The sequence below is a fragment of the Puma concolor genome, chromosome D4 (genome assembly GCF_028749965.1).
Source record: "Puma concolor isolate L17-30 chromosome D4, mPumCon1.1.hap2, whole genome shotgun sequence".
NCBI classification, from domain to species: Eukaryota; Metazoa; Chordata; class Mammalia; order Carnivora; family Felidae; genus Puma; species Puma concolor.
This window is the reverse complement of record NC_141679.1, coordinates 38,684,286-38,756,374: the sequence shown is the minus strand read 5'-3', so window position 1 is coordinate 38,756,374 and position 72,089 is coordinate 38,684,286. Positions and strand designations below refer to the sequence as shown.

At 39.1% G+C, this 72,089-nt stretch overlaps 1 protein-coding gene and 1 long non-coding RNA gene across 2 annotated transcripts; both read right to left on the bottom strand.

Annotated features, from left to right (window-relative positions):
* Window positions 1-13,314: 13,314 nt before the first annotated feature.
* Window positions 13,315-67,432, bottom strand: LURAP1L (leucine rich adaptor protein 1 like). Its single transcript, XM_025914866.2, has 3 exons — window positions 67,283-67,432; window positions 65,999-67,188; window positions 13,315-14,965 (listed from the first exon to the last, which is right to left on the bottom strand). Exons 2-3 carry the CDS (start codon window positions 66,299-66,301, stop codon window positions 14,591-14,593), a joined length of 678 nt encoding a protein of 225 aa, XP_025770651.1. The 5' UTR covers window positions 66,302-67,188; window positions 67,283-67,432; the 3' UTR covers window positions 13,315-14,590.
* Window positions 62,693-65,992, bottom strand: LOC147574808 (uncharacterized). Its single transcript, XR_015243544.1, has 2 exons — window positions 64,215-65,992; window positions 62,693-63,966 (listed from the first exon to the last, which is right to left on the bottom strand). It is a non-coding gene; the product is annotated as an uncharacterized LOC147574808 (long non-coding RNA).
* Window positions 67,433-72,089: the final 4,657 nt, after the last annotated feature.

Here is a 72,089-nt window from a genome sequence, read left to right as displayed (position 1 = left end):
GCAGAAGGAAAGGAATTCTTGAGCACGAAGAAGAAAAGGCAAAGGCATGAATAGAGTACTCTCAGGGCATATTCTGAAAATACGCAGATCCATGTTCAAGGAGAGAACAGGTGGTTTGTTTGAGTTTCCGTGGCTCATTTATCTAGCTTGACTCACTCATGACCCATGCCTTTGCTGGTCTCTAGAACTGCCTAATCTCTTGGATAGTGGGTGAGAGTTTACCCATTTGAACCCACACCTCTCTCCCTGGTTTCCTTTGTCAAAAGGTCGCATACTTTTAGCTTGGTGTCTTGATTAACTCTCTAATGTGGCCTCTTTCTGTTTAGCTCCCTGGCCTCTGGACCTTGGCTGTTGGGCCTGATTTGTAGTAACTTTTGGCGATTTTTTATCATTGACTTTATTTTGAATTTTATTGTTAAGAAAATCTTCAGTGAAGATTTTATCATGTGGTTTATCCTTAGATCTTTATGACGTTTTTTAGTCTTTTTCTCCTCCTGTTGGGAAGAAAGAATGCCCTTACATTGTAAAGCTAATACTGGGCAGATAAAGCTGTAGGTTTGAATTATAAAATGAGGACACAATTTGCAATAGAAAGCTCTTAAAGGGAGTATGTTAGAGTACAGAACTACACAATAACTATGATGAAAGGGAAGTGTTTTTTTCTTAAAGTTTATATTTGCTTTGAGAGACAGAGCATGATTAGGGAAGGGGCAAAGAGAGAGATGGGGAGAGAAAGAGAGAGAGAGACAGACAGAGAGAATCCCAAGCAGGCTCTGCGCTGTTAGTGTGGAGCCCAATGAAATGAACCGTAAGATCATGACCTGAGCCGAAGTCAAGAGTCGGACACTTCACTGACTGAGCCTACCAGGTGTCCCACAAGGGAAGTTTTAAGTAAAACATGTTTTATAGTTATTTGTTCAAAATTAAGCTGTGTGAAATATGAAATTGGGTAGACTTTTATGGTTAGGAACTCAAGCCTCTGCAAGAATATGGAAGTATTGGCTTCATTAAAGAAAGAAGGGATCACAGTATTTATTTAAAAGTAAAGTGTTTAACTTAAAGCAAACCTAATAATTCCCAGTTGCCAAATCACAACGACACCAGCAATGAATAGTTTAGATTTCACTGTAGCATTCTTAAGATATAATCTTGTGGAGAAAAGTCCATATGATTTGTTTTTCTTTTCCAAGTTTGTGAGCAAAATCTTGAAAGTGAATTCTTAAGGCTTTCAAAACCTCTGAGTTCATACATGTTACTCATCAAACCTAGTAACCTCAAATCAAAAATGAAGGACTTTTTTTATGGTGATATTTTCATTTTTTTCCAAAATAGCATTCAGCAGGCCCAACCTGCGTAACTTTGCAAGTTCTTTGAGAGACCTAGGGTTTTATGTTTCTGCATTAGTCTGCCATCTTAGAATGCGCTAGATGAGATTTCAGCCATTTTTATAGACCTGTCAGGGTTTTGGAATTTGGGTGTATTTGCATTGTGACTCTCATTAACTCAAGAGGAAGCCTCTAGTCATCAAGGTGATAAGGACTTTCACTCTAACGGCAGGCAAATGGATTTTTTTAAACAACAATTTGTCCTGCTAGCAAATACTTTTAACCTAACATCATGCCAGAGAAACTCCACAAGAATTTGAACGTTCCAAACTTCTACAAGTGGCAACAATTTGGAAGAGGGTAGAGTCTTGATAAAGTTTTGATAAATCACTTGGTAAACTTCTACTGACTTAAAATGATCTCTTTGTTGAATCGCATCTCGGACTATAAATGATATCGCCAGCCATCATTTTTCACCTATTATCTTCTCACTGATTTCACAAACCTAGTAGGAAAAGTAGGTCAGGCTTGGTTACATTTTTAACTCTACTCTTATTTATATTGGCTGCGTTTTTCAGTCTGTAATAAATCTACCAAAGTAAGTCATCATTTATCTGGTATTATATCTGTAAGGGACCTAAAAGAAGAAAGAGACATACTACATAAATACTCCCCCCCCCATTATTTTAAACATAGCTCCAAGTGAAATTTGTGACAGTAAATTAACAAGGCTTTTAGAAAATCTTGACGTCTGAAGAATTCTTTATGAACCTTCGTTGGTTTCCAGAAGCTAAATTTGAGAAGACCGAATCTGAATTTAGCGCCTTCTCATTATTCTGAAAATTTGACTGTTACTCTAAAGCATGTACCACTATAAAGCCAAACACTTGTTTTCCTTTTTAAAAGATCCCCAGATTTATTAGCTACATTATGTTGACCCTGCGGACAGAAGAAAAACAACTGTGTTTAGTTTCCTTAATTCACTTCTGGCACTGTGTGTCAATGGTCCTAAAATACAAGTTGTAATTTTAATGCGTTTTCTTGCAAGAGTTTCACAATGGCCATAGGAAATGAGGATGTATGAAGCTCAAAATATTCTGAGTTCAAGAATGGTTTATATAAACAGTTCAGAGTCAGCAAAAGCTTTTCCAGAAACCCCTGTCAACTTTCTACTTACAGCTTATTGACCAAAATTTTGTTTCCTAGCCATGACTAACTACAAGGGTGGTGGCGACAAGTATAACTATTTAACCTCCGCAGCCTGTTTGGAGGAGGTAGTCAATAGAGAAGTTGGTTAGAAACTGCTATTGGATTGGTCTTTCAATGCTATGTATACCTAAATTATTTGCAAGATGATGGGCCAGTCTTCATTTCTTTCTTCTTATATATAAAATAGATTCCCTTACTTCATTACTTAATTGTAATAATAGTGACGCTATTTATTAAGCATTTCCCTGTACTAGGTAGTATATCAAGCACTTTCCAAATGTGAGCTAATTCTCCAACAATTCTGTGAGTCAGGTTCCATTATGCCCATTTTACAAATGAGAAAACTGAGATACCAAGAAGCAAAGTTACTTATTTCAAGTGTGCGCATCTCCTGATTGGCAGAACAGAGGCATTCTGCGACAGGGGACTTCACACTTTAAACCACCCCTTAATTATAGGTTAATTACAATGACATTTCACTCCTTAAATGTCTTTTTCCTTTTTACATTACATTATTTATATTTCATTTTATTTTTTTAAGTTTATTTATTTGTTTTGAGAGAGAGGAAGAGAGCGTAAGTGAGGGAGAGAGAAGGAGAGAGAATCCCAAGTAAGCTCCGTGCTGTCAGCACAGAGCCTGACACAGGGCTTGGACAAATGAACCATGAGATTATGACCTGAACCGAAATCAACAGTCTAACGCTAATGTATAACTGTATGTATATACATATTTTATGTAAAATATTTTAAATATTTTAAAAATATTTTATTTACTTTTGAGACAGAGGGAGAGAGAAAGAGAGAGAGAGAGCACAAGCAGGGGAGGGGCAGAGAGAGAGAGGGAGACACAGAATCTGAAGCAGGCTCCAGGCTCTGAGCTGTCAGCACAGAGCCTGATGCAAGCTCGAAGTCCTGAACTGTGAGATCATGACCTGAGCTGAAGTCAGCTGCTACTAATGGAGTACCCAAGCACCCCCTGCATTATTTATATTTTAAATGGAATTCATTATTTTTGTTTGTTTTGGATCAAAAACCTTGATCTACTCACTCTTTGTGCCAAGTGTGCATCAGGTCATTTTCTGAAACATAATTTAAAAAGACAACTTGGCCATGTTGTCTACCATATAGTACAAGTTGCCCAAGAATGTCTCATTTTCCTTATTTGCAGATGAGGGATTATTTTACATGTCCTTCAGCAGATCTTGGAAAATTAATACCATATAATCACTGAATTTTTTAATGTTTATTTATTTTTGAGAGAGAGAGAGAGAGAAAGAGAGAGAGCAGGGGAGGGGAAGAGAGAGAGGGAGACGAAGAATCCTAAGTAGGCTCCAGGCTCCAAGCTGTCAGCACAGAGTCCCATGCGGGGTTCAAACTCATGAACCTCAAGATCATGACCTGAGTGGAAGTTGGATGTTTAACTGACTGAACACCCAGGCACCCCCATATAATCTCTACATTCAAAAAAAAAATAGGTCTTTTAGGGCCTGGTGCAGTTCAATTTTTATGGTGGACAAAATTTCTGATTGCTCAAGAGAGTCATTGCTAATAACTTTGCAAAGAATCTTCAGTAAAAAATGTGAAGATAATGCTTTGAGGACAAGGCAAAGTGACAAGAAGCTGGAATCCATCAACACTAAAAGGAGTGAAAGATGTTATGACTTTTCACATATATTCTTTTGCATGAAAGGGAAAAATGCAGAGTGGACCACTAGAGCTGTCTGTGATTTATAGGTGGATTTGGGTGATGTAAAAATAATTGCAGTAAATTACTCTGAGGAGAATCTAAACTCATCAAGAATGCAGCATTTATCGGTACATGATCCATCATTAGTAAAGAATGAAATAATGCAGGCTCTGACAATTCTTTCTCCCACATTGGACAAACGGGCCCTGTGCATGATGTTAATGACTTGAAAGAATGCCAACTTCGGACAATGTTTGGAATTTAACTAGCACTCATAAATACAGGTAGATGTGATATGATCCCAGCACTGCCTCTGGTTTGACTTGATCAGACTTTAGGTTAAGCATGCTACACAACAATCATTCAGAATGATAGGTGAGGAGATTTGAAAGAGTGTTGCTTAGTGTTTAATGGGAATGCTTTCCTAAACATTTACGCAATGATAACAGTGATTACATAGGCATCGTGTGAGATTGATGCGTTAGTCAATAAAATCCAAATAGAAACTATGTCCTGCTGGGCAGGGAATTCAAACGTTGTGCAAAACCAATTCTGTCTACTTTCTTCTCTCTCCTTCTATCACGCCCCTACTGCATTTCCACACTTACCCAGAGAAATCCTTCTTCTTCTTGGCAAAACTGGACTCAAAAAGCACGATATTGGACCATTGCAAAACTATGTTGGCTGTTAAGTATGACTATGCTGACAAACTTTCTCTTGGTTCATCTCAGGTCAGGAAAAGCCACTTTGAGTTAAGTAAAATATTTTTGTGCTATAATCTGCATGCTGTAAGAATTGGAGTCTGTAAAGCTTAAGTTAGTGTCTGAAATCTGACCATTAGTATTTGAATGAACTTGAGTCGTTTATGTGAGATTTACTAGGATTGAGATAGCATGGGTTTGCTACCATATTCAAGGTCATCAGACTCTTCCAGCAGAATAGTGTTCTCAATTACATCTAATGCAGCTCCTGGTATTCAGTATCTGGTAACATAAATACAAAAGTGAATGAAAATACCTATTTCCGTGATTAACGTGATTAACGTGATTAACGGAAATAGGTATTTTCATTCACTTTTGTATTTATGTTGGCTGTGTTCAATAACTCTATCCTTTGGAATAGGTAACATATAAGTGTTATGTTAGCAAGAAATCTATTAAACTCTAAGTCATCAATTTATTAGCATTATCTTTTTTTTTTAATTTTTTTTTTCAACGTTTATTTATTTTTGCGACAGAGAGAGACAGAGCATGAACGGGGGAGGGGCAGAGAGAGAGGGAGACACAGAATCGGAAACAGGCTCCAGGCTCTGAGCCATCAGCCCAGAGCCTGACGCGGGGCTCGAACTCCCAGACCGCGAGATCGTGACCTGGCTGAAGTCGGACGCTTAACCGACTGCACCACCCAGGCGCCCCAGCATTATCTTTTTTAAATGTTTATTTATTTTTGAGAGAGAGAGAGAGAGAGGGGGCACGGGTGGAAGATGGGCAGTGAGAGGAAGACAGAGGATCTGAAACAGGTTCTGTACTGACAGCTGAGAGGCTGAGGTGGGGCTCAAACTTACAAACAGTGAGATCATGACCCGAGCTGAAGTTGGACGCTTAACCAGGTGAGCCACCCAGGTGCACCTAACATTGTCTTAAATGGTTCTCTTGGAAAATTGTCCAGGATGAGAACATAAGTTAATCTTGGTAAGGTTTATGCAGAGATAATTTTATTAAAGTATCTCTCTTAATAATTAATAAAAGAAACCTAAGATATGGTTTTAACATTTCCCAAATATATAGTTTACTGATTGTTAGAAGGTGAGGGGGACAGTAAAGTATCCCACAACCTGAGAAGGCAAGACCAGAAAACAAAGCAGGTGACTCCATGCAATTTTCAGTCTTATTTAGTAACTTATTGATGGGGGTGAGTGGGGGGTGGCGCAGATCAGGTGGAAGATGATCCACGCAACTGAATGGTTGTTGTCCTCAAAGTCCAGAGCTTAGTCTACAGATTTTCTAGAGCAAGGGAACACACAGAAGGGCATTACCGTGAGATCAAAGTGTTTACATGCACCTCAGAGGGTCTGCATGCTCTTAATTGACAGCTCACCTATAATTAGACCTTGTGGGGCACCACTTCTGTGTCAGGAAGCAGAAAGATTATGTTATCCTTAATAGATTCGTGGGAAGCCAAAATAGGCTTCCCTCTATCCTAGTGGGCATCCCTTGGTGGACATTTCTAAGGTATGGATATTAATCTCCAAGCAGCCTGGAAACATGCATCCTTAAGAGAAGTCTTGAGGGAGCACAAACAAGATGGAGGGCCAGGAATGGAGTCAGTATTGTCAGCACTCCTACAGTGATTTTGCGGTAATTCAGTGATGCCTCTTTCCCTATTAGACCACGCTTTTTATTTTTTTCTTAAAAAAAAAAAAAGGTTTTATTTATTTATTTGGAGAGAGAGAAGGGGGAAGGGCAGAGAGAGCGGAAGAGAGAGAGAATTCCAAGCAAGCTCCATACTGTCAGCACAGAGCCTGATGTGGGGCTTGAACTCATGAACAGTGAGATCATGATCTCAGCCAAAACCAAGAGCCTGTTGCTCAACCAACTGAGCCACCCAGGCACCCTGACCATGCTTCTTATTTGACAACTATCATACTGTATTAAGTTATCTTCATTCTTCCTTAATTATATGTTCCATATGGGCAAGAAATACGACTTTCAATATTAATGACTAAAAATATTTTACAAAATGTTGGATTCCTTGCCTGTGGTATTTAAAATATAGAGAAAAAGAGGCGCTGTTACTGGTTACAAATGCACTTTATTGAAACTAATAAGTATAAGTACTTTTTAAATATCCATTTTGACAATACAGAAAGTGTATATGAAGCTCAAAGGCTCCTCAAACAAATGACCATCAAGTGGTAAACACTTCACGATGATTGATAACTCTGAAGGAGCCATAAGAATCATTGGAGAAATAAACAAGTGACAATTACAATCTTGTGGAAATTAAAATATGTAGTTTTACAAGATGGCTGATCTCCCAGTTGCTCGGTGTACCGGAGAGGAGATTATAGTGCATACAACTGATCAGTCCATGCAATATGATTCAACTCACCTTCCTAAGTGTTTTTGTGCTTCTCAGGAAGAGAGGACTTTCAGGGATTCCTCCTAGAGTGGAGATTGATAGTGGTGTAACTTTAGCTGTTAGGAGCGCAGGCATATTTACAGTAGACATCAGGTTTACTTACAAAGTCAGAAGGAATGGGAGTTTTGGGCCACATAAATTGTCTTAAGACATGATTTGTGAAAAATGTGGCCAGGTGGTCAAATCTTAATGTATTCACTTTCTTATCTTTTAGCCCAGAACTCCTCCTTGTCCAGATTTCTACTTTTTTCTCTGGTAGTAAAAAAAAAAAAAAAGCACAGAACTAGAGCAGAGAAAGGCTTAGCTAGAGGCAGTGCATTATTGAGGTAACAAAAGGTAACATAGTCATAGGTTTAAGGATTAAGAGGGATCTTTGATTAGGATGACTCTCTTGGGGGAGAGGGTATTGCACTGCATACCAAAGTTGACTCTGGCCCCCCATAATGCACGTCCATCTTATGTGCAAACTACGTTCAGCCCATCCAACATTTGCAAATGCCTCAACTCTTATAGCATCAACTTTGAGTCCAAATTCTCTTTTAAATCTCATCACCTCCCCAAAGTCCCCCATTTCCTTACCTAAATCATCTAAATCAGGTAAGGGTGAGGCTCTGGGGATAATCTCTTCTAAGGCACAATTCCTCTCCATGTTGAAGCCTGTGAAACTCAAGAAACAAGTTATCTGTTCCCTAAATGCAGTGGTGGGACAGGCAGAGGAAACCGGAGCAGGCATTTCAGTTCACAAAAGGAGAAAAGGGAAGGAAGGGTACCAGTCCTAGGGAATTTAAAAATGCAGTTGAGACGCTAACATTGGCCCTAAGAAAACCCTCTGTAGTTTTCAGCTCTGCCCTTTGGGCTTATGACTCATTCTGCTGAGGTTGCACCTCCACCCTTGGAGTCACCCCCCACCCCCCTCTTTTTTTCAATATCAAAGATAGCATGTATTTGTAGCTGAAGAGTTTTACCAGCCTGTCTTCTGCCTATGGAATTATGGGAACTCTACAGCCTTTTTTCATTTGGACCTCTCTGTCGCCTTCAGCCAAACTGGCAGTATTTCTGCTGGCATGAAGTTACTATGAACTTCATGAGTCTCCTATGTAGGTCACAAGGATTCACTCCATTAGAAAAGAAGCCCCTTCCACGGGCCTTTCTTAGATAACCTCATCTCTAGTTTTGGCTTCCGCTGAAATGGTGGAAGTGGATCCATGAGTCACAGGCCTAATCTCTTGGAGGAAGATGTCTCTTTGTGACTGAGTATGTTGACCTTTTGTCCCTTCTGAGGCACTAGAAGATGGTTGTCCAGTCACACTCTTGGCCATCTTTCCAGAACGCTCTTGACAGTGAATCTTGCGGTTTTAGAGTCTTCTGCAATCTGGATAGCTGAGAATTTCCCATTTCATCAAGTCCTGGTTCCTTTTTTATTTATTTCTTCCCCCTTCCCCCTTCTCTTCCCTCCTGCAATTTATTATAAGAAGCAAGAAGAAACCAAGCCCTGTTTTCAACACTGAGAATTTCCTCAGAAAAACCCAAGTCCATCACTTACAAATTCTGCTTTCCATGTAACTGTAGGACACAGTTCCACTCAACTTTCTGCCACTATATAACAAGAACTCTCTTTCTTCCAACTTCCAATATGTTTTTCATTTCCTTTTGAGCCCTTACCAGCAGCGCATTTACTATCCTTACTACCGTTAGTCAGCTTAATGATGATTTAAGTATTCTCTAAGACAATATAGATTTTCTCTCCTATGCTCCTCATTTCCTTCTGAGTCTTTATTAGCAGAGTCGTTAAAATTCATCTTTTTACTAACAGTCTGTTCAAAGCAGGCATGGCTTTTCTAACATGCTCCCCAGAGTGGTCCAGTTCCTACCCTTTCCTCAATTCCAAGGCCACTTCCACTTTTTTAGGCATTTGTTACAGTAACATTTCATTCCACTTCCAATTACCAAGATTTGCAGTAATTGCTGCTGTAATAAATTACTGTAAATTTAGTGGCTTAAAATCCTAATTTATTATCTTACAGTTCTGGACATCAGACATTCAAAATGGGTCTTACTTGTCTAAAATCAAGATGTCAACAGGGCTCTAAGGGCATATCTATTCTTTGGTCTTTTTCAGCTTCTAGAAGCTTCTCGCACTTTTTTTCTCATGACCCTTCTACTCTCACAGCCAGAAGTTTAATGTCCTCATACTTTTCCCTCTGACACTTCTGCCTTACTCTTATAAGGACCCTTATAATTACATGGGGTCCACTCAGATAATCTAGGGTCATCTTTCCATCTCAAGATGCTTCACTTAATTACATCTGCAATGTCCCTTTTCCCATGTAAGGTGTTCACAGGTTCCAGGGATTAAATTAGGCCATGGATGTCTTGGAGGGTGGGGCATTACATTTCCTTCCAGAGAAACATACTATAAAAATGAGTTCCTTGAAAGCAGAATTCATACCTTCCTCCTTTCTGTATCATCAGAACCTAGTACAATCATGTTCTGGCACCTAGAAGGCACCCAGCAAATGTTTTTAATTGCTTTAATCAAGAAAAATATGTATTTAGTATCTGCTATGTGACAGACACTCTTTTAGGTGGTTGGGAGAAATAGTGAACAAAACACAGTTCTTATTCTTACAGGCCTTATATTCTAGTGTGGAGAAGCAGAAAGTACCTGCCAAAACTATGTATTAAGTGATGATATGAAGAAAAACAAACCAGGATAAGGACAGAATGTGCTAGTGTGTATGTAAGAAGTCCTCTCAGAAAAGATGCCATTTGACTAGAGACCAAAAAGAACTGGAGAAACAAGATTTATGAGTATTTGGGAGAAGAATATTAAAAAAAAATAATGTTTTATATTATTTTTGAGAGAGAGAGAAAGAGAGAGAGAGAGAGAGAATGAGCACGGGAGGGGCAGAGAGAGACACACAAAGAACTTGAAGCAGGCTCCAGGCTCTGAGCTGTCAGCACAGAGCCCCATTCAGGACTCAAACCCACTAACTGTGAGATCATGACCTGAGCCGAAGTCAGATGCTTAACTGACTGAGCCACTCAGGTGTCCCTGGAAAAATATTTTAGAAAGATGGAAGATATGTGCAAAGATTCTGATTTAGGAACGTGGCTTGGATTTTGAGTTTTTAAGGATAGTAAAAATACAAATGAAGGTCACAATAAGAGAGGGAGGGAATGGTATCAGGTGAAGTCAGACAGGTAGAAAGGTGACAGAATGCATAGGATTTTGTAATCTGTGGTAAAGATTTGGATTATACACAAGGAGAGAAATGGAGGTACATTACAGGGTTGGAACAGAGGCTAGTAAATATCTGACTTGTATCTGAAAAGGTTAATCTGGTTGCTGTGTTGAATACCAACTGTGGAAAGGTTAACGGTGGAAGCAAGGAAACAAGACAGGGCTATTGGAATAGACCCAGGAAGAAGTGATGGTGATTTGGATTAGTTTGGTAATAGTAGTAGGGGTAAGAATTTGTAGTCCATTCTGGACACATTTTTAAGGTGGGGCTTGTATGATTTGCGTGATGGATTGGATGTGGTGTGAGAGAAAGAATGCAATTATCTTTCTTGGATTTGGCTAAGCATTTGAGGAGTGGAGACACCATTTTCTGAACTGGGGAAGATTAGAAAATAAGAACAAAATCCCAGTTTTGTATATGCTTAGACTAATGCTTCTCAGACATTAAATCAAATTCTTATGGAGGCAGAGAGACATGGGAGACTTGAGTTCAGGAGAGAAACTGGGGCAAGAGATATTCTTTTGGGAATCTCAGTACACGGATGCCATTTAAAGCTCTGGAACGGGGTGAAATTCCCAAGGGAGACATTTTAGAATAGAAGTGATACCAAGATTGAGAAAAGGGGCATTCGTGTGTTTGGAAGTCAGGAATATGAAAAGAAAACAGCAACAGAGTGTGCCAACAAGAAGGCAAGTGAGGGATGATGGGACCCAAGGGAGAGTGATGTCCTGGAAGCCAAATGAAGAAAGTCTTTCTAGAAATGCATAATCTAATGTGTCATCTGCTGCTAAGGTATAAGATAAGGACCTCAAGACAACTATTTTTTGACAGAATGGAGGGAATTGTGTTTTGCTGGAGTTGGGGATACATTAAATGCCTGATTGAAGTTGTTCGTGGAGCTTCAAATGCCTTTATAATTTACCCAACAGCAAAGAATCCTTATTGCATTTCTAAGTGTTGACAAATACTTAACACATTATGTTATGCAACTTGGGGCTGACTGGTAGTATAATTATTGGAGGTTTTTGAAGTTTAATTAAGGCTTCTAAGTTGGTCAGAACGCCTGGGCTTGCTCAGCCTGTAAAGCACGTGACTTGATCTTGGGGTCGTGAGTTCCAGCCCCATGTTGTATGTAGAGATTACTTAAAAAAATCAAAAAGTCTTCTAATTGGGTCATCTAGCATTTCTTTATTTGCAATACCCTTAAAATGTATTCTAAATTTTCAAAGTTCCTTACCTCCAATTATCTCCTTCTCATTATAAGGCAGATGGGTCTATAAAATGGAGAGATTTATAGAACCAAGGACAGTTTCCATTTCTCTGGGAGAAGGCAGCTCAGTGCAGGCAGAATAGTTCACAAGGCATTTTTCCTTTAACTTTTTACCCCATTTTCTCATGATGCTGACATAGATCAAATATCAGATGCTCCAGGTCAGAGATTAGTTACGGGGATTCTTTAGTTAAAAATGCATTCATTCTTTTGAAACAAATAAATATGTTAGTAATTAGTGCTGTTTGTATATTTTCCTCCACTTAGTAAAATCAACAATCAAAACATTGTTGGCTTCATATGACTCTAATATTTAAATCACAGACTTTATAATTGATATATTTTGCAAAAAAAATCAATAGGAACACATACATACAGTATGTAAAGCACATACAGTAGTGAAACTCATAGAGCCAAAAAAATTCTCGAGTATTCGGCCAGTGTTCATGACAGTTTCCCTTAAAATACAATGGATCAATGAAAACTATTCCACACACTTTTCCCATATTATACTCTTTTGCTTTTATAATATCCTTTCCACAGATGGGACACATACCGAGAGCATGGGATTGGCAAATAGTAGGGGAAACTGATTAGGAAGAGGAGGATATGAAAGAAATTTGCCACATTTGATTTACAATCTACAGGTATGATTGGAGGACAGAAATCACTGTTCATGTACCTGGCTTGTCCTAGGCAAGTGCTGGGTTGTGATGGGGTGAGAATTTTCCCTTGATGCCTCTTATACCCTTGCTGTCTGCTTCCTTCCCTCTTATGATGTTCTTGCAGTGCTAGACATCTGGTTACATATTTCATTACCCTCTGCTTGAACGCATCAGTCTTGGTTCTAAGGATGTTTCTCTGGTAGGTCATAATGAACATTCTCAGATTTTAATTGGGTAAATAATCTGTGCTGAAAACGGCTTGGTTTAATTCTAGGTTAAAACTGAACAGAATAGGCAATCAGCCAACCTTTGCTAAGTTCAAAGTAAAAATAAGCAGGAAGGGGAAAATACATTAGTAACGGTTGGCATGTCAAATCCCCAATTCACCTGTAGGAACAAAACTGACTCCGGACATGTGAATTCAGGAAAGGGCTTAGAAAGCTTGGTATTGGGAAATGTGGGTTCTCACGGATTGGAAAGAAAATATTGGTTTTTTTTTTTTTTTTTTTTTTTTTGGTAATGGGCTTATATTTGCTTTTTTATCTACACTTTATTATTTAACTTCAATAGGTATCAAAGGGGCCATTGTTATTGTTATGGCTGAGAGAGACTCAAGTTCAAATCCGAGTCTTGACACTTACTGGTGATTTGATCCAGTTACCTACCTTCCATGTGCCTCAGTTTCCTCAAATATAGGAAAGAGACAATTTTCACATCATGAGATTGTTGCGATGTGGATTATATCAAGTAATTTATGAAAAAAAGACTGGTGTAAAATATAGACCCTATAGATTTTAATTGGAAATGGAATAACATATGTTCTGGAAGCAAACAATACATTTGACAAGAGTGTAATAGTTATATATCAACAAAGGAAATTTGGGGAAACCATTTCTCAAGTATGGACATTTTTCAATTATAAATAGGAAGCCTTTTTGATTCATACTGTAAGGTGTTTAGTACAGAAACATATTTACAAAGAACAGTTTGAAATCTCAATAATTCACTCATGAGGAATCATTAAGGTAAAAGAATGTGGAAGATTCATAACACACCAAAATGAAATGTTTGTTTACTACATGAGTTATATTTTTGGATGTCATTTCAGAAAATTAAGAGATTTTTTACTCCAGGATGACAGATATATTAGACTTCACAAATGGTGATTCTAATTCCCACTTCATCCATCCATCCATCCATCCATCCATCCATATATGTGATTTATGTGTTTGTATATCATATCAGAATCACAAAACACCTATAAACAAATGTCAACAAAATCTCAAAATACAAGTTAGAACCTCTCTAATCACCTTCATGTATCTAACCTCAATTATGCTTTGAAATCTGGGAGAATCATATATATTATCACACAACTAAGCTTATATAGTTTGAGTTAGAGTCACTAAAGACAAAAGTACGATCCAAAGTATGAACTCAAAGTTGAAGTGAGCAGATTTCACAGAGTTGTGGCTTCCGAATAATTGCCACGTGGAAGTATGTGACTAGCTGTATTGTTTATTTTATACTAGGAAGTTTTTGCCTACAAATAATGCCTACGTTTGTTGCAACTCTTTTGTCCAACCTACGATACAAATCCTAATAAACTTCAGTATGTTCTGGAAAATGAAACTTTGAATTGTTTAAGCATACAAAGAACAAAATAAACTGTTGTCAGACTTTGGTTTATTGTAAAATTTAGCAAAGATTTATTTTTTGGTAATCCCTGACCCCTTGCTCTGAAAACAAAAGCAAAAACATAATTATTGCTTATTCTTTTTCCCCCTACTTTACTTGTGCCACTGTAAAGAAGGGAGAAAAATCATTGTAATAAATAAAAATAGAGATGTACGAGAGAAAGATCAATCAGTCCAGATGAGAAATATTAGGAGCAACAGAATTATCATCAAGCAGTTTCAAAATAAGCTTCTTTTAAAAAGGTTGTCATATATATATATAAAAAAAAAATCACACCAAAAAGATAGCAGCGGAGAAGAAGGATAAATACAAGTTAATTGCACACCAATCCCATGCAAAAAACTGGGTCATTAGCCAAAGCAGTAGTATTCAGAATCCAGTTTGGGGTGCTTGTGCAGTGCTTGTGAGTCCTCTATTATGGAGCTGTCACTGAATTGGTCCAAGTCTGATGGGGTCTGATGGCCTGGGACATCATCTGCCAGAGTGTCCAGAAAGCTCCCCACGGAGATGCCATCCAGCCCATCACTGCCATCATGCAGGCTATTGTAGCTGCCACGTAAGGAGGTGCTCTGACTCTCCAATAAACTGCACAGGCTGCCACTGAGACTGCTTCCTCGGCTGGTAATGGTGGCCTTCTCTTCAATCATCCACTTGATGGACTCAATGCTCTCGTTGATAACAAGCAACTGGCGCATGAGCCTCACATCTGTGGCTCTGAGGTTAACCTACGGGGAAGAGGGGGGAGACGAAAGACACGCCAGTTATTCTACCTGTTTTTAAAACGTGTATTTATTATTGAGAGACAGAGAGAGACAGAGCATGAGCATAGGAGGGGCAGAGGGAGGGGGAGACACAGATTCCGAAACAGGCTCCAGCCTCTGAGCTGTCAGCACAGAGCCCGACGTGGGGCCTGAACCCACGAACCGTGAGATCAGGACCCGAGCCGAAGCCGGACACTCAACCGACTGAGCCACCCAGGTGCCCCATCTACATTTTTGAAAGACTCAAAATTCATTTGAATCCTGTCTTCTGCAGTCTATAACTTGCAATGCACAGAACAGAATACAAATTCATTCCATCTCAGGATCTTTGGAAATCTCCCGACCGATGGCAGAAGTCATAAACAACTCACTTCCTGCCAGATGCATCGGGTCCAAAGGGGACTGTAAAACTCCCACTGCATCCCTGACCCTAACCAAGTTGCCTGGGAATACCATTTTGAATGTCAGGTTTTCTGCTCAGAAACACATCCTCTCTCTGGCCAGACTAATCACTTATCCATATTTACCTGGGGAGATATATATATATATATATATATATATATATATATATATGTAGATCCTGTGAGGTGGGGAGAAGAGAAATGTATAGAAATTAAGGAATCACTACCATTGTAGCAGCTCCTGATTTTTGCATGATAATGTACCAGACATCATTATGCAAGGTCCAACCTTCATTAATAGCAACCCGTTACCATAGATTATTATTTTTATCCCCATTATACAGATGAAGAAGCTGAAATCTACAGAAAAGAGTTAAGAGTACAGAAAAGGTCTGCACTCTTTATAGCTATGTTGACAAATATATAGTACTAAATAATGCTTTTATTTTTAAGAACAAATTGCTTTACTATTCCTTGAATCAAAAGGATGCCAACCAATACTGTTCCACTTTACAAGATGAAGCATACAGATGTCTTCTATAGACCTGGTTACTTGCCTCGGACAGGTCAGGGGAAGTCCCACTCCAAATTGGTATATGAAAATCTGAGAAAGTTCTAGAACTTCCCTAGGTGCCTTCTAGGTGTGTAGTCCTAAACGACTTCAAAGAAATCTGTCTCACAGCACAAAGTAGAATTTCTTTATAGGTCCTACAGTTAAATGGGGGACATTCACTAATATCAAAAGTGTGGTGGTCCTGTAGAATATGGAAAGAGGTAGGAATGCATGAACTCTCATGATTGTCCCTATTCTAGTTGGAAGTGAAGAGACATAGCTCCCATAAAGATTCCAGTGCCTAGACTAGGAGCCAGGAATACATTTGGCCACCAGAGGTCCTGGTCACATTCATTATGGTTTGAAATGGAATTTCTGGTTTTGTTTTGTTTTGTTTGTTTGTTTGTTTGTTTCCATTTGGGGTCATTCATCCAAAAGGGTGGGCCTTGCTAATTCTTCCTTTTTTTTTTTTTTTTAACTTTTTTTAATGTTTATTTTTGGGGTCATTAATCTAAAAGGCTGGGCTTTGCTAATTCTTTCTTTTTTTTAATTTCTTTTAATGTTTATTTATTTTTGACAGAGAGAGAGAGAGACAAAGCATGAGCAGGGGAGGGGCAGAGAGAGGGGGAGACACAGAATCCGAAGCAGGCTCCAGGCTCTGAGCTGTCAGCACAGAGCCCGATGTGGGGCTCGAACTCACAGACTGCGAGATCATGACCTGAGCCGAAGTCGGACACTCAACCGACTGAGCCACCCAGGCGCCCCGCTGATTCTTTCTTTAAGATACAAGGCTAATTCAGACTTGCGGGTTTCTAGAATTATTAAAGGCATTCAGTCATGAGTGACTCAAGCCTTAAGGGAGAAAGGAGCCTATTGTCTTCAAATGTATGCATTCATATTATAAAAGTACTTCCTGGTTAGGAGTTAATCCATAACCGAAGGTGAACTTTGGATTGAGTGATTGTAGTGAACAAACATTAGGAGAGATGGAATGTCTATCAATGACTTCGAAGATGTGAGGTTACCAGTTATGTATGTATAAATACCAAAAAAGCATAAAGTACGATTTTAAACCCTTCATTTTGTGAGGATATTACATATAGTAACCAGGGTAACTTCCTTATCTTCTCTGAGAAAAGACCAAAACCAACTGTGTAGAAGGTAACAGTGACAATCATTCATCTCTGAGGTGTCCATGAACAGAATGGTAACTGAGTATGTTTTGAGAGGCTTTCCTGTCTGTCTTAGTGTCTCAGTGACACTGCTGGCTCAGTGACCTTGCAGCGGTGTTGTGCTGAGGAAGGAGGCTTTCTGGCAGTCTTCATGCTCATAATCACCCGCACACCCCATGGGCCATCAAGATACTGTTCAGGTTACACGTGATACAACAGATATTTGTCAAGCAACAAATTGTCTAGGTCCGCTGAAGAGCCTAGAAACCCCATATGAGCCAAAGTCTTACAAAATTCTTCTGTTAGGCATCTGTAGCTGATGAAACACGCTGTGCCCGCTGTAGGCATGGTGCGACATAAATGGGACCGTTTCCTGTCAGCTCTCCAAATGAGCCACAGCTGCATTTGTTCGCAGCCCCGCCCTGTCGCGTGAAAATGTTCTGGTTTTTCCAGCTGCGGGTGTGTTCTCTGTTAGTCCCCTCCCTTGAACTACTTCTTCTCTTCCTCTTTAAATCCTCCCCATTCCTGAAGTCCTCTTCTTCTATCAAGCACTAAAGCTGAGTCCAGCCTCCTCTGCTGGCCCATGTAAGAAATGTCTTACAATTTTTCCATATCTTAACGTCTGACCTGAGCACTGATTTTTTTTTTTTTTTAGAAATAGGCATAATGTTTTTAGAAGTAGGCCCCTGGGTGACGCAGTCAGTTATGCACCCGACTCTTGATTTTGGCTCAGGTCCTGATCTCAAGGTTCATGGGATCGAGACCCGAGTCGAGCTCTTGTGCTGATAGCATGCGGAGCCTGGCTGGGATTCCCTCTCTTCCTCTTCCTTTGTCCCTCCCCCACCCCCCCCCCAAATAAATAAATAAACTTCAAAAAGAAAAAAAGAAATAGGCATAATTTTAGATGTGTGAAAGTTCGGCTCTTAAGGCGGTAATAATGCACATTCCCAACAAATGTGTCACTCTGGGGTTTTAGCATACTCAGGACAATTTTTTCCCAGCAGTTTTGGTCTGAGTCACACAGTGACTGCATCAGATACAAATTTTTCAATTTCATTGAGCAACGCAGATCAGAGAGGAGTAGACTGTGAAGTCACAAAAGCTTCCTTTGACCATTTTCTTTTTAAATCTTTTTCTACTGAAGGTAAACATTCACAGGCCATTGAACCACGGCTGGGGGAAACATGACGAAAGCAAGTCAGTTAGAACGCGTTGATCTGGCTGATAGTGATTACAGATTTAACTTCCACCTCTGTCCTCCTGGGGAGAGAGTAAACAGCTGTCTGCTGTAGGAGTGCCGGGCCGGCCGGTTCACATGGCTGCCTGTCCATTACCTGGAGCTCTAGGCTGCTTCCTACCGCTTTCTCGTGGAACTGAGGTGTGGTTTTGCTATCGCCAATGAACCTTGAAAGTCTGAGCAATCTGTCGCGGAACTAAATCACAATGATGCTTCTGTCTCCGGTAGCTACCCCGCCTTTCCTCCCTGTTTCTCATGTCCGTCTTTAGAACGTCTGGCCATCTATCAAGGAGACAGTAGCCTGGCCCATTGGTAGGGAACGTCCAGTTCTTTCACCTGAGACCTTATAAGGTCCAGTAACTTTAAGGATATAGAGAGTTGGGAGGCCCTGGTCACGGTCTGGGTTTACATTCCCTTTCTTGGAGAACACTTTCCTGATCTATCATGGCATCCAATCTCCATGCTGAGTTCAACACTACTCTTCTATGGCTTTTGGGTTCCCTTCACAATATTTACAGCTAGTTGAAATCATCCTGCTTATTATATTTATGTTCTGTTTTCCCCATGAGCATGTAAGCACCACAGAGTGCAGGGAATTTGGTCCATTCTGGTCACCACTCTGTGCCCAAGACCTGCAAGAGTGCTGGGCACGTAGCAGGTGCCTGATTGGTATTTATTCAAGGGCGGAATTATTGCCTCAGATTGGACCATCTGTCAAGAACACGCCTCCCTTGGGTTTTGCGGTGGGTCAGTGATATGGGACCTGAGAGGGAGGAGAGAGGCAGCTTCTGGAAAGAGCATTTCCGTACTGAAGCATTCTCAGCGTGCAATCCCATCTGGATTCATTCACAGGATGCAAACACTGAGTACCTGGCACAAGGAAACTGGCATTCCTAGCTTAAATGTACAGATTCTGAGATAGTGTCTCTGAAAGGACGTGGACTTCAAGGTGTGACTCACATTCCAAACACCATTCTGTTTGTTCTGATGTGATAACCGGTACTAGCACAGCACACGCACAGGTATTCTGTAAACACTTGATGAAATGAGTTAAACAAAGGGAACAAATAGGGCATTTACAAAAAGAAAAAGAAAAAAAAAAGAAAAAGAAAAAGAAAAAGAAAGGAAAAAGAAAAAGAAAGAGAGAAAAAGAAAGAAAGAAAGAAAGAAAGAAAGAAAGAAAGAAAGAAAGAAAGAAAAAAGAAAAAGAAAGGAAAAGGAAAAAGAAAAAGAAAGGAAAGAAAGAAAGAAAAAGAAAGGAAGAAAGAAAAAGAAAAAAGAAAAAGAAAGGAAAAAGAAAAGGAAAAAGAAAAAGAAAGAAAAGAAAGAAAGAAAGGAAGGAAGAAAGAAAGAAAGAAAAAGAGAAAGAAAAAGGTTTGTACTGATGATTCAAAGAGATCTGAATGTCACTCCCTCTTTTCTTCCTCCCCCTTCCCCCACTTAGGTTCTTGTAGTTATCGCAATGTAATTCACCTTCAGGCTTAACCGAAGTCTCTCACGCTTCAGGATTGTAACATAGCAGGTCTCTACATGGGGTGAATGCTGAAATTTCATATCATTTTTGGACAAGTAGTGAGCTGGGTGTACAGCAGAACTTGAAATGAGAGATCCGGAAAGAGGAAATTGCCTTTACTTTTTTTTAACATTTATTTATTTTTGAGAGAGAGAGAGAGAGAGAGAGAGAGAGAGAGAGAGAGAGAGCACGAGTGGGGGAGGGGCAGGGAGAGAGAGGGAGACACAGAATTTAAAGCAGGCTCCAGGCTCCGAGCTGTCAGCGCAGAGCCTGATGCACGGCTTGAACTCACAAACCATGAGATCATGACCTGAGCTAAAGTCCGTCACTTAACTGACTGAGCCACCCAAGCACCCCAAATAGTCTTTTTAAAATATATATATATATTTATTTTGAGAGAGAGAGAGAGAGACAGAGAGACAGAGAGAGAGCATGCCTGAGCAGGAGAGGGGCTGAGAGAGGGAGACAGAATCCCAAGAAGGCTGTGCGCTGTTAGCACAGAGCCCAACTTAGGGCTCAAACTCACGAACTTGAGATCAGGACCTGAGCTAAAACCAAGTGTCGGGCTCTTAACCGACTGAGCCACCCAGGAGCCCCAACAGCGAAATATTCTTAATAATAAGCTTTTCCAGATCTGTGTTTTCTTCTAGGCCATCATTCTAACACTGAAAGACTACAAAGGTTATGAATTAGCATAATGAATCCATGAAGGCAGGAATGTGGTCAAATTTGCAGTGAACCAGGGAGTTGCTAAACAAGTCAACTTCTTTTGTGCTGCTATGTGAGGAACGCGGCACAGGGTTCCAGTCACTGTCACTGTCAACCTGTGTGAGCTTTGGGCAAAGTGGTTGGGCACACGGGACCTCGGCCTCTGCCGAGGAACAATGATGAGGCTGTATTCTCAGCTCCAGTGAGTCACCTGCCTCGGTGGAGGTGATAAAGCAGTTTGTGAACAAAGGTCATTTCTGCTGGGGTTGAAAATTTAACTCAACTCAGGAATCACCTAGCACTTGTCTGCTTTTCACATTAAGGGTTTTTTTTTTGTTTTTTGTTTTTTGTTTTTTTTATGATGATGTTATTTGATCCAAAGGATCTGCAGATCGGATCATGTCAGGATTTCCCTCCATTTTGACATCCCGGATCCTTTGGTCATTCCTGTGGCCATTTGATTACTAGGTTGTTTCTGCTAGGAGAAAAGTACGTGGGCTCTGGAGGAGAAGGAGCCATCAGTTTTGCTAGTCAACAGCTCCAGCCAAAGTTTTAGCTAGTAAGAACTCCTGGCCCGAGCCAGCAGTTTGAGCTCTCCGTGAATTTTAATCTCCTTATCAGAAACTGGGAGAGGACAGTAATTTTAGCTCTTTCTGTTTGGCTTCTTGTTTGTGTTCTGCCCCAGGATAAACATACATATCATCTTCCATATGCCTATTTATGTTCATAAATGTGTACATGGGCTGTGGAATGTGTCTTCCAAATACGGGCAGTGTTGGCTCTGCCTTGTCATACTGGAGGCGTGGACAGCACTCCAGCCCTTTTGTTTACAAGGATCGACTAGTCAGATAAAAGCAGGCCATCTCCTAGGTATGTACCTTCTAACGTAAAATCTGCACTATCCATGACCTAAATCCCAAATGTCCAGCAAGCTGCAGTTATGAATTAGAAGGGAGAAAGATGACTTTGTAAGTCCATAATCACATACACGAAGAAAGGAAAACAGATCAGATTTGCCTTTTAATGTGATGTTCTAATCCTAGTTCCTAATTCAGAGGAACGTATTTTTCAAATTTGAAATTGGTAGAAGGCCTTTTTTTTCTAGCTGTATTTATTTCCAAATATACAAAAAAAAAAAAAAAGTTAAAGGCATCTTTTTCTACCTTAGTAAAAGGCTGCTATAACAATGTTTGGAATATTGTTTTCCCAGTTTATCCCAGTTTATTTGTGTGTTCCCTTGCCTAATCTAATCGAGTCCAAATTTGCTCCCTCTCCAAATTCACCACATCCTCAATTTGATGATCACAGAAGATTTTCTGCCTACCCATCCTTAAAATTTCTGGCGGTTTTATTAATAGCTGTATTTATAAACCACTTTTCTAACTGTATTCTCAGAGGATCCATAAGGATATTATTGTCTCTTTGCAGTCCGAGAAGGCACTGTACAACATTTCCATCCACAGCTTTTGGTTTCAAATGCTTCAGGAGAAAAGCCTGCGGCCTTTTACAAGTGCTATTTGCCAGAAATTCCCTCTGCCTTCTCACGCAGTTTGAAATTTACAACAAAATTTCTTTCTAATTGGGCAACAGAGGATTCCATTTTTATATCAGCTTTGTCTTCCTCCATTTGTGGTGTTTTTCTGTGAAACTGAACAATAACTAAAACAGTTCTCTCTTTTCCCAAAACCTTATAGAAGAGTAATTTCCCCCGAGACTAAATTACGTACATAAAACCACTGTCATCTGCACAGCTAACGGATTAATGTTTTGATAAATTAGGAAGCTGCATCTGGTTTATTTGAAAGGGGGCACATGTGACTCTCCCGAATGTCAAATATAAATTCCTGCCACCAGGCCTGCTCACGAGTGCCACACAGTTCCCTGCTGGCGAATCCTCTGGTCACCAAAATAAGACCAGGGAGCTTTTCAGTCCTCTTCTGTCCAGTGCTAGAATCCAATCAGCACTTAGAGCCTGCGATGTCAATTTCTTTTCCATACTCTGATACAGCGAATATTGTTTCTCCTGAGTGCTTTCAATATGTATATGCAAAACGTCCTTTGGGGCAATGAGAGAGAATATAAATCACCTGAGCAGAAATTCATTTGGAATGCGTTAAGAAAAACACGGACTTGAGATATCTGTAGCAGAGAACCGCACGTGAATAGAACAAGGACCAGCCCGGAAGTGTCCCCACTAAGTCGTAACAAATATTCTTTCTGTCTGTGCATTTTTCCCGGTTAGAACTTAAAACGGCATTTTTACGTGGCAGATGAGGCTATGACGATGTGCTCCTGTGATACGGAGTGGCCCCGCTCACACTGGGAAGGAAGAGCAGGCAGGGTGGCGTGGCAAATGTCCAACAACTGACTCCCTGGGAAAACCACACTCACGCGCCACCAGAATCGTGCTGATATAACAGATGTGTAGCACACACTTTACAAATAATACTAAAATGTACGTTACCTTTTATTATACTTGTGTATAGATTTTTGTGTGTGTGTAACTAGTTGATTCTCAGAAAATGCTTTCTGTACATTTTTTGCTGAATTCTTACATGTACGGCAACCTATCGTTACAGTTCAACCATAATTTAACAAAGAGTTGACACCAATCACTCTTTTTTCAATCGTTTTGTCATTAATCTATGTGATCTACTTGTTTAAAGCTTGGTTTGTTTGTTTGTTTGTTTATAGGCAGGGAGAGGGCAGCAAGAGGGAAAGGGAGAGAATCCCAAGCAGGCTCTGCACTGTCAGTGTGGAGCCCGATGTGGGGCTTGAACTCATGAACCGTGAGATAATGACATGAGTCAAAATCAAGAGTCGGATGCTTAGCTGACTGAGCCGCCCAGACGCCCCTATGCGATCCACTTTTAAACAATTTCTCACCCTGGCACAAATTATATTCATTAAAGGGAAGCCTGTTGCTGCTTCAGCTTAGTTACGTGGTTCAGCACTAGTCAGGTCAAAACTTTACAGGTTTATTAGTGATCTTTAGTGACTTGGACAAGAGTTTTTTAATATCTCCCAACTTTATATGCTGTCAAAAATGTAATAATTAAGGACATGACACACTTCTAAATTTAATCTGCCATATTAACATTGTCTCCATCACTGTCTTAAAGACAGTCAACAAAATAAAAATCAAGTTCTGATTGATAGCGTTTTCTAATTTGTGTGCTGTCAATACTCCAACCATGGCTAATTGCAAGCTCCCAATGTGACGCCACTAAACACGAAGCTGAGAAAAGGTGCTCAGTAGCCCAGCATTAGGTAATATTTTCTCCCTGTGGGTACAGTAAATATTTTAAATAACCTCAAGAAAATTATTAATAGTGAAACATTAAAAAGTGATGGTTTTGAACATTTATAACCTTTGTTTTTCATATGGCATCTTAGTTTGTAGGCTTCAATGCATAATTTAAGGTTTTTTGAGATACAACTGACATATAACATTGTGTCAGCTTTAGGTGTATGCACACCTAATGATGATTTGGTGTATGTACATACTGTGAAATAACTACCACAATAAATTATCTTTCGTCACCTTGCATACTTAACAATAATTTTTTTTCTTATGATAAGAATTTTTAAGATCTACTCTCTTAGCAACTTCCAGATACACGATGCGGTATTGTTAAGAATTTTTAAGATCTATTCTCTTAGCAACTTCCAGGAGATACACGATGCAGTATTGTTAAGAATTTTTAGGATCTATTCTCTTAGCAACTTCCAGATACACGATGCAGTATTGTTAACTTTGGTCACCATGCGGTACATGACATCCCCAGAACGTATTTATCTTGTAACTGGAAGTTTGTCATCCACCTCTGGCTACCACCAAGCTGTTCTCTGACTCTATGAGTTCAGTGTGTTTAGATTCTACATACAAGTGAGATCAAACACTCTTTGTCTTTCTCTGTTTCACTCAGTGTAATGTCCTGAGTCCATCCACGTTGTCATGAATGGCAGAATTTCCTTCTCTTTATGGCTGAGTAATATTCCTGTGTGTGTGTGTGTGTGTGTGTGTGTGTGTGTGTGTGTGTGTGCATGTGTGTATCACATTTTCTCACATTTTCTTTATCCATTCATCCAGTGATGGGCACCTGGTTGCTTCCATGACTTGTCTATTGTAACTAATGCTGTACTGAAAATAAGGAGTGCAGACATCTTTTAGAGATAGTGATTTTGTCTCCTTCAGATATATACCCAGAAGCGACATAATTTTTAATTTTTTAAGACACCTCCATATTGTTTTCCATAGTGGCTTCAACAATTTACATTCCTACCAACAGTGCACAGGGTTCCTTTTTCTCTACATCTTTGTCAACACTTAATATTTATTTTCTTTTTGATAACAGCCATCTTACCAGGTGTAAAGTAATATCTCATTATGCTTTTGATTTGTATTTCTCTGATGATTAGTGGTATTGAGCACCTTTTCATATACCTGTTGACCATCTGTATATCTTCTTTGGAAAACTGGCTATATTCCTCTGCCCACTTTTATTTTATTTTATTTTATTTTTATTTTATCTTTTAAATTAAATTTTAGTTAACATACAGTGCAACATTGGTTTCAAAAGTAAAATTCAGGGGTGCCAGCCTGGCTCAATTGGTTGAGCGTTTGACTTCGGCTCAGGTCACGATCTCATGTTCTGTGAGTTCGAGCCCCATGTCTGGCTCTGTGCTAACAGCTCAGAGCCTGGAGCCTGTTTTGGATTCTGTGTCTCCCTCTCGCTCTCTGCCCCTCCCCCACCCGCCTTGTGCTCTGTCTCTAAAAAATAAAATAAAATTTAAAAAATTTAAAAAAAAGTAAAATTCAGTGATTCATATTGTTTTTTTGCTATTGAATTAAAGGTACGGGAAGAGTAAAGGCTTTGCCTAACCCAGTGCATTTTATGATAAGTAGATTAGAGAATTAGAGACTTTCATTTCTCCCCTAAGGGCTTTTATTTTTCTATTCAGGATTAAAAATTTAATGTAATTTTATCCTTTCCACTAAACATAATTTGAGGAAAATTTAAATATTTATCCCAAAGTTATTAGTGTTTTCTATGGAAAGATTTCAAATATTGAATATAGATTATTATTTAAGCATTATTGAGACATGAAATATACTTGGAAAGGGACTAGAGATATCTAAAAATAATGTAAGCATTTGTATTTTATATTATAATTTTAATGGATATATTTCCAAAATATGCTGCACACTTCCCTATCTTGATAAAAAGAACCATGTAGAACTGAGCTGAATCAATTAGTAATGGGCCACCATTACAAATAGCATTTTTAATGCAGAGTTATTTAGCAATGCACTTAAGAGGTTTTGAGGAAACAGTACTGTAGACTTCTTTTTAAAAAAAATTTTTTTAATGTTTATTTACTTTTGAGACGGAGAGAGACAGAGCATGCATGGGGGAGGGTCAGAGAGAGGGAAACACAGGATCTGAAGTAGGCTCCAGGCTCCGAGCTGTCGTCAGCACAGAGCCTGACGTGGGGCTCCAACCCACGTGTTGTGAGATCGTGACCAGAGCCAAAGTCGGACACTCAACAGAATGAGCCACCCAGGCGCCCCTAGACTTCTTGATGCTGGTATTCAATCTGTTCGACATAATCCTCATGCCCCACTTCTTCCCCAGTCTCCCGATTCTCTTTCTTTTAATGTTTATTTATTTTTGAGAGAGAGTGACAGAGGTGAGTGGGGGAGGAGCAGAGAGAGAGGGAGGCACAGAATCCCAAGCAGGCTCCAGGCTCCGAGCTGTCAGCACAGAACCTGATGCGGGGATCAAACTCACGAACCGTGAGATCATGACCTGAGCTGAAGTTGGACGTTTACCGACTGAGCCACCCAGGCGCCCCCGGATTCTCTTTCTAATCTGTCTTCAGCACAGTAGTACTTCCATAACCTTCCCTTTTTTTTTTTCTTTTTGTGGGCAGGGGAGAACTGAGTCGTGAGGAAAACTGACTTTGCACTCCTTGGAAAGTAACATCAACTGGTAAGTAACATTAAGCTGAGAAGCAAGCCTCTGTGACAGAATAAAGGGCATGTGCCTTGCTCCCTAGAGGAGTGCTTTTCAACCTTTACATGCATATGGGTCACCTGAGAGTCTTGTTAAAATTCAGATTCCGTTCACTAGTTCCACGATCATGCATTTCTAACACATCCCAGGCGGATGCCAGGAAATCCTTGGGGGCCTCTCAGAGGACTCCCGGTAACCCCCTTCTGGTATCCACACTCCCATTAGTTCCCTGCCCTGGAGTGTGGACTGGGCCTATTACCTTGTTTCTAAGGAACAGATTATAGTGAAAATGATGGGATGTCTCTCCTGAGAAAAGGTTACAAAAAGACCGGTTTCCATCTCAGGTATACTCTGTTGCTTGCTCTGAGGCGAACCATCTGCCAGGCGATGAACTGTCCTATTGTGAGATCTACATGATAAGGAACTGATATCACTGGACAGCAGTTAGCAAGGCCTAGGCCCGCCAACTGCTACTGGCTATATGAGTGAGGCTGGAAGCAGAGCCTCCTGAGTTGAGCCTTGAGATGACTGCAGCCCTAGCCAACATGTTGACTGAAGGCTTGTGAACAGACCCTGAGCCAGAGACACTCAGTTAATCTGTGCTCAGGCTTCTGACTCACAGAAGCCATGACATAGAACATGTCTGTTGTTTACATTGCTAAGTTTGGAGGTATTAGTTACTCAGCATGAACAACTAATAACCAGTGCTCTTGGTATATAGACACGTTGAGTAGCAAGAGCCTAGAGATCTTTCTACTTGTGGATAATGTTGGGTGATGGATGCCGGACCACAGTGCCCATGGAATGCTACTCTGCTGATTCACTGTTGTATAGTTTGGATAAAAGTTAACAAATAGAGTAGTTAAATCTTTATTGATGGAGACAGAAAATGTTCAAGGAAGTTAAGCTCTTCAAGAGGGGGCCATATGCATCTCCCACAGGATCACCATTTTCCCCATAAGAAATGGTAATTTATTACCCTAAAGGAGAAACAACAGATGATTCCTCTGGTATCTGACACAGGATGCTTTCAATGAAGGTCACTTATAAATATATTCTCTAGGGGAACCTGGGTGGCTTAGTTGGTAAAGCATCCAACTTCAGCTCAGGTCATGATCTCGTGGTTCGTGAGTTTGAGCCCCGTGTTGGGCTCTGTGCCGACCGCTTGGAGCCTGGAGCCTGCTTCAGATTCTGTGTCCCTCCCTGACTCATGGGGAGAGAGAGATATGTGAATGGGGAGGGGCAGAGAGAGAGAAGGGGAGAGAGAGAGAGAAAATCCCAAGCAGGCTCTGCACTGTCAGCACAGAGCCTGATGTGGGACTCGAACTCACAAACCATGAGAACATGACTCAAGTTGAAATCAAGAGCTGGATGCTTAACTAACCGAGCCACGTGAGAACCCCTATGTGCCATATAATTTAAGGGCCATAGAAAGTAGGGTATACAATGATAAGATAATCAACTAAACTTAGACAATAACATTCAGATATAATTTTAAGAGTTTAGAATATAGTAAAGATTAATGAAGCTGACATCACTGAATTTTCAATACTGAGGAATCTATCAAAATAAGCTTGCTTTTCATAATTCCCCATTTAAATCCCCTTCAGTCTGGCCTCACTAGAGAAAAGGGGGAATGAGATTAGGATAGGGATAAAAGTTGCATTTATTTAGTGCCTCCCATAAGCCAGATTTGTTTTTCACACGTTAACCCATTTTCTTTATGAAGCGCCTTTTATAGAATGGTCCTTTTGCACAGGAAACATAACTGAGGCACTGGCATTTTGTTACAATCATTCATGTTTACCCAATGTTGATAATTTGGTAATATTTGAAATGTTTCACTTCATGATGCTGAAGATCAATTTTGTTTTGTATATGATGTCTAAACACTGACCGTTTCATTTGGGAAACTTTGGGTGGGACTTTCCAGATGATATTAGTTAGAGCAGTGATCTCACACCCTGAAGAGTGGCCAATGACAAACACCTGCCACATTGCAACATTTGCTGATAAAGCATTGACTATCATGTCTAGTGATGTATTTTGTCTCATTTGTCTTGTTTCATTAGCTTTAAGAATATTACTAAAAACATCTGTCATTTATTGAATGCTTTCTATGTGCTATGGCCTTACATAGTAATTTATCTAATAAATTTAATGTCATTATTACAACAAATAAGTAATAAAGCTGATTGTTATTCTCATTGGATTCCAGTCTGACATGTAAAGTGCATGGCAATTATCATTCCTATCTTTCTTTTTTAATTTTTTTTTTTTTCAATTTGAGAGAGAGAGAGAAAGAGAGCAAGCAGGGAAGGAGGAGCAGAGAGAGAGAGAGAGAGAGACAGAGACAGAGACAGAGACAGAGATAGAGACAGAGGGAGAATCCCAAGCAGGCTCCATGCTCAGCAGGAAGCCCAATGCAGGTCATGACCCCAAGGCCTTGGGGTCATGACCTGAGCCTAAATCAAGAGTGGGATGCTCAACCAACTGAACCACCTCAGCTTTGTTTTTATTGTGAAGACAGGAGTGATGGGGCTCCTGGGTGGCTCAGTCGGTTGAGCCTCCATCTCTTGATTTTGGCTCAGGTCATGATCCTAGGGTTGTGGGATTGAGTCCCCCCTAGGGCTGCTCACTGAGCATGGAGCCTTCTTGGGATTCTCTCTCTCTCTCTCTCTCTCTCTCTCTCTCTCTCCCTAACTGCCCCCTCCCTGTCTTGTGCATGTGTGCCTCTGTGCATGTATGCTCTCTCTCTCTCTCAAAAAAAAAAAAAACAAAAACAAAAACAAAAAACAAAAAACAAAACCAAAAAACAACAACAACAAAAAAAACAGAGTTTAACTGGAAGTCAACAACTCTTCTTAAATTCATCAGAGAACTGAGGTCACAGGGCAAACCACTGCCCCTGGGAGATAACCAAGTAGATACAGAAATGCATTGCTTTCTAAGAGCATAAGGCCAGAAGCAGAAGTCTCCAGGTAGAGCTGGTATCAGTAGAAACACTTTAAACTCTGAAGAATTGCTGGAGGTTCAGGGTAGACTAGATTGAGAGTTAAAAACTCCATGAGGCCCAATTTCAGGGAGACCCCCACATGTTCATGAGTGTCATCTCCAGGAGCCCCACCAGGTTCTCACTATCCCCTATGCTTCTGGCAGGGGGAGGGGACAAGTTATCATTCTGAAATATTCTCAGAGCCCTCTGTTCTCCTTAACATTGTCTGTCCTCAAGGGAAACTATTTTACCAGAGCCTAACTTACTGGGCTGTTGCCAGAGCTTACCCAACACGGGGGAAGGGAAACATCCAATTCAGGCTCACTAATTCTGAGACCTAATCATTCACTACACAAGGGTTCTCCTTCCCTACAACCTACCACCAGGTCAACAAGGCTCCTGGGTACCAACAGGGGATTTCGGCTAAAAGTATCCCAGGCCTCAGACTCTAGTTCAGAGTCTCCAGGAGAACCCAAAGATAACAGAATAGACAAAAACAAAGACACTAGAGGCAATTTTAATCTCTGACACCTACTCTACAGCAAACAATAAACAGTCTTACTCCTAATCAGACAAATACAAAACCTCACACTTCAGGCCTATCTATTCCTGTTCGTTTACATCATATCCAGCTTTCAACAAAGAATTACAAGGTGTGCTAAAAAGCAAAACCAAAGTCTGAAGAGACAAAGAAAGTATCAGGACCTGACTCAGATATTATACAGATTTGGGGATTACCAGACTAGGGATTTAAAATAACATGATTAATATGATAATGGATCTACTGAAAAACAGTGGACAACATGCAAGAACAGATGGGTGATGTAAGCACAGAGATGAAAATTTGAAGAAGGAAAATGGTGTAAATCAACAAAACTGTAATATAGGTAAAAAATGACGTTGATGAATTTATTGGTAGACTGGAGATAGCCAAGGAAAGAGTCCGTAAACTTGAAGATATATAAATGGTTTTAATGTCTCCTCAAAGATATTTTAACTCATGGCCAAATCATTATTTAATTATCTAGGGGGGTATATCTTTGTGTGACCTGCTATTTACTACTACTTTGGCCCAGAGTTATAAAGTTATTAGCTAATTTGTAGATTCGTGTCTGGAGAACATGAAAATGAATTGTCTCCAGTTGAAAAAAAGTTCAAAGATTATAGTTTTATTGTCTTACTGGACATTGAACAATTTTGTCTCTAACTGAAGAAAATTATTTCATATATTTTCTGAGAAAATAGAGAGACCATTTCTATATTTCTTTTGAGCCAGTTGATATCATCTTGCTGGTTCTCTCATTAAATGAACTCAATAAATCTTCAACATGCGCTCCATGTTTATATGACAGTAATGTTTAAAAATATCATGAAAATTATACTTTGATGGATTTGGAGCTTTCCCTTGAGATTCCCAGTGGCTCACGTGCTAGAGCTAGGTAAACCAAGTTGCCCAGGAAGTGGCTTCTGGAGTTAGTCACAAAGACCATTAGAACTTTATCTTTCCTGACTCTGTTTTCTTTTTCTGATTTGGTACCTTTTGTTCTGTTGGTTTGTTTGTTTGTTTGTTTGTTTTTCCTTTGTTGTTGTTCCAGATTCTTGGTCAATAGTTACATGTTTTGTTTACTCATTGTTTAAGTTGTGTCCATTTCCACAATTGCATACTGAATCCTCATGTATAAAACGTATGCAAACAGTCAACTCCAGGGACCCATGGGTACTGAACCACTAGGTTAGTCAAGGTCACATAATCTATTAATTCTTCCCCATTTGGGGTGATGGTATTTGGCAATCTGGTATCATGGTGGGATCACTAAGTGATCTCTATTAGGAAGATGTGAATCTATTCTCTGTTGGGTGAGACTGAGAGACAACACAGAATATGGTTAGCTGGTCTATACCATTCATCTACTGGTGTGCTCAAATCCATGTAGAAGGTATTGCATTTCCACTGAATAGAAAGATAACCTTTTGAGAACGTGTGTTCTGTGTTTTCTAAAAAGTGCCTGAGGTGGCAGAATTGAAATTTCATGTCCTGTTGAAGTCTGTGCGTTAAACTGGGAAAAACCTTTTATGGCTCATTGATAAGAAAATGAAATATTTTCCTATTTATAGAGTCTATTGATAAGTTATAAAGTCCCTTAAGAAAAAGGAGATTTTTCTAAATATAGAGGCTAATAAATATTCCCAGAATTTCAGGGAAATGAAGAAACTGAACTCCAATACACTGAATGTCCTGACCTTTTTCAGGGAAAGAGAAAAATAAAAAATCAAAACATTCCTCATGGATAATGCTAACTCAGAAGCATGTTTATGGCAGAATCCAAGTGAATCTTTAGCCATCCACTGGTTTGGAAATTTTAGGTTATAAATAACTGAATATCTTTTCCTTGCTTTTGTCAGTATTGAGAATAAACATATATATGTGACCCTTGAACAGTGCAGGGGTTTGGGATGCAGAATGCTGCACAGTTGAAAATTCACGTATAAATTCTGACTTCTCATGGCCTCCGATCAAGCAGAAGCCTTATTGATAACATAGATAATCAACACATATTTTGTATATGTATCATATACTGTAACCTTGCAATAAAATCAGGTAGAGAAAAGAAAATGTTATTAAGAAAATCATAAGGAAGACAAAATATATTTATAGTGTGGCACTGTACAAAATTCTCATATCAAAAAAATGTTTAATTTCAGAGACAACATGAGCAGGAGAGGGGCTGGAGGACATGAAAATGAATTCTCTCCAGTTGAAAAAAATTTCAAAGATTATGGTTTTAGTGTCCTACTGGTACAGGTGGGGTGAGGACAGAGGATCTGAAGTGGGCTCTCCACTGACAACAGATAGCCCACGTGGGGCTCAAACCTACAAACGATGACATTGTGACCTGAGCTGAAGTCAGAGGCTTAACTGACTGAGCCACCCAGGTGCCCCCAAAATCCGCATGTTAAGTGGACCTGTGCAGCTCAAACCTGTGTTGTTCAAGGTCAGCTGTAATTTCATTTTATTTAATTTTATTTTTTTAATATTTATTTTATGTGTTGAGAGACAGAGACAAAGCGTAAGCAGGGAAAAGGCAGAGAGAGAGGGAGACACAGAATCTGAAGCAGGCTCCAGGCTCTGAGCGATCAGCAGAGAGCCGGATGCAGGGCTCAAACCCACGAACCACGAGATCATGACCTGAAGTTGGCTGCTGAACCGACTGAGCCACCCAGGCGCCCCTAATTTTATTTTTAAAGATTTCAATTATCTTCTAATGAGAGAGACTAGGTTAATGTTAACTTCCTAAATCTGTTGTACTGGTTTATTGATAAGAGAAGCTAAAGTTTCTTCCCTATATTGTTTAAGATTAAGAAAATATACAATACTTTCTACACTGAATTAAAATTCTCAATATTTTTAATCCAACTGTAATTATGATCCTTCTGTGACAGCTTGAACACAATCTGCAAGATATTTATTAATTTTAGAACTTAGACTAACATTAAATCAAATTAATAAAAATCGTGAGATCCGTATGATTTCTAAAGAAGACAGAATAGTGACACACAGTTTACCAGTTATCATGGATATCTTTGCTTTTTACTTTAACAGTAATAACGTGGCTATATTTTTGGGTCATTTTAATGAACATGAATTTTGTCATCTACAAAGGTGAAAGGTATGTTTTTCGCTGTGGAGATTTTATAATGTAATTGTGTAAGCTTTGCTGGTCTGCCAGCATAGGGACAGGAAATGATCACCAGTTTTTCTCTGAAAGACTAGTAACTTTCATTAAAAATTTTGGCCTATATGTATGGTTGAGACCAGACTAGGAATAATCATGACAAAGAACTGTACCTAAGATATGGTTTTATCAAAGAGAGGAGTATTTTTGTTGTCAACATCATTTGTTCCAGAATGTGAAAGAAAGTAGTGAAGGATAGAACTTACCTCAATATAGAAAACTGATGTAAACAAACAAAAAAATACCCCCTTTATTGTCCTTGAATTGTGTCATTCACAAAGAATGATTCTGAAAAGTAGTAAAATGTGTAAAAAATTTGGGAAACTTTGCTCAGTTTTGAATGGACTTATTAGGAGATACATTTTTAAAAGAGCTTGTGAATAAATTACTGCTAAATAGATTCATTCAAATCTAGAACTTGTTTTCATTTTCTTCTGTTAGAATGAAAAATTAGTATGGGAGCATTACCAAGAAATAATAAAATTATTTTTCTGTGTAATCTGTCCAGATAGTAGAGATTCCATATCTAACCTGAAAAATTTCTGTGCTTTGTCCTGACTTTGCCATGCCCTTGATCCAAAAAAAGATGGCAGGCGGGGCTGGGGGGGGTGGGGGTGGGGGCAATTTACTTATCAAAATTGTATTGTATTCTTCTTACTCCAAACAATAATCATTTATTGTTTCTAGGCACATATGATAATGTTTTAATGAAACAGCTTAATCTATTCTAATAAAACTTTAACCTTTTTAGTTTGCCCTTCCTAAAATACAAACGTAAATTCAAGGGAAAAAATTTAAGATGTCTTTTATACCAAAGCTATTCTTGGGAGTCTGCGGGAGCCCCTGGGCAACCCTTACACGAAGGTTGCTGGACAGCAGCCATTGTAAGTGAGCGGGTATGCCTGTGTTCCAATAAAACTTCTACAGAAACAGGCAAGCTGGATTTAGGCAGTGGGTTGTTGGGGTCCCAGTCTTACAGCTATTAAAACAAAAAAGACACTTCCTGGTGAATTTAACTCAGCACACCTTTCCTCATGGACTATTTTCCGCTCCTCTGTTTCTTCCTTTCTCCACTGTTTCCATTTGATGGTTCTCTCCTCATTAAAGAGTTAAATAAACCTTTGCCTTGTGCTTGTTTTATATTTGTATGAGTCATGTTTTTGACTTTTTTCCTGAAAAATGTACTTGGAAAGAATCAAATAACAGAGCCATAGGGAGAAATCGTATTAGAACTGGCATAAACGCAGACCAGCCTGGAACAGTATAGATAATGCCGATAATGCAAAGGGACTTACTAATGTGACTTTCCTGTGACAAAAGTTTCTGTTAAGCATGCATCCTTAGGTCTTCAAGTCCTTTTTACTTTTACCTAATCACTTCTTATCTCCCATTTATTAGGGGGAAAGTTGCCTGTATTGCATGAGAGAACACTCATACCCTGACTTTACTTCTTCAAATTAGACTAAACGAGTTTTGTCTTTTGAGTGTGAACCAAGGTGAATTGCATGAGGAAGGAATGGATTTCCTCTTTAATTTCCAATGAATTTATCTCTCTGATTCTCTTTGATTCAGCATATACCAAGTATTGTGATGATTCAGTGCTCATGATCTTACGGAGCTGTTTACATTTTATTTCCCACAATTAGATTAATGATATCTCTGGCACAGCAGATTACTAGTAACTAAATGCATGTGCTTCTAACTTTAGTCTTTTAGAAACTAGAGGATGTAAACTGTCCCTTTGCAGGATATCACTCTGAAAAACTATTTCATTCATTTTAAATGAAATTAATGTTGAAATGTTGCCTGAAATACCACGTTCATTTTTCCAATACAGTTTTCTCCTAGACTTTTATGCTAATTAATGTAGATGATTTCACCTGGAAATGTGAGTTTGTTCTCCTTCGAATGTGATGTATGTAATTTGTCATGTTTATATCTACACTGATACATTTACAGCAGGATATACAAAAAAATTTAAAACAGAGGTGATGGCTGATTTGCTATTTATTTACATCTATGATACCCTCTGACCCAACTACCCATTGATGGTGTAGCGTTAGTGGGAATGGCAAGGATACCGACACCTTGGTTCTGTTAATAACTAACCTGTGACTTGTAACAAGTCACCTCACCTTCCCGTTTCCATCTTCCTGTGGGATGAGAATATTGGAAGCTATCTTTAAAATTCCTTCTAGCCCCCAAATCTGATTAATAGCACATTAACAGTGTACGTATGATGACTGTACATTATCATTTGAGCCTGCAATGGGGGAAAAGAAAGAAAGATCTAGAGATGTAAAAGTTCATTTCATGCTCCGGATGTGGCAAGCCAATCAGAAGGGCTGAAGGTCTCAAATACAGTGGGAGGTGAATGTGGAGAGGTCATTTGTTGGATATCATGCCTGGAATGTTGAGCAAGGATAAGTCTGGAAAGGCGGGTGACAGTTGATTCCATAGAAAAGTTCACCGGACTGTCTGAAACAGAAGCTCTTGATGGGACTTCCCTCACTGCTGTGCTGTCGGTTGCTGACTTTGAGCTGCCTTCCAAACACCTTCAAAGGGTTTCATTAGAATCTTAGGCCTGTTCTTTAGTGTGGGCAAAATTTTACTAATTGCAACAGAAAAGGATATCAAAGAAAAAATAACTTGGCTGTGGATGACATTAGATACGGACTAGAGCTTTTCTGACACCAGCTACCTTTATGCACAGCTCTTTCTGGAATGGATCGATTTTCTAAACTGTAAGTAACTCCTATTTCATTCTCTTGAATCCAAAGTGATACAGTCAGTTTTAGGTGGAATAGGGCCAAGAATTCAAAACAGAGTTCATTTGTATATGTGAAGCAAGGCTACTTTGCATTTTTTTTTCAATCAGAAGCAAAAATGGGGGTGAACGGCTTCAAGTATGTGCTTTTCAAGTATATGACATAGAAAGGCCCAGAGGTCTTGACTCCAAATTCTTATTCTGATCTCTCATTTCCACCCATAAACCCAGTCTTATTGTTCTTAAAATTCTCGTGACAAATATGCTTTTCCTCCTGAGTTTTGATTTGTTCGCCCTATCTGAGGACATACTTAAGTTTTTCTGAAGTCTATGTTTATTCTCCTTTTTTTTTTTTAATTAGGCACAAAGGAAATTTGTTACATGCCTTTCCAATGCAATAACATTAATTGTTCCTAACTTAATTACTGAACACATTTAGTTTTCAATGAGTCCGTTTAAAAAATGTTCTTAAAGCAGGATTTCCTTTTTAAATTATATACTTATAGCATTTTAATGAAGTTAATATGGTAAAAATTTCTTAAAATGATAGATGATTTGAGAATCTCATGTTTCCTTTTAGGAAAAAAAAAATAGCCTGGTGCTCCATTCAAAGGAACAAGGATACAGATTTCTAAGAAATACTTCCAGTAATTCCTAATTACCTACATTAGAAGTAAGGTTTCTTTTAATTTTTTTAATGTTTATTTATTTTTGAGACAGAGAGAGACAGAGCATGAGTCGGGGAGGGGCAGAGAGAGGGATTCCCTGAATCCAAAGCAGGCTTCAGGCTCTGAGCTGTCAGCACAGAGCTTGACGTGGGGCTCGAACATGTCAATCGCAAGATCATGACCTATGCTTAAGTCGGACATTCAACTGACAGAGCCATCCCAGGCACCCCAGCAAATTTTTTTAAACAGCTTTAGCCATCATTAATATACTTAACCCCCTTTAAAATAATATCCTGATGTTACTTCAGGGAGACGTAGCTAGACTCAACTAGTTATAGCCTACGGAATGATTAGATGTTCTTGAATGAAAGATATTATTAAAGGCAAGGTGCAATGTGGAACTACAATGTGATTATCATAATTAGGATGTCACATCTCAGCTTGTGCAACTTGTTGGGAGAATATTTTTGCACCAAGGATAAGAATTTTATTCTTATCATTACGTAAAAATGGTAAGTATTTTCAGTTGCTTTTACAATTTAGTTAAGTTTCACAATTTACAATTTACAATTAAGTTTCACAATTAATTTTACGCCTTGTCTAAATTAAAATAAGAGGTACCAGTTTCTGTTTTATCTTGTCAAGAAGGACACTATGAAGACACTATCTCTTTTCCATTGTAAAAACTACAAAGAATCAGCCATTCAGATGCTCTTAACAGAGTGTTGCTCACACGTTGATTATATCACTTACGGAAAGATTTTACCTAAGTGCTTTCTCTAAAACCAACTAATGAACAATAGATTTTGCTTTATTTTGTATGTTTTTTTCCTTTGGGCATTTGAGTGTTTCCTTGCTATATCCTTATGAAGGTCCAAAGGAAACACTGTAGGAAAATTGTTTCCCAGGCAGACTGGTACCCTAGAAGGAACATGGGTTTGATCTTGAAAGACAAAGGATAAAGTGTAATTCTTCCCCTAATTAGCTCCTTATTTTGATCAATTGGACATGTAACTTAGTATTTTATCTATGTCAATTTTCTAATCCATAAAATAGTGTTTATTTTCTACTCAATTAGTAGGTTAGTATGATTGGAAGGACTATATGAGATAAGGTACACTCATGGCATGAATCCTGGCCCAATGGCACTCAATAAAATTTAGTTTACCCCTAAAGTTTAGAGTAGTAAAACACCTACATCAGAAAAGTAAAAAAAAAAAAAAAAATATTTCAAACAAACAACCTAACTTCACACATCAAGGAATGAGAAACAGAAAAACAAATCAAAATTAACAGAAAGAAGAGATCTGAAAAGAATATTAGAACAGAAATAAATGAAATAGAGGATAGAAAATAATCAATGAGACTAACAGTTGTTTTTTTTTGAAAAGATAAAAAAAATGACAAACCCTTAGCTAGACTAAGAAAAAAAGAAAAAAAAAACTGAAATAACAAAAATCAGAAATTAAAGAGGAGACATTATAACTGATGCCACTAAAATAAAAGGGATTCTGAGAATACTGTGAATAATTATATGCCAACAAATTGGATAACCTAGATGAAATGGGTATATTTCTAGAAACACAAAACCTACCAAGTCTGGATCATAAAGAAATAAAAAATGTGAACAGACCTATGATGGCATTTAGGAAAGAGTGCCCCCCAAAATGGTACTTTGCTGTATTGATTTTTTTTTAAACATTTATTTATTTTGAGACAGAGATATAGTGAGTGAGTGGGACGGGGCAGAGAAGGGGAGAGAGAGAATCCCAAGCAGGGCTTAAACTCATGAACTGTGAGTTCATGACCTGAGCCGAAATCAAGAGTTGGAAGCTTAACTGACTGAGCCACCCAGGTGCCCTGGTACATTGAACTTAAAAAAAAAAAAAAAAAAAAAAAAAAATGTTTATTTATTTTTGAGAGAGAGAGAGACAGAGAGAGAGAGACAGAGTGCAAGTGGGGGTGGGGCAGAGAGAGAGAGAGGGAGACAGAATCTGAAACAGGCTCCAGGCTCTGAGCTGTCTGCACAGAGCCTGATGCAGGGCTCGAATTCACAAGTTGCGAGAGCATGACCCGAGCCCAAGTCAGACGCTCAACTGACTGAGCTACCCAGGCGCCCCGGTGCATTGAACTTTTTAAACTGAAAGAGTTTGAGAAAACAGCAGAAGCAGGAAGGTCACTCTGATCACTTGCTTTCATTCTTCTCTTGAGACAGGTCATAAAAGTTTCATGTGAGAGGTGCTCTCCCTATGCCCAGAGGAAAGCATTCTTTTCTCCAAAGAGAAGTGGATGCTGAGAAGAATCTGAACAAACAGGCCTTGTTAAGATTCCCCAGAGTTACAGTTAGGCATACTCTTTGATCTGTCATATTTCTCCATGACTGTCCACCCTGCACCAAACCTAACATAAAAATACTCAGGGTTAGTCATTTCTGCAGCTTTTCCCATTTGTTTATGTAGGCTCCCATGTCATGCAAAGCTTATATTAAATAAATTTCTACGCTTTACTTCTGTTAATATGTTTTTGTCAATATAATTTTCAGACATAGCTGGGGATCCTGTGGGGGTTAGGAAAACTTTTTCGTCCCATATAACTAGTAGGAAAATTGAATAAGCAACCCAAAACCTCCCCCAAACAAAAAAGCCCAGGATTAAATGGCTTCACTGAAGAATTATACCAAACATTTAAAAAAGAATTAACACCAATCCTTCTCAAACTCTTCCAAAAAATTGACGAGGAGGGAACACTTCCAAAGTCACTTTATGAGGCAGCATTACCCGAATACCAAAATCAAAAATACTATAGGAAATTAAAACTATAAACCAATAACTGATTACTGATGCAAAAATCCTCAACTAAATACTACCAGATATAATTCAAAAATACATTTGAAAGGATTATACACATGACCAGGCAGGAAATATTCCCAGAATTCAAGGATGGTTCAACATAGGACAACTCATCAAATACACCAAATTAACAGAGTGAAGGTCAAAAACCCCATTATCATCTCAATTGATGTAGAAAAAGCATTTGACAAAATTCAACACCTTTTAATGATAAAAACACTCAACAAACTAGGAAGAGAAGAGAATTACTTCACTGTAATAAAGACTATAAATGAAAAACCCACACCTAACTTCATACTCAGCAGTAAAAAGCTGAAAGCTTTCCCATCCAGATTAAGAACAAGGTGAAGACGCCTTTTGTATCACCATTTCTATTCAGCAGGACACTGAAGGTTCTAGCCCGAGAAATTAAAAAAATAATAATAATAATAAAAGGCATCCAAATTGGAAAAGAAGAAGTAAAGTATCTCTGTTCACAGATGATATAATGTTACAAGTTGAAAACCCTAAAAATTCTACAAAAATAAAACCCTGTTAGAACTACTAAATAAATTCAGCAATGTTGAAGAATATCAAGTCAGCATGAAAAATTCAGTTGCATTTTTATACGGTAACAATGAACAATCTGAAAGGAAATTAAGAAAACAACTTCATTTATAATAGCATCAAGAAGAATAAAATACTTATTAGGAATACACTTAAACAAGGAGGTAAAAGACTTGTACACTAAAAACTACAAAATGTTGAAAAAAATTGAAGAAAAACCAAATAAGTGGAAAGACATTCTGTGTTTCTGGATTGCAAGCCTTACTAGTGTTAAAATATCCATAATTTTAAATATAGAAAATCCTAAAGACTCAACTAAAAAGCTGTTAGATCTAGTCAATGAATTCAGAAAATTGTAGGATACAAAATTAACATAAAAAATCAGTAGCATTTCAATACACTAACAACAAATTTTCTGAAAAAAACAGAAATTGATCCCATTTACAATAGCATTAAAATAATAAAATACTTAAGAATATATTTAATAAAGGAGGTGAACAATCACTACACTGAAAACTATAAGACATGGGCAAAAGAAATCAAAGAAGAAACAAATAAACAGAAAGCTATCCTGTGTTTACGGAACAAAAGAATTAATAGTTAAAATACCAGTATTACCAAAAGCCATCTATAGATTCAATGCAATCCTTATCAAGATTTCAAGGGCATTTTTTTATAGAAATAGAAAAAACACTACTACAATTTGTATGGAACCACAAAAGACCCCAAAGTGCCAAAGAAATCCCAAGAAAGCAGAACAAAGCAGGAGGCATCACATTTCCTGATTTCAAACTATATTATAAAACTGTAGTAATCAAATAGTGTAGCACTGGCATAAAAACAGACAAATAGATCAATGGAACAAAACTGAGGGCCCAGAAATAAATCCAAGCATATAGAGTCAACAAATATTTGACAAGGGAGCCAAGAATACTCATGGAGAAAAGACAGCCTCTTCAGTAAATGGTTCTGGGAAAATTGGATATTCACATGTAAAAGAATGAAACTGGACCTACATCTCTTAAACCACTCATGGAAATTAACTTGAAATGGATTAAAAACTTAAATGTAAGACTTGAAACCATGAAACTCCTAGAAGAAAACAAAGGAACAAAGCTCCTTGACATGGGTCTTGGTAATGATTTCTTGGCTATGACACCTAAAGCACAAGCAATAAAATAAAAAACAGACAGTGGGACTACATGAAACTGAAAAGCTTCGGCACAGCAAAAGAAGCCATCGACGCTACAGAACGGGAAAAAATATTTGCCAACTGTATTATCTGATAAGGTGTTAATATCCAAAAAATATAAAGTACTCATGCAACTCATTAGGAAATAAAATGACACAATTTAAAAAATGGACAAAGGATCTGAATAGGCATTTTTCCAAAAGTGATATATGAAAGTTCAACAGGTACATGAAAAGATGATAAACATCACTAGTCATTACAGAAAGGAAAATTAAAACCACAATGAGATATCACTTCACACCTGTTAGAATGGCCGTTATCAAAAAGTCAAGATGTGACAAATGTTGGCTTGGATATGGAGAAAAGGGAACCCTTGTGCATTTAAAAAAAATAAATAAGATTTATTCCTTTTTTGAGAAACAGATAGAGACAGAGCACAAACAGGGGTGGGGCAGAGAGAGAGGGAGACACAGAATCCAAAGCAGGCTCCAGGCTCTGAGCTGTCAGCACAGAGCCCGACGTAGGGCTCGAACTCAAACTGTGAGATCATAACGTGAGCAGAAGTCAGACCCTTAACTGACTGAGCCACACACTCAGGAGCCCCAAATCCTTGTGCATTATTGGTGGGAATGCAAATTAATACAGCCACTATGGAAAACAGCATAGAGGATCCTTGAAAAATTAAAAGTAGAACTACCATATGATCCAGCAACTCCAATTTTGTAAACACATCCAAAAATAACGAATATACTAACTCAACGATACCTTACCTTCCGTTCATGGCAGCATTATATACAATAGTCAAGACTTGGAAACAACCTATGTGTCCACTGATGGATGAATGGATTAAGAGGTTGTAGTATATGCATATAAAATAGAACATTATGCAGCCACAAAAAAAACAAAAAAACAAAAAAACAAACAAACAAAAAAAAAAAAAACAAGGAAATCCTGCCATTTGCAACAACATGGATGGACTTTGAAGGTATTATGCCAAGTGAAATAAATCAGAGAAATATGAATACTGTATTATCTTCCTTTGTTGTGGAGCCTTAAACAAACAAATAAATAAAACTCCCAAACTCACAGAAAAAGGGATCAGCGTTATGGTTACCAGAGTTGGGAGTGGTAGGAGGGAGAGCTGGAGGAAGGTGGTCAAAAGGTGGTACAAACTTCCAATCACTAGAGGTATAGTTTATAAGCTGATGACCATAGTGAATACTGGTGTATAATATATAGGAAGTTGTCAGCATAAATCCTAAGAGTTATTACAAGAAGAAAGTATTTATCCTTTTTTCTTGCCTCTTTTTTTTTTATTATATCCCTATCAGAAGATGGATATTAGCTGAACCTACTGTGGTAATCATTTCACAATATATGTGAATCAAATCATCATATCATACCCCTTAAGCTTATACAGTGGTGTACGTCAATGATTTCTCAACAACAAAAATATAAAGTAAAAATAAATAAATAAATAAATAAATAATCTAAACTAAAAAATAAATGTCTGTCACATCCAATGATTCTGAAATTCAATGTACATAAGCAGGTCAATGAAACTGAATGAACTGGTTTCTAACAAATCTGGTTGTTCCCTTGTTCAAAAAGATTATTTATATGTTGGATTCTACTTAGGAAACCTGCACAATACACATTAGTTAAGTCATTTTTATTTTCATCTGTTAAAGACAATGTTATTTTAGTCTAAATATCTAGTGTGTGTTGCATTCAGAATTAAATGTATACATGAAAAACTAGACTGATGAATTCATATATGATGAATTCCATGCAATCCAAAAGTATATACCCTAAAGACAGGGATAAGCATCTCGGATCGTTAGTGCTAAAGATACCATAGTTAATAATCGAGTCAGGTGACCATTCTATCAGATACTCAGGATTGATGAATTTTGCTCCAAATTTATCACTGCTTACTGGAAGACACAGGATTGGCAGCTTGATTGTCTGATTTCAGTTCACTGGTATTTCCACAACACTAAAGGATTGAGAATATTACATTGTGATCTGATAAGTGTGGTCTTAGCCTTTAATATTACCTTACCGCCCTCTGATGATAGTTGAGCTCTGGATAAAAATGAATCATCTTTAAAAAAAAAAAAAAAAAAAGAAAGAAAAAAAGAAAGAAAGAATTCTGTAACTTGGATTAAACAGGCACTGACCTGAATAAGCAATAAACTTCCATGAGCAATTCTAACCTATTATATTTGATGTCGTATTTACTTTGATGTAAATGCAATACATATTTTATAATCAAGGATCTCTCCTCATATTTTCCTGTTAAAGAAATGGAGCTTTAGAGGTATCCAATTACCTAAAAGTTATACACCTATTCAAAAAAGGTAGCTGGGAATAAATATACATTGCTGATTTCTATTTTTATCTTCTTGCATTTGCTTACATCTGAAAATCAGTGCCGCCAGATTAAATGGTTTGCAAATAAGCTGTTCTCTTGTAATAAAAATTAGCATAAACTCAAAGTTAATTCATCACTTCCAGCATTGAAAGACCCAAATGAGGGTGATAAAAGCAGATGCCTGGCATATGGCAACAGATGGGTCACAACACTTAAAAAGAGCTACTGGGAATAGGATGATTCACTCTTCTCAATTCTTATCACATAAGGTAAAAAGGTTGGAGAACGAAACAGTCAAAACAATATAGACCTAATTAGGTCCTAATTTTCTGATAGTTTTCAAGTGCCTATTAAATTACAGGACTTGCAATTTGCTAGTAAGTTTCAGGTCCTTGTACTGTCTATAAAAATCATGTAGAAAATTCCTAATAGAAAGAGTCAAGCAAATACAGTAGGAACCTACAATACCCACCGGCAAAATATGGCTGCTAGTGGCAAGAATTATTGGAGCAGATGGTACATGATGAATTCATCAGGATATGTCCCGACACCCAGTTTCATAATCATACCAGGTTTTTTCCTACTATTTTTGCTCACATGACACCTTATCCTAACATTACACTAAAAATGTCATCTGTGAATCATTTACAAGTTTTGTAATTATGCATGATTTTCATCGTAAATTAGAAATAGTAATAATGATGCTTATGATAAAAGTTTGATATTCTTTTATCCATTTGGAGTTGGTTTCATAAATACAATTCACAAACTCTGATAGAAAAAAAAAAGTGTATTCATGCAGGTTACACTAAACAGATGGATTTTAGTGGATATAGCTGTTTGCCACATAAGTAGGAAAGATGATGTCAAGTCATATTTTCCTTTGAGTGTGAGTTTTCTCAATAAGACTGTGTTTGGATCGATTTGACATCTATTAAGGAAAATATATAGTTCTTACTCAACTAAAATCCCTAAAAGTTTCCTGAAATTAACATAAAACTCAAAACCTTATCTTAAATTGTAATACAGGAAAAAAAAAAGACAAGGTCACCACAATAAAAGCTGAAACTCAAACTATCATTAGAATTTGAGATTATTCTCTACTAACTAAAATCCTGGTGAATGCAGCTTAAAAAAATATAATCTATGTTGTATGTAGGCTCCTCTAAAAGTAGTGGGGGAAAAAAGAGACTGTTTTCCTTCCCCACTCTCTATCTCCTCATTGAGAAATGGAATTTTTGCAATCAGCTGAAACTTGGCGTGGGTCCCTTGGAGCCCTCCGTATGTGCTGCTTTTGTAAATTAATCAGGGTGTGACTCCCACCCAGGGTGAGGAGTGAGGGTGCCGCTCCTCAGTAGTAGCAATGGCAACTTTTTAAGCTGGTTTTGCAATGACCAGAATTCACTGCTCAGGAGGTAGGGTAAAGAACAGGTAGAGGTGCTATATGGAATTCTGGAAAATAAGCATAGTACCCGTCAGTAAAGCCTTCCGGTTGGAAGCAGAAATGGGCAGAGCCCTGGTAGCAGTGCCATTTCAAGGCAGTGTGGGTTTTTGTTATTGGCCATGTATGTGCTGTTTTGCTTTTTTTTTTTTTCTTACCGTTTTTGTAACCCCACATAGAAATTTAAACCCATTGACTTGTTAACTTCCACGGTGACAACAAAGAATACCAACCATAGCATAAATGACCAGAGCTGGCCTTTAATAAAGCACTAGTTCCAGATACCATGAGAGGTACCCTATAGGTATTTTTTGCACCTAATCTTCATAAAAATTCTAAATGGTAAATACTATTATCTTCAAATTGCAATGCAGAGAGGATCTGTAACTTGCCAACGTTACATGATTAGGAAATGATAGAGCTAGGATTCACACTTCGATCTCTCTGGTCCTGAAGCCCACGTGCTTACCTGCTTCCTTTCCCCTCCACAAGAACTCAAAAACACAGCAGTCATGCACCCCTTTAAAGAAAACAAACTAGGGGCACCTAGGTGGCTCAGTCAGTTAAGCATGGACTCTTGGTTTCGGCTTAGGTCATGATCTCACAGTTTGTGGGTTCGAGCCCCGCCTGGGGCTCGGCACTGAAAAGCACGGAACCTGCTTGGGACTTCTCTCTCCCTCTCTCTCTCTGCTCCTCCCCGACTTGCTCTCTCTCTCTCTCTCTCTCTCTCAAAACATAAATAAATGTTTAAAAAAACTAATGAATCTACCCAAATATTTAGTCTGACAAAAGAAAAAGATTTCAAGGGTTGGAAAATCATGTTGCAAAAGGAAAGACATGTAGTCCTCCAACTCAGAAATTATTAAGGAAATAACCTGAAATATTATAACATCACAACAAAAGTATAAGAAACAAGTTATCCAGTACTAGGGGAATGTGCATAAAAGGGACTATTTCTCATACAATACAAATTACGTTTAGGAAAATCATACAGGAAAAGGTTTATGATACAATGTCAAGCAAAAAATACCACAAAAAGTAAGATATAAGGTATATATTCTAGCCTCAACAATGCAAAGAAAAATTACAGAAGAAAAATACTTCAATAAAATAAGACTAAAGTGTTATAATAACAGCCTCAGAGTAACGTAATCATATTTTTGTCTCCCTTCCTTATATTTTATGTACTTTCATTCAAGAGTACTATCATTTAAGAGTATACATTGCATTTTAATCAGAAAAATCTTTAATTACAAAATAATTCAGTCATAAACAGAATTATATAAATAACTAATCATGGATAAATGTCATTTGGATGATTAAAACATTTAATTATTTTATTTAGAAAATGTCGCCATACTAATAAAGCCTACTTAAATTTATTGAGGGCATATTTTGTAATCAATAAAATCTGTGTAAATATGGAACTATATGTGATAGGAAGAAAACAAACATTTTTGAAATATGCATATCCTGTGCAAGTATAATCCCTCTTTCCTTGTTCCAAAAATATTTTTATCATTTTTTCTTTTGTTGCAGACTTTCATTCCTAGGCAATCAGTGAACTTTCAGTGAGCTTTCTTGTTTATAAGTATTTCAGAAGTACAACATACTTTAAGGAGCCCATAATATAAAACACATGGAAACTATTTAGTTGTCATGAAGAGGATTGTTAGAAAAACAAAAACAAAACAGAACAAAAAACTATCGTAAGTATACAAAAATATAGCAGCTTTTATTTCTTAAAATAATAACTATAATGGGTCCTATGGCCTATGAAACCATACTCAAATTTCTCAGCCTAGTATTCCCATTAACTGGAATCATTTTATCTTTTCTATCTTCTTTTCATTAACTTTATTAGAGTTATTCATTCACAGTATCCATGAATTTTCAGTACAGTAGCCCCAAATTTGCTCAAGCTATTACCTTTACCTGTTGTTAACCCCTCTCTAATCATGCCTTTGGAGGTCACTTCCTAAGTAGCTTTGTTAATGTATTCTTTGAATACTGAGCTCTTACACTCTGCTAAATTCTAGAGAGGAAATATTTGGACACGGTTCTACCTATGAAAGAACATATAGTCTAGTGAGGGATATCAACGTTAAAAAAAAAAAATGAAAACAAAATACTATGCCATCAGTGGGACAGAAGGGTAGAAAGTTAGAGCTAAATGGGTATGTCACCCAGGGGTGGGAGAGGAAGATACAGGCAAAAAGAATACCATGTATGAATGTCAAAAGCCAGTAATAGATACAAGGCACATCTGAGGAACTGAGATGGGGCTGGGTTCGCACATCAGGATGTAAATGGCCTGTTCCTAGGCACAGTATTAAGTGGTTGTAATATAATTTGTTTCTTATAGAAACTAATTTTTTAAGGTTATGGATCTTTGGGATTAAGCCAGAACTCTCAGTACCATGGAGACGAAATACTGCTGTTTTAGTAGTAACCTCGTGCCTCGTTTACCTGATTAATTGGTCAATAACCTGAAATCCACGTCTTCAACTTCACGTGCATTTTTTCTGGAGCTTACACAGGAAGGGGATATAGAAGAGTCTTAAAATTATGTGTCATTTTTACTTGATTCCTATGAAAGAAACATTTCTAGAAGCAGGGATGGCGAACACGTCCAGGGTGGATAGTTACATAGTCAAATGATATGTAGCTGAGAGTTTCCATCTGTCTGTAAGGCCCAACAAGGAGTGAAGATTTGGAAGTACTTATATTTATTCATCATCATTGTTTAATTCGAGCAACAAAGATTTTTGACCGGGGCAAAATTAATTGCATGTGTGTGGTCAAGAGATGGCAAGTAGATTCTTGTTGGACTCATTTTCAAGTGTGTGAATCAGTGTGACATTCTTAGCTTGTACTTATTTTATTTGTTCTCAAAAGAGTTAGAACACTTGAGCAGCACCAAATTCTGCTTACAAAAAGGCACTGGGTTATTTTCATGTAGAGACTAAGTTTTTCAAGTTATATGATCCTACTGCACAAAATCAAGTCAATGTAAAAAAAAAAAAAAAAAAAAAAAGTAAAAGTGTTTTTCTCCTTAAAGAATTTTGGGTGAAATCCAAATAGAAACAATTTGTCTTAAGACTGAAAGCAAACAAGAACAACCTAACACTCAATGTTATGAAGTTGCTGAACATTCCCAGTAATCATGTCTGGGCTTTTGGAATTAAAGTTTAGCTGGAAATGCATTTCCTCTATTTATAGTGGCTGCTCCATGGTACTCTGGACAACCAGTTTGGAAAGTGGGAAATCTGCCCTTGTCTTTATCTACTATGAATCACTTGGTCTCTGTATCTCCACTTCCAACTCAGCAATGTGAGCATTTGATAGTGCTCCTAGGAGACCCAATTAATGGTTAAGGTTTTGAATAAAACAGTATATAGGCTCTAATGATAATCGTTTCAACCCACTTGCTTGTGAATGCCAGTAAGATAAGATGGCTATGCTGTGATTATTTAAAAGGCTCCAACATAGAAAGCAGTATCCATTTATAAGCTCAGCCTTATTATTTATTTACTGACTTCTAATCACCATATTCTGAGCTTATTTTATTTATTAATTAAGTCAAAATGTTTGGGCAGCTCCATTGTGTGTGGGCACCGCCCTTTAGAGCATGTTGGTTTTCGGTATGTTTCGTGCCAAGTAAAGATATGGTTCACTAAAACGACTGCTTTGTATCATGACTGGAAGGAACACTGTTGGAAGAAGCTTTTTCACTGTGTTGTTGAAACTGCTCTTTAAAGTCACAGTATGGGGGCGCCTGGGTGGCTCAGTCGGTTGAGCATCCGGCTTCAGCTCAGGTCATGATCTCGCAGTCTGTGAGTTCGAGCCCCACGTCGGGCTCTGTGCTGACAGCTCAGAGCCTGGAGCCTGCTTAGGATTCTGTGTCCCCCTGTCTCTCTGCCCCTCACCCACTCATGCTCTGCCTCTCTCTGTCTCAGAAATAAATATTAAAGTCACAGCATGGATCAGTAGACTACATGACAATCATTAAGATCTTCTCAAAATTCCTGATCTTATCATATAGGAATCCATGTAAGATTTCAAATTCAACAGAGTAGAAGTAGTCAGTTGCTTCACTGAGTGAGTTTCCCATCTTCCATGAAATTAATCTCTTTAAATCCCACTTATAAATGTTAATTATAACATGGTTGGAGGAGGGCAATTAAAAAGTACGGTCATTGCGTAACCAAACAAGTCCGAAAACTGCTTAGCAGGACATACAGGATGTTCATCAGTCTAACTCTCCTCCAAAGTACAGATTAAGTCCCTGGACATCAAATACGTATGCTGATAAAAATCAATTTGATTAACTGACAACCCAAAGAAATCATACCCAAACTGATATCTAAGGAAACAGTTTCATTTTTATATTGAGCACACTGTGTGCAGAATCTAGATTTTATTTCTCCTTGGCACTAGATTAACCTTCTAGCAGGATGTACGTTGGTAGACACAGTGGTAATTTATATAATTTCCTAGGCTATTAATGGATGGTGATTGGAAGGAGGGGATTCAGATAGAGCGGGGGAAATTCAACATCCGTTTCTAAGTCCTTAATTTTGTTCCCTATGAAAACAGCATGTAATCTGAATTCATCATCACGAGCCCAATGTCTACCAAAATAAGCCTTGTCACACACACTGGTTCATTCCCCCCCCACCCCTGACAAAAACACAAATATAGAGAGGATCATTAATCTCTTAGTTACCCTGACTTTCTTCTCACGTATTTATTCTGGCATTTCCAAACTAATTTTTTAAACTTCCAAGTAAGGAATAATTGGAACCAGGACTACATTACAAAGAAAATACAAAAATAAATTTTAAAAATGAAGTAATAAACTCAAAGTTAAGAGGCAGAATACCAAAGTTAAAATTCTATTTCGTTTCACTGGGGTTGTCGGGCCATTTCCTGGCAAACCCTGAATATAGCCAGATTAAAGGAAAACAAGTGGGTATTTTCAAGAGTTAACTCAACATATGGATTTTACTGTTAAATATAATCTCCAAAAAAGTTTGTCTGAGTTTTTAAAACTAAATTTCATATGGGTCATGGTAATAGTATCGCTTGATTCATTACTTCTTTGACCAAGTAACTAGAATATGAGGCAGAAGGCTAGTGTAATAGTCATATGTATTGGGTAAATACTATATTCTAGCAAATATTACTATAAACACTGTATTGAACCGTATATAGCAAATGCTATATTCATTGTGTTATTATTGTAGCTTCATAGCTCCAGGACTGAGGACGGTATAGCAAACGCTTTGTAAACAATGGTGTAGAGTGCAAGGTAATGACTCACAGGAGAAATATCTTATTAGACCAAAATGCCCAAATATTATTTTCCTTTTCCTGTGTCCTTTTCCTTCTTTTTCCTAACTTTAAAAAAAAAAAAAAAACTGGCTCTCAAATCCTTACTTCCATACAGTTTAAGTTGTAGAAGGTAATGGTGTTTTTACTGTATTCAATATTGAAAACGTATTTACTGAATACCATGTAGAGTCCAAAATCTTCCACTTATTATTTGATATCTTCATCTGAATCAGGAGCTGTGGCTGACAGATGATTTTGTGAGGGCAGAATTCCTAGCATCAAGTCAATAAGAAAGTGAGAAATTGAGGGCATGCTCTTCTAATCGCCCCTACTACCCTTCAGGTAGACCCAATTCTATTATTTAACTGAATGCTAGCCTCAGGCAGCTTTCTGATTGATGCTGAGTGGCCACTTACAGGGCTCTGTTGAAAAATATTCTTAGGACTTGTCTGAACTCAGCAGTAATGTAAGTCATTAATTATGACCGCAATGTACTCAGGAGGGAGGAAGGATACCACTTAGGTCTTGCTAACTGATCTTGATTTTGAGAAATGGTCACTGAAGTATTTAGAAGTAAAGTAATATCATGTCTGCAACTTTGAAGGTAAGGATGTTTAAGAATATGTGTGTAGAGAGAGAGAGAGAAGGGAGGGGAAGGGAAGAAGGAAAGGGAGGAAGAGAGTACATGAGAGGACACTGATACCATTCATCACCATCTCACAAAAAATTAAGATATGGGGAGATCTGGGTGAGGGGTATATAGTGATTTTTGTAGCTTTTATGCAAAGTCTACAATTATTTTAAATTATAAAGTTTTGGGGGTACCTGGGTGGCTCAGTTGGTTAAGTGTCCAACTTCTGCTCAGGTCATGATCTCACAGTTCGTGGGTTTGAGCCCCGTGTCCAGCTCCGTGCTGACAGCTCAAAGCCTATAGCCTGCTTTGGATTCTGTGTCTCCTTCTTTCTCTGCCCCTCCCCCACTTGTGCTCTGTCTCTCTCTCTCTCTCTCAAAAATAAATAAACACTTAAAAATAAATAAATAAAATTCAAAGTTCAAAAATAAATGCCTGCCCCATATTTGGAATTCCTCCTGTGGGAGATATAAATAAGAAAGACCAAGATTAAAAGCAGGAAAAGCCCATTATAGCAAGAAGGTAGTCAAACTAATATTTTTGAGGAGAGGATGTTAAAAGTTCACATAGGGACAAAAAAAACAAACAAACAAACAAACAAACAAAAAAAAAACCAGAAGGAAACCCATCCAATTGCTGCTTTAGAGGCAGTACAGGAATATTTGGTAGCCATTTTTTATCTTTTGATTCTAGTTCCAAAATAAAAACAGAAAAATGGGTTGATTCCTTGAAATTCCTCTCAATTCTAGAATCTTAGAAAAGCACTCAAGGAGCCTAGTCTTCCTCATCCTGTTCCTGCAGCTTACCCACCTGGACGTGTATACCCATCTAGACAAGTATCGCAAACACCTCAGACATGAGTCACACTGTACTCATCAGTTTTCAAGTCTATACCGAGGGCTGTGTCAGGCATGGTCAGAGACTTCATGCCCTCGTGATTAATGCTACCCATGTACGGATTTAGGCTGCCAAATTAAATGATCATTATTTTCAACCAACGCCACAGAAACCATACCATACGTTAGTATATTATATACTAGTATATATAATATACTACGCATGGAATACTAGACTATAATGTTACAAGAATGTTTTCCTTTTTTTAAAGTTCTTTCTTTTCACTCCGAAACTTCAAAAGCTCACTCCAAGCAGGAAAAGAGGATGACAAAAAACTAAGATATGTACATTCTTTGTTTACTTATCCGAGAAGAAAAACAACTCTTTGCAGTTTTAGGTTCAGCTACTACTCCTGGGAATAATGTTTCCTGAGACTGACAATATCTAAGGATAGAGTAGGTCCTGCAACCAAGAGGAAATTTTGCTGTACCACCTCTAAGCAGGCACAAACGTTCTTTTTCTCTCTCCCTTTCTTTCTCTCTCCCTTCTTTTCTTTCTCCCTCTCACTCTCTCCCTCTCGGTCTCTCTTTCTCTCTTCCCCTCTTCCCCCCACTCTCTTCCTCCTTCTCTCCTCCTTCTTTCTCCCTCCTTCCTTCTTTCTCCTTTTCTTTCTTTCTCTTTCTTTCTTTCTTTCTTTCTTTCTTTCTTTCTTTCTTTCTCCTTTTCTTTCTTTCTCCTTTTCTTTCTTTCTTTCTTTCTTTCTTTCTTTCTTTCTCTTTCTTTTTTCTTTTCTTTTCTTTTCTTTTCTTTTCTTTTCTTTTCTTTTCTTTTCTTTTCTTTTCTCTTTTCTTTCATCACAATAACAGATTGGAGAAAAGTTATTTTATTCTTTTTTTAACCAAGGACCTACATTCCTTGTGACTGGGTTTGGCTGGTGGGATACAGAGGACAGACTGAGGTTCTATGTTCCAATCCAAAAAGGAAATGTTGCTAATGTGTTCCAAACACAAAAATTAGAAGCAGGCCTAAAGTGTACTTTAATTCACACATTTAACAAATGGGGTCCCTAAATACTTGGCTGGCCATTAAGGAATACAAGGATTGATTAGTCACAGCCTCTGCTCACATGATTATAGTGAGGAGGGAAAAAGATAATGAGCAATATTATTCACAAAGCTGGAATATACAGCCTAATTTTAGGAAAATGACAAATGAAGTCACGTATACAGAATTTTGTCAAGACTTTCACTCTGGAAATCTTTAGCCCCAGAGACTTATAAATATACTTTATTCTTATAAACATATTTAAAAATTTTTTTAAATATTTATTTTTGAGAGGGAGAGAGAGACAGAGAGAGAGAGAGAGAGAGAGAGAGAGAGAGAGAGAGAGATGGAGTGAAAGCGGGAGGAGGGACAGAGAGAGAGGGAGACACAGAATCTAAAGCAGGCTCCGGGCTCTGACGCAGAGCTCGAACTCACAAACCGTGAGTTCATCACCTGAGCCGAAGTCGGATGCTTAACCGACTGAGCCCCCCAGGTCCCCCTATTTTCATAAACATATTTTAAATAATAATGTGCTTTCACTATGGGAAGATTTTTGTCAATGCACGATATTTAGTCCACCATTAAATCATTAAGTGTTATAGTGTGACCAAAATCACTGACCCATGTGATGAAATTAAGTTCTACTTGGTGGCTCCTTGTATATTATTTCCTGACAATTTTGTCATCAGATTTAAAAATGGAAGAAGCCTAGAGTATGGTTTCAGATTCTCGCCTGTGGTTCTTGTGAAATCCTAAAAAGGTTTCTGTCTATAATCAATTATTTCTAATCCTTTTCTGCATTCTGGGCAAGAACTAATTTCCTCTCTATGTGAACATCTATCTGAGTGCTAATATATTCTACCCACCTATTTCTGGCAAGAGGCATAACGTTCCCATTAGCTCATATGGAGAGACTGTGGAATGCTTTGCAAGTATTTCTGAGAGTAGCTGTCAATTCCATTACCTTCTTAATGTGGACTTGTCCATGATTTGAATCAGCCACTACGACTAAAATCCTGAGGAGGCAGTTGGTTGTTAATTTACGTTGCTCTACAGAGGGGATGTTCCAGAGTTTGAAGTGGCCAGTTCTCCCTTGGGCACTAATCATTTCAGGTATCATTTCTGTGCAGGGACGCCTAATGCCAAATTTAGCAACTCAGATGTGGTACATGCAAGACAAGAAGTTATTTTATATATTGCCATGTCCCTTCTTCTATGAAATGGAAGAAAAGGAAGAAAGAGAAAGGTGAATAGCAGGAAAAATTCTAGTCTCATCCTTTCCTATAAGCATCAAAAGAGTTAAGTCATTGGTTAAGTTAAGACCAAAAGAGTTAAGTTTGGTCATTTGGAAGGACCAGAAAAGAAAAAAAAAAAAAAAAATCAATGCTTAATAAGTGCCTAGTATTTGGCAGGCAGAATCCTAGCTACTTTACATAATATTAAACTCATTAGGTGCTTAAAACCATAGCACTGGTTAAAGAGCTGTGATTCCTTGAATCAGCTCTACCTTATTCTAGAGCCCATACTCTTTGATTTTTATTTTTTTTAAAACTCTATCTACCTATAATTTTTTTCTTATCAAAATACAATATATACTTGGTGCGGAGAAACTGGATAAAACAAAAGAACTCGGGGCGCCTGTGGCTCAGTCGGTTAAGCGCCCGACTTCGGCTCAGGTCATGATCTCGCGGTCTGTGAGTTCGAGCCCTGCATCGGGCTCTGTGCTGACAGCTCGGAGCCTGGAGCCTGTTTCAGATTCTGTGTCTCCCTCTCTCTGACCCTCCCCTGTTCATGCTCTGTCTCTCTCTGCCTCAAAAATAAATAAATGTTAAAAAAATATATTTAAAACAAAAGAACTCGACAGAGAAACAAAAACAGACACCCATAAACCCACCATTTTATGATACCACGGTTAACACTGGATGGTATTTCATTTCAGCCTTTTACTCTATACATGAATATATCCATAACCACTTTCTGTCTTCCATAAACAATTCTGCAACACAGTTTTAATAGCTACATAAAGTTCTATCACACACACATAAATAACCTACTGTCATTTATCATTCAGATTACTCCAGTTTTTTCAGTCACACAGAATACCAAATATATAAACTAAATTTTTGAACAAATTCATTATTGTTTCCTTGGGGTAAATTTCTATATTTCTCCTAAGTATCACTGGCATCAGAACTGCTATGTCAAGGAGATTCTCTTTTCTGCTTTTTCTTTTAGTACAGCGCCAAGGTTACCTCTCACGGTTTCTTCAGTGCACACTCCCAGCAGCAGTACAGGACGGCACCCATTTCTCTCCATCCTCAGCAATGCGCTGCACTGCTGTTCTCTTCTCATTTTGCAAGAAAGGCAAGAAAGTCCTTTATTTTAGCCACAGACACACAAACCTATGAGAAACTCACTGACCTTCTGTTGCACTTCGTACCTGAAAATGCTTTCATCTTAAATTATAAATCCACAGCTGGAGGCTCACACGCTGGAAAATTCCTCCCTGTGGTGAATGATCATAGAGGGTGCTTTTGATGAGCAACCGGAAGGGCCGATTAACAAATATAAATGGACGGAAGTGTCTGGAAATGGAATGGTCGGCCTTGGGAGCCAATGAAGGGCTCACCCCTGAGGTCGTTCAAGCAAAGAATGCATGATGACTAGTTAGGGTGATAGTATGGAATTGGTCTAGATGAACTCGGACATTTCTTCCCACCCTAGGGTTTTATGATGCTCTATTCTACTTCTAGAGATTATTGATTCTGTTTCTTTACCTCATCAACTGCAATCTTTGTATACAAATAGAGTGACTCTTTCTAACTTCTGTCCTTGACAGTAATTTATCCAAAGTGGCCACATTGTAAATTGTGCTTTGAAGCATAGTGTGTATATAAACATACGCACATCATATGTTATATATACACACATCAAATATATGTCATATATGATATAGACCAGAGTATTTGCTATATCTAGAAATCTAGCTGCAACATGAGCTCCGAAGAGTCTCAATTTTAAAATTATACATACATATATCTTTCCAAATAGGTACCTATAATTATAGCTAAAAGTAAAGACAAAAAACAAAAAACTACAGGTATGCTTGCATATGTTCAGAAAAATTTTAGGACACACAGAATATTATTCATAGTAGTTATCTCTAGGGAGTGAGAATTGGGAAAAGGGATGCGGGGAACTTATATTTTCCACTTCAGGTCCTATTATACAGTTTGCATGTTTAGTATCATTTTAATAAGTTTTACATTTTATGAAATTAAGAGAAAACCTGGAAACAGTTAATTTCATACCAATCAAAAGTCAATAGTAGCTATTTATGATTAAAATCTCAGCAAACGAACTATAGGTAGGTCTCTGAATTTAACAGCCTTGAAAATTGGACTTCATCAGCATGAGGAGAGACATTTCCTTCTCAACTTTGATCTCATGCTTTGTTTGGCTAACAATAAAACAACAATGATATAGACAACTTTTGCAAAAGAAAAAAATCAGGGAACCTATTAGAATAATAGCCTATGCCAGCAATCAGAGTTGTAACCCACATAGCTCACTGTTTGGGATGCTGGTGTTACATTTTTGTGAATATACTCATGGTGGGTATGAATACAACAACAATTTTATTCTGCCCGTCAAATATATGGGAAGTCAAAGACTTAATTCTAGCTCACTTCAGGTGTCCTAATTTAAATACAGAGGAAAAAAGAGAACATTCCATAACTGTAATTAAAAATAGATAACGCTAGTGATTTTGTAGCTCACACACATTATCTAGCGAATTTGTTAAATTAAAAACTATTCTACAAATGCAACACTATGCTGATAGTAGAGAGGTGGGGACATGCCTGTGAATGTGATGGAAGGGAAGTGATTATCCTATGAAAATCTGAAATCAATCATAAGACATCACAGGTCAGGTCGAGAACTCTCACCCCTAAAGACAGTCCAATGTGGCTATCTCCAGATTGACAGGATTAACAAACGTTGTGAATAATAAAATGTATCAGAATTATAGGCTGAGCTGTAATGGCCATGCTGGCAGACCCAATCAAAAAGGGTCCTGTCCTGAAATTGCCAAATGAAGCCCTGGGTCCAGCAGTGCCAGGTCATAATCAAATTCCTATTTCACTCATGCCCTGATTCCTTGCTTGCCCAGTCTTCTAGCTTTCCACTGCATAGACCTGCAGAGAGAGGGATTATTAGTCAGTGTCATATTATAGTTTTAGTTTTAAACATCACTTGCTTGCAGAGTCAATTTGAAAGATATGAATCATTTCTTTAATTGAGAACTCAAATATTCCGATTATGTCTAATCTCTTGGAATATCACGAACATTCCAATGTCTGACAAAAATCGAAGATGTTTTTGAGCCATGAAGACTGAAGGCACATGAAACCCGTGGGTTGCCCTTCTGCCTTCTCCGTGTGGCATGGATCGCTTTATGACTGTTAGCCTTTAGATCCAAATTTTAGAGTTTGTATTTATATTATTATCACCAGGAAAAAACTCAATAAGAAGATTATGTTAACATGGTATGTGAGGGGCACCTGGGTGGCTCCATTGGTTAAGCAACTCTTGATTTCAGCCCTGGTCATGATCTCACGATTTGTGAGATCAAGCCCCAAGTCGGGCCCTATGCTGAGAGCATGGGGCCTGCTTGGGATTCTCTCTCTCCCTCTCTGTCTCTGCCCCTCCCCAACTCATTCTCTCTCTCTCTCCCTCCCTCTCTCTCTCTCTCTCTCTCTCTCTCCAAACAGGTATTTTTTAAAAAAGCAGTATGTGATTGAAGATGAGTACATTCCAATTGGAAGACTTTGTTATTTCTTGAATCGAAGACTAGTCTAAGTCCGATTTCTAAGAGCAGAATTTACTTTGTAAAAGAACTGTTACAAGTTGGATAATCAGTTATTATGAAAAGTGAAGTAACTACTTTTCCTTCTGATTACTAATTAATTAGGTTGCTTATAAAAGTGAAGGAATAAGATAAAGATTAACTAGGTAAACATTTCTTTTTTTTTTTAATTTTTCATTTCTTTCTTTTGAGTGAGAGAAAGCAAGCGCGGGGGAGGGACAGCGAGAGATGGACAGAGAGAATCACAAACAGGCTCCACTCTGCCAGCACGGAGCCCAATACGGGGCTCGATCTCATAACCGATCGTTAGATCCTGACTTAAGCCAAAATCAAAAGTCAGACACTTAACCTACTAAGTCGTCCAGGTGTCTCCTAGGTAAAAATTCCTTAAGATGTCAGGAATCTGTTTATATTACCTAACATCCCACAGTGCCTACCTCAAAAGTGGGTGAGGAGTGAGAAAGAAATACATCAAACCTGTTTAGAATGCTAACTGGCATACCTCAAAAGTGGGTGAGGAGTGAGAAAGAAATACATCAAACCTGTTTAGAATGCTAACTGGCATACCGTAACCCTCCAATAAATGTCAGGTAATATAATAAAATATTATTATGTAAAATAAGGAAAACAAAATCCAATCCACACACACCAAATTTACGTAAGCATATATGTACCATTTATATGCTGGCAAAGATACAGAAAAAGACCTGAGAGGATTCACACCAAACTGTCAGCAGATGAGTGATTCCCTTGGGGTGTGGAGTAATAAGGAGGAAGTGTGGTGTCTGGGGAAAGGTAAAAGGGCACTCTTTTTTTCTTTTTATAATATATTTCTGGAAGTCTTATAATGAGAAAACAGATGTTAACTTCTAAAAAGAAAGCAATAACATTTTTAAAGGAATACCAAAAGATCCATTGGTGGTTATGATGAAATTTCTCTAAAAATGTTCATTGGTAATAAACAGGCATTCTCCATGGTACACAGACACAGTAGGGTTTGGGAGTGAATGGGATCCAGCCTATAACCAGGCTCACAGAGGTTCTTGTTTGAATGGAAGGCTGGGAAACCACTTACAGTGACTTAGTGAAATGATTTCACCTCCCCCCACCCCAGCCCCAGAAACAAGAGTTTTCTTATCTGTAAAAAGTAACATAATAATAGCTATGTATGAAAATCTAGCTCAATGTTTATTCCCTTTTAAAAAAACGAATTGGGGCGCCTGGGTGGTTGAGTCAGTAAAGCGTCCGACCTTGGCTCAGGTCATGATCTTGCAGACTGAGTTTGAGCTCCGCATTGGGTTCTGTGCTGACAGCTCAGAGCCTGGAGCCTGCTTCAGATTCTGTGTCTCCCTCTCTCTCTGCCCCTCCCTCCCTCCCTCTCTCTCTCTCTCTCTCAAGAATAAATAAAAAACATTTTAAAAATGAATTATTCAGGTTTTATTTTTAAGTCTTAGACTGAGGTGTTTGAAATGTATGTTTGAAAACATAACCTTGTTTCTTGTGAAATCTATCAATACAATTTACATTGGGCTCCATCTGGATCAGTGCGGTTCAGCCACCCAACGTGGGAAGCCCCAGCACAGTGCTGTGCAACTGGTACCACCACAGAAACATAGGATCACAGAGCTCCTGTCAGAAGAACGGCAATTCGAAGGTGCTGCTCAAATGGACACAAGATGGTGTCACAATTCCCGGTTTTCTGGTTCTTCCTAGTGGGTTACCTAAGATCCAACCTCATCCTGAACAGAATCTCTCGGAGAACCAAAATGTGACCAGTTGGAAGCGTTTAAAAGTGTAGGTCATGAACACTGTTGAGTTCCACTCCTGAGCTCTGGTCTTGAACTGGTCCAGAGAATCCTTCCCTAGCAGCATTTGTGGAGTGGGAGAAGGTATTTATGAAGATATTGGTGACAGGAAGGGTACAGTTGCTGGGAACCAGGTGACTTTTGGATATGTTCATCCAAGTCTTGGATCCAAGTCATCCAAGTCTGACACAGGGATGGTCTATGGATGTTACTCGTGAGAGGGAGCCCACAGTAAATAAACACATAGTTTAACATGTTTAAAGTTTTAAAAATCTGGAAGAGTATATCATCTGGGGTGTCAACATGGGCATCAAGAAATTCTGAAGCATGAGAAGTAACAGCACAATCATGGTTTAAAGCTCAGATTCTGACCGTGACCTAGCTCGTCTCTTTACTGTGTAGGCGGTCTTGAGCATTGACAATTATCTGCAACGCTTTACCTACAATGTAGATATGAAAATTATATTTAGTTAAGATTATTATAAGGTTTCACTGGGATGATACATATAAAATGCATGGTGCTTTGCCCATTAGAAAGCTTTTGTTGTCAACGAACCAAATACTAGTCTCTGTTCTCAGACTTCGTAGGCTCACCCCAAAATTAGGTTCTTACAGCTCCTTAGCCTAGGCTACCCATACACTCCAGAGGGCTTAGTTCACAGCACGTGCTTCATAAATGTTGAGTCTCAAATCAAAATCGACATTTCAGTCGGACTGAAGCTAGGGAAAGGCCTCACGTATTCCTTTTTCACTTCTAGATAGAAATATAGTGTCTCCTTGGAACGTGTGACGCGGGAGGTGCTGTGATAGTCAAGCAGAGGAGATGCTTAAACTTTAATCAGTCCCCAAACCACACTGCCCATCTGCAGCTACTTGTAGAAGATCAACAGAACAGCCGTGTCATTGACATACTACCTCTTACTGCCATCGTCCTTACTGTTTTGAATGCCTATGTAATTGTTGACTTTCTTGTATTAGTTCATTGAATTCTTACAATGCCTACATAGAGATTTTTTTTTTCCCTATGTTAACAAGAAAGCGGAATCCTTGAGTGGTTATATAACTTTCTCAATGCCACGCACAAAGCCAAAACCAGAAAGAGAGCCACTGAGGGCTAGACAGGCCTTCCGTCTGGGAAGATGGGCTAAGAGTCTCCAGAGGGAGAGGGTACAGGGCCTTGGCAGCCGGCTGGGCTCTCCTGGTTTGTATCTCGACTTGCTCTAGACTTGGCCAGAATCCCAGCTTGTCTAGGTCCAAACCCATGAAGATTCCACCACACCAGAAGCCTACCACTTGAGTAGTGAAGAATAACCTTTAAAGAAAAATAAAAGGAACATCCTTCAAAGAAAAAAAAAAAAAAAAAAAAAAAAAACACCACAAGAATGTAACAAGTACTCAGGGACTCCAGAGACTCCAGCCATAAATCCCCATTTCAGAAGCAGTATTTAAAAACCAGAAATCAGGCGCCTGAGTGGCTCAGCCGGTTAAGCATCTGAGTTCGACTCAGGTCACGATTTCATGTTTCATGAGATCAAGCCCTGCATCTGCCTCTGTGCTGACAGCTCAGAGCCTGGAGCCTGCTTCAGGTTCTGTGTCTCCCTCTCTCTCTCTCTCTCTCTCTCTCTGCCCCTCCCCCCACTCAGACTCTGTCTCTCAAAAATAAGTAAACATTAAAAAAAAAGTGACAAATTCTTTTAATTGTGACTTATTAACTACAAAATGGAAAGCTAACTATATGGGTTTTGTGCTGTCATGGCAATGAACATAATATGTCTTAAAAAAAAAAATCTCACAATATCTGCGGTCTCTCACAGTATCGGGGCAGTATGGTTGTGCAACTTGAATGCAATGGAAAGGAATTCTCTTTGGTCAGAAAGTGTTCTTCAAGTATGTGCCAGTAATGCAACATACATTCCTAGGTACAGGGCGGGGCTCCATCAGGTTTTGGAAATGTCACTGTTTTCAGGGTAGGTATAAATTCTCTAAATTGTGTCTATGTGTTTCTAGCAGAATGACACGAGCACCTGTGTGTTCACTTCTGTGAATTTTCGAGCCACTGTGTAAAGAAACATGTTTCAACAAGATTTGTTTGTCAGGTTTAGGTAAGTATAATGACACTCCATGTGCATAATCGCAGAAGAAGTCACTGTTAGGAATCAGACTTCCTCATCTCCTTGATGTCTTTGTCCCTAATATTAAGCCCCTTACTTCGCAGCATTATCAGCAATTTCAATTCCTTGCCCGGGGCGCAGTCAGAGATCTCCTCACTTTACCTGATAGCCTGATCTCTGCTATGGCATCGGGCACCTGCTGACATGGTAGTTCTCGATCTTTCTCTGGCCAGATGATACTCCCATTTTATCTTTTCCACTAACTTGTGACCTCATCCAGGAAGGAGCCTTCCACTGTACAGATTCTCAATTACATACATAAGGGTTTTTGCTTAAACGTTTGCCTAACTTTAAAAAATAGCTAAGTGATAAAATAGGAAAAATATTGTTGAAACTGTGAAGTTATGAAAGATGACTAAATTATAGAACAAGTGATCTATAGATCAACATGTATGGAACAAGAAATCTCCTAGCCTACTCTGAAGCATATCCAAAGCAACTGCGAATTTAATTTTTCTTAAATTTAATTTAATTTCTTAAATTTAATTTAATTTAATTCACAACTGCGAAGTGAATTTTTTTTTTCTAGAGAATATAAGATAACCGTTTATTACAAAGTCAGCAAGCCATTGAACGGCGGGTGGGGGGGGGGGGGGGGAATTAGAAAAGATCCATGAGAGAAAGTATCAAAAACCAAATATAAGTCTACCACTCTTAAAATCTTTGACATTTTGATTTATGTTCTGCTAATAATCATGTACGCATTTGTCTGAGTATACGTGTGTTTGTGTCTAGTCCTGGGTATTGCCTCGAAACTTTATTAAAGCAAGATTTGAGGAACTTGGTGGGGTGCTTGAAGGTTTTAATAACAAGAAAGGATAAGTAACTAGCTGGAGATTGTTTATTCTCTTTGCTGCATTACACAGCTGTTATGCAAACAAACCCCAAAAATATCGGAATTAGAACACAGTATTTCCATAGCAGTTTTCATGATGGCATTGTATCATGGGAAGATTAGCAGTCATCTTGACATAACCCAGAACTGACTGGAACCAGAATGTGGCAACATGGGTTTTGACAGAGATTATTTACATATATTGGAAAAACACTTTTTCTTTCTCTGAAAACAAATACGTAAACATTAAAAAATAAATAAATAAAACGCTCTGAACAGAAAAGTAGTGAACACATACTGGGCAGACTTTGTACAAGAGGCCTGACATCTCTTTCCAATCTCGTTATCAATTTCCGAGGTACATCTCTGTGTTTGTTTATTGTATTGTTAAATTTCCTGATCTCTAAATTCAAAATAAAAATACTTCACATAACTGGGAAAATCTGTCTCAAATAAGAGAGAAGGAAATGATCCATGGAAGCATAGAAGGAGGTGAGAGAAGCTACATAAAACCATGTGTATGTAAAGAACTTTGTGTTCAGACTCCCCCCCTTCAAGTCTACGCTATATTGTGTCAATGGTACACACATCCATCCAACAGGAAAAGAAGGGAGGCTTAACTCCTGGAAGTCTCTAGAAAGGTTTGGGCATGGCTCAGGTGTTTCTTAGGGAGAGAGTTCCAAGGGCAGGCCCAAAGCCTGGTAATTCCAGACAATCCAGAAGAACAATGTGTGAACTAAAAGTAATAAACATGAAATGTGGGGTCACGCTTAATACCAAGGAGGTTAACTCAGTGCACATAGTATAGGGCAGAAAAGCACATAAGAAATCACAATTAAGAAGTCATATTCCACTCTGTCCCTAACTTCTCCACATGGGGATGTGGGGAGGAGACAGGCAGAATAGCAGAACACCTGCTCAGTGTTTATAACAAACCTGCCAAGTTGACACAAAAAACAAATCTGTTGCTTCCCAGATATGCTGAAGCTGGGGTTTTTACCACCCAAAAGAGTTATGTAAAATGGGGGAAAAGGGTCTCACTGGCAGGGGAATATACCTGTCCCAATCTTTTCTCTAAACTCCCAAGGCTAATGTTATTTTCTTTGTGGAGCACAAATTTGAGCACAAAACATCTGTCTGGGGTAAATTCTGTGGATCCTGATGGTAAACATAGAAAATATAACAAATACTCAATGTAGCAATCTGCTGCTGAGAGCATTGTGGTTTCTGTTTGCTTTTTAAAAATGTATTTATTGGGGCGCCTGGGTGGCGCAGTCGGTTGAGCGTCCGACTTCAGCCAGGTCACGATCTCGCGGTCCGTGAGTTCGAGCCCCACGTCAGGCTCTGGGCTGATGGCTCAGAGCCTGGAGCCTGTTTCCGATTCTGTGTCTCCCTCTCTCTCTGCCCCTCCCCCGTTCATGCTCTGTCTCTCTCTGTCCCAAAAATAAATAAACATTGAAAAAAAAATTAAAAAAAAAATAAATAAATAAAAATGTATTTATTAATACACCCTGATCATACACAGCAAGTTCTGGTTTGGGGAAAACACAGTTTTACTGCACTTATGGTATTTTCATTAAGAACAACAGATAAGTCTAGAAAGTGTCCTTGGTTGAAAATAACCAGATCCCCACCCCCCCTGGAGTTCTTCAACACAGTTGGCTTAATTTACTACAAATAATAAATGGCAAATGAGTGCAAGAGATTTGAGAGCCCTAAGTAGACAAGCTCTTGCATTTTCAGCACCCATTTACCCACAGTAAATGCTTAGTACTTTTTGAAGAAGTAAGATATATAACCTGTGTGTTAGACAGTGAAACATGAACAGAATAATAATTTGCAATATACATGATGCATGAATATATATGCCTATACATGTATAGGTGTGTGTTTGTGTGTGTGTGTGTGTGTGTGTGTGTGTGTGTGTAATTTGCTTTCAACATCTGAACACTCCAAGTAGGAAGAAAATAGAACATAAAACTACATAAAACTACAGTTATTAGGTAGACCAACTTTAAAGATCTTAAGATATAGGTTTTTAGAGTATATATCCTAGGACCTTTATGTAGAGAACACGGTGTGAAAATTCTGAACACAGGACATGATCTCTGAAGACTGGCTTTTTACCCTTATATATTTGCCAAGATTACTTTATGCTGTGGAATTTATTACCTCTTGAGTGTTCCAAATGCAGAAAGAGAGGAACCAGGGGAAGCACCTCTGGTTACTTTTTAATGCAAAGCCCTAGGAGACAGGATCCTTTAGGTGGAAAATCCTTGCCATCCTCCTGGTTGACTGCGACCACTGTGGCAACTTCCCTCCGCTCCAAGCTGGTAGAAAATGCTGTTGCTTTGTCACTTTCTTCAAACGATTTAGGAAGGAATTATTTCCTCCAACCAGTTCACTGGATAAATAAACTGAGGTTCACAGAGGCCAAGTGTCTGGCCCCAGAGCTCAGGGCCACTAAAGTTTGTCCATTTAAGAACATCCAGAATGACAAGTATTTTCAGACCCTGCACTAGTCTCATTGTCTTACTCTTAAGGTAATGTTTGCAAGCATCACAGAAAACAATTGCAGATTGAGGACTGGGGGTGGGGGGTGGGGGGAGGGGGAGAGGGTAGGAAGTGGTCGTTAGCAAATCCCTGGGCCTGGGGATCACCTGCTCCCTAGGATCAAAACAGTGAAACAAGCTATTCCTAAGGACACCAAGGACGAGAGGGCCATTGTTTTCAGAGCCAGCTGTGGAGAATCAGCTGAACGGTGGCCTTGGAACAGCTGCGGCTACCGCACCACTGGGCGGGGGCGGTAGTGGGTGCAAGAGTGAGCCAGGAAGGAGCGCCGGCGGAGACCCTGCCTCGCCGCCTCTCGGCAAACCAGGAAGTCCTTTTTGCTGTGGGTGCAAAGGATGGAGCCACCTTTCGAACCGACAGTCTGAACGGCACGCAGCAGCCCCCAGACTGGCTTAGTAACTGCAAACCCTCGGCGGGCAGGGTGCCCGGGAGGCCGCGGACCGGCAGCTACGCGGTCAGGGGCTGCAGCACGGAGTCGGCGCTATCACAGAGTACACAGAGCAAAGCAGGCTCTGCCGTCTTAGCAAACCCTGGCCGAGCAAAGTCCGGGGTAAACAAGCCTCCAGACGCGCGCCCCCCGCGCGCTCCTCTGCCCCCCGGATTGCCCAGGCGCCCTGCACTCAGCTCTGCGGCGTCCGCCGCCCTCTCCCCGCGCCCCCCCTCCTCCGATCGCCCCACCTTCCGGCGGGGCCCTCATTCCCACAGCTGGCGCGCCGCACTCACCATCTCTCGCCTGAGGAAGTGCAGCTTGGTTTCCAGCCTCTCCAGGGCGCTGCAGTGGCTACGACGTGGGGAGCCAGAGGTTGGAGAGGACGAGGAGGACGACGACAGGGAGGGGGGGAGGCTGCAGCTGCTGCTGCTGCTGCTACTGCAGCCGCCGCCGCCGCCGCTCCCCCCGCAGGGGTCCCTGTCCCTTTCCAGGGGAACCGGCTCCTCCCCACGGAGCGAGCGCACTAGGCTCTCGGGTACTTTGCGCCCTAGCTTCAGCTCGATGTCTCTGAGGTCTGGCAGCGGGCCGTCTTCCATGACTTTTCAAGAACGAGGATAATGGTAATGAAACGCAGCGGAGGAGAGGCGGCCGCGGCTTCCGAGGCTGCGGCGAAATGAACCGACCCCTCCCGGCGCCCGGGTCTCTATCCTCGGCGGCGGATGGAGTGCACCGTCCGCTCCATAACCGCTTGCGCTGTTACCAACCCTGAAATCCGCACAGGACGAGGCGGGTCGCAGCCGCAGTTTCCCGGGTGCTGTGGCTCCCCCGACACTTACTAAGATTTTAGAGATCGCTTCATCCTCTTCCCTTTTGGCCACCCCACTGCAAAGTTGAGTCAATTGATATTGCAGAGAGGAGAAAATCCGAGTATTATAAACCCAAAGAAGTGAGAGGGAAAACGAAGTCTGGTTTTTGGCGTTATGGGGGGAAAATTCACATGATAAAACTGTCCGTTCACATCTCTGCCTCATTCACTGATTGCCCATCTGGTACCACGCGACACAAAGTAAGATGTGGCCACACTCCGGGGTCGTTTCGTTTTCCAGCCATATGTCTCCGAGCTTTCGGAATATCCTGGATTGGCAGAAATAATCCCTGGTCAGTGAAAGAGGAGGTCGGTCGTGTGCATGGCCGCGTGAAAGAGGTGGTTAGTTTAGCGGGAGTTTAACGGCTTTCTCCTTGCAGCAGAAATTCCCTTCTTCTCATTTAGGCAGTTTGGTCCCAGTCATTGTGTTCTTCTGAGCCTTTGGAAACTTTAAACTCCGCTGGCAGGTGGACCAAACCACGGCCAACCCTTGTACCGTATATCCCAGGCAAGAAGAGCAATAGAAATGTTCCCAGCCCTGCTGTTAGTAGGAGTTTCAGCGAACTGCTTTAGGTCGAAGTACCTCATAGGGGTGTTAGGTCGCCTGGTAGCCAGAACCTTTAAAACAGTTAACAGAGGTCGGAGGGAGAAGAATGAGTTGAAATGCACCGTCCTTCCCCGCCCCCGATCTTCCCATACAGCAAAAGTCTACCTTTAGAAAGAAGCCTTTTCTACTTGTACGCTAGTAAAAAGTGAAACTGTTTCATCATAAGTTCAGTGAGAATGCCCGGCCAAAGTGAATTACCTTACCAAATGTTACAGTATTTCACTGCCGGAAGTGAAGACTTACGTAGCCAGAATAATTTAGATGAGTGCGGAGGTAGGGGTGGATTTTAAAAGGCTGAAGTTGCTGAGACACTTTTAATCGGGGAGAAAAAAAGTACTGAACAGAGCTAGTGAAACGTTGTGTTTGATAATTTAGCTATATTTTTCAACGACTCAGAAGATACCCAAAGCGTATAATCTATTTATAAGATACTACCCAGTAAATTGCCATGGGCCACGTGGATTATAGGTTGGACTCAATATCGAGTTTGTGTGAATGATCTTCAATTAGAGGATACTCTTTCCAATTCAGTAGGCTGATTTGGGGGTTCCTTTGGAATGTTTGAAAATATGGGCTCCTCTATTTGGGGGGGCAAATAATTACTTGTGTTCTTGGTCCTTCGTGGGCTCCATTCCCAAACATCGCTCAGGTTTTATACTTGGCACGAAGGCAGATCCCATCTCAGAGTTTGTTCTTTTGTAGAGCCTCATCTAGGAGTGATAAGGATAGACAACACAGGCCTTCAGAATGAAATATTTCACGCCACGGAGAAAATTGCTAAAGTTCTCTTATCAGCATGCCAGAAATTGGTGTGTTAGTTCTCACTCTTAAAAATGAATGAAGAAAACAGTTGTAAATTTAGTGGCCCCTTTTAAAGTTGGAACAACCATTCACGGAATCAAAGGAGAACAATGCTAAATCTCAACTCACTGATAAAGCAACGTGCTTTGCCCTGAATTTGGAAAACCACAAACTCATCAGATAAGAACCGCACTGGGATGGACGTACAATCCAGGAAGGTTTGCACTTCCCTCAAGAGCAGTTTGTGCCTTGTTGTTGCTGTTGTTGTTGTTGTTTTCAAACCCTCACAAAGTTCAGCACAGGGTGGGCCCAGAGGAATAGCTTTACAAACGCAATAGTTTAGCTTGTACTTGGTCAATAAAAAAGTGTATTGTCAAATCATCAGTGTAACTGTACAAAAAACAACACCTCCTTTGCTGTGAGTTACGGACAGTAAAACTGGTATTTGATACTGAGGTTGATAACTCAGAAATAGAAAACTTGTGTGTGTGTATGTATGTACGTATGTATGTTTTCATTTTGAATGTCTGCAGAGAAACCTTCTCTGAAAGTAAAAATAAGCCCTGTATGTGTCCGGCTTCAGCTTGTATGACTTCTTTAGATAGAAGATAACCTAGCATGCCCTTAAGGATCTGGGTAGTCAGCTTTTTGTTCTCAGTAGCTGTACCACCAGAGGGTGGGAGAAGAAATGAAAACACTAATTTGGAACGTTACTGTCAGATACTGGAGGAAACTAGAATTGAAAGTTTGGTAAGGTCTGATAAAATATGAAAGACGGTAGGTCCAGTTTACAGCTAGATGAAAACCCTCCAAGGCAAAGAAGGCCCAGAGTCTGATAACTCACCAAGGCATGCTATACTTTTCTTGTAATTTATGAAACATAAATGTTTCCTATAGTTTACGAAACGTGAAATGTCTCTCTATAGTCACCCTCCTTTTTGGTTCTTGTTTACAAAATAAATCTGGCCTCGTTAAGAAAAAAACCTGTATGTAAAGTGATACTTTGTGCTAGTGGAATATACAACAAAGGTAAAAATTTTAAGAAAAGCTTAGTTACGTTGAGCCTTTCCAGCTTTCTCGGTTTAATGGTTTATAACATTTTAGTTTAAAATAGAGACATTCTGGGGGCGCCTAGGTGGCTCAGTCTGTTAAGCTTCAGACTCTTGATTTCCACTCCGGTCATGAATTCACCCTTTGTGAGTTTGAGCCCTTTGCCCCCAGGCTCTGCACTGACAGCGTGGAACCTGCTTGGGATTCTCTGTCTCCCTCTCCCTCTGCCCCCCCACCCCCTCATCCCCCAAGCGAGTACGTGCACTCCCTCCCCAAAACAAATAAATACTTTAAAAAGTAAAAAAAAATAAAATAAAATCGACACATTCTGAATGCCAAAATGCTGATTTTCAAAACATATTAGAATCCCAGGACCCTTACTAGGCTTCTTACAGGTTGTGTTAACTTTTATGTGGTCTGGTATGAGGACATTCCTTACCCAAAAAGTTCAAAAAAAAAAAAAGGTCTTTCAAAACAAAACAAAACAAAACAAAACAAAACATACAAACAAAACCTTTGGGTCTTGAGAATGTTTTTTGTTTGCAAGATTCTCCTATCATTAAAAAAAAAAAAAAAAAAAAAGCATGAGACATTGAACCACTTGCTAACCTTGTATGTTAGCCCCGTGGATTCATTGCACATCTTGATCTGGGGAATCAGCTGTTGAGAACTGGCAGTGGTGGGTCTAAGATGGGAATCTGGGTTGGGAGTGAGGTCATCACGAATAAGAGGAAGAACAGAGAGAAATGGGGGGGGGAACCTCTCTGGATAACCTTTTCCTATTTCCCCAGCTGTCACTCATAACAGCATACCCTCTCTGCTCTTTCCTGTCCATCTCCAACCAGCGCCTGGTTCCCTGAGCCTGATCTACTGAAAAGTAAAATTATAAAAATAGTTCTCATCCTATTTGTGATCTAACTTTTTAGATTTTCATGCTTCTTTTTCTGACTGCCGTAAATGTGACCTGGATTGGCCCTTTTCTTTTTCTCTTTTTCTATTTAGAATGCCTAGGAAATCTGAGAATGAGGATTAAACTATGGAGGAGAAGAAGAGACTTTCCTTCCTAGTTGGATTGTGCTCATTGAAAAGGAAAGGGAGCCTCTTGTTTGTCATTGCAAACAGAACAAAACAAAGCCAACCAAAACAAAAGGAAACTTAGTGGCTAATTAAATAGGAACACTGTTGGACCCAGATGACAGGTTCTCAAAGAATGCCTCAGTCACAGAAGCAGAGTGATGTGATGCACACTGAGAAGGCTTCCTGGTAGGGGACGCACTACTTTCAGCCCAAGTAGACTCAGCCAGCCCTTGCGTGGCGTGAGTAATGCCACTCCTTAATCTGCTGCTGGCATTGTGGTTAAAAGAAAAAAAAAAAAAAAGGCCTCTCACCTTCTCTCTGGCACTGATTGAAAGTTTGCAGCTTTCCCAACTCTTGCTGGCAGAGAGTTCAAGCGCTGGGGCACAGTCTCTAACCTGAGACTCCACTTCCCACAGTGCAGGATAATAGCTCCAGCTAACAGCCTCAAATTACGCTTAAGAATTTTAGGAAGTAGCTATTTCATGGGTAACAGATTCTTTGAATTTCTGCGTTAAATGTGGAGAGCTGCTGTTCCTATAAATGTTTTTGTTCGGCCGATGAACTGCTTAACAAGGAAGATGTCATCGCGAAACTAAAGAATGTTGAGCCTATCCACACACAGTGGAATTAGATATCTGGTAAAGCTATGAAGACTTTACCCTGCCTGTTTATGGCCATTTAATTCACCTATAATTTTGTATCTGGGTTGGGTCTGTTTTACTAAGTAGAATCATCTAGTTTATTAGCACCCTGAGCAGCTTACACATCTTATGCCGTGTATATTGCCCTATCTACCTATCTGTCTATCTATCTGCCTATCTAAAATGTCTCTCCCTCAGGAGCACAGATCCTTTAAATAGTACTCTGATTGGAATCTAATTAATATTTATAATCACAGCTAAACACTTCCCTGGAGATTTAGGAGACAATACTAAAAGTAGGTCACCAGCATCTAAGTCTGCCTTATCCCCTCTCGACAATCCCTGTCAAATCTCTCTGCCTTCATTATTTGTAATGGAGCCCTTTATTTGCTTTTACTTTCTTTCCATGCTTTTCTGAATTCCTACCGAAAGGTGCCAAGCAGGGCCCAGAAGAGTGATCTCTTCGGTGAAGCGAGCCTTGGTCAGTTCCTCCGTAGCCATCCAGGTTGGCTTCTAGAGTGGACTTGTGGGTTGTTTCAAAGGCGTGCTGGTAAATGTTTCTACCTAGCTCTCTGAAAATGTAAAAATAACCGATTTGTAGCTTTCAATAGTTCTCCTGGTGTAAGTACTCCCACTATGGCTGATTTCAAGCTTCCAGTGTGAGTTGAGAAAAGATGGGTCCCAGCACAGCATTATAATAGGATTTCTACCACACAGATGCATGAGACATAAATAGCCCCAAGAGCATAGATGGTAGTAAATGCAGTCAAATAATTAGGAAGAGATGCATTTTGATTACTTATCCCCTTTGTTTTAGCATAAGTTACCTAACTTAAAGCTTACACGGTGTAATTTTTGAAATAATGGCTAAGTCTAGCAATCCACTTGCAAAATTCCCCCAAATTTAACAATCTGCTCCTGAAAGGTGCTCCCAGTACACCTCCGGTTCATAAAATATTGGAGGATGATCATTAATTACAGTTAAGAAAGGAAATAGAGATTCAAAGTCAGAAAAAAGCAGTGCAGTTTGTGGGTTGAAGGTTGGGCAAAGTGATAATTGGGGAAATGTGTACCAAAGTCAAAAGCAGGATGATTCGGAAATTCATAAAACTGTGTGTGGTCATCTCCTAGGGGGCTGCCGTAACCAAATACCATAAACTGAGCGGCTTAACACAACAGAAATGTACTGTCTTGCAGTTCTGGAGACGAGAAGTCCAAAATCAAGATGTGGACAAGGCCTTGTTCTCTCTGAAGCCTTAAGGAACGGTCCTGCTTCACCTCTTTCGGCTTTTGTTGTCCAAGTATTGGCATGTGGCAACATAGTTCCAGACTCTTCCTCCAGC

Bases quoted from the DNA above. Each gene is read 5' to 3' on its own strand.
- LURAP1L (XM_025914866.2), bottom strand. From the start codon at position 66,301: ATGGAAGACGGCCCGCTGCCAGACCTCAGAGACATCGAGCTGAAGCTA. The intron at 14,966-65,998 runs GTGAGTGCGGCG...TCTTCCCCGTAG, and splicing joins ACTTCCTCAGGCGAGAGATG to GTTAACCTCAGAGCCACAGA.